Source organism: Pinus tabuliformis, chromosome 2_1 (genome assembly GCF_031772625.1).
Source record: "Pinus tabuliformis cultivar Carrire ecotype Pingquan chromosome 2_1, CPIR1, whole genome shotgun sequence".
NCBI lineage: Eukaryota > Viridiplantae > Streptophyta > Pinopsida > Pinales > Pinaceae > Pinus > Pinus tabuliformis.
The window spans coordinates 115,572,947-115,645,035 of NC_142299.1; the positions used below are offsets into that span (position 1 = coordinate 115,572,947).

Consider the following 72,089-nt stretch of genomic DNA (forward strand, 5'->3'; position numbering starts at 1 on the left):
AAAAATCCTTCCTTTCTGTTTCTGATTTGCCCAGCTCGCATAGAGTCGCAGGGCAAAGAGCATACTCAGAAATGAAAGGTATAGATCCGGTAATAAAAAGGCTAAATAAACCGAAACCGAAATAAACAGAGAGAAAATAACAGTAAATTGCAAATAAACACTGTATACCTCCAGATCTTAAAAATGATGCAGCTAGGGCTACCGGAAACCTTTTCGCATGAAACGAAAGGGGTTCCTCACTAAAACAGATGCTCCCAACACAGCAGAGCAGTCCTCTCAGCCCGAAAGCAGTCAGAAACAGCAGATCTAGGAAACGGCAGTCAGATGCTGTTCTACCGGCTTCAGATTTGGATCACCAACGGACGTGGCCCTCAAATAGCTCTGATACCATGTAGGAATTTACAGGGTAAGTTCCTGAGACAGAACACCAAAAGGACACCTCTCACAACCAGATCGCAGATCAATACACCAGTATTTTGACGTGGTTAAAACTCTCAAAGAGGGAAACAGTCCACAGCCTGAGCCAACGCGGCCACTTCAGGCAATTTATTAATAAAAGAATGAAAATTTACATATGTTTCTCTCATGCACGGATTACCCTACAAATGACCCTCCATGTGCTTTAAATAGAATTCATGGACCAATCGGGTGTCAAGCCACGGATCAAGTGTCGGTAATACCGAGGAGAGAATGAACCGTTAGATCACTACATATCGTGACCGTCGGATTGTAAGTTACAAAATGTACAACAGTAAAGAAACACACTTTACCTAACTCTATACCTAACTCTACACTAGACCAAGTTGTACTTAACTATTTCCTATGTGTCGGAATATCCTAACAAAATACAAATGCTCAATGTTGCAACAATTCCCAACAGACAATATGATCCAAGAAAGGTTGCCTATAATGTTCTTGAATAAGCCAAAATTACAAAGTTTGATCATGAAAAGGATGACTTTGATGACCTGTTTTCCTTAACAGAATCATTATTTCAGGTAAAAACATTAGCGAGGATCATGTATCAAGATGAAGGGCTGGAAGTGTTTAATATGCTTAGAGAATAGAGGTTGCAAACTCTGCCTTTAGACTTATTAGCCACCACCCTAGTAATCTAGTCAAGCGAGCCTGAACAACAAACTTTTGACAAATCTCCTGCTGTTGGAAAATTTCTTGAGAAAGAAAAAGTGCCAGAATAGGAGAAGGAACAGGAAAAAGGCAATGAACACATGGATATAGATACTCAGATTGATCCCAAGCTCCTTAAAGAATGGCAACGGTTCAATTCCATTATAAGCAATCCTAAGAATTCACAAGCTTTTAGCATGCCTGAAGTGACAATTGGTCACAAGACAGCAACAAATATGGTTCCAACTGAATGAACCAGCGGCCTACCCATAAGTCAGGATGTGGAGGTAATTCCTAAGGATCCATCGGATGAAATCGTTTTTCATATAGAAGAAATACCACCTTTAGATGTCTTTTACAACCCTAAGCATAGGGCTGTAGTAAAAAGACAAAGGAAAAAGAGAAGGATTGATCAATCTTCCCTTTTACCCGCACAAACAAAGATGGCTAATGTGGTATGGAAAGAAGAATTCAATCCTTCCGAAGACCTCACAAAACTCTCTCAATATGCCAGGGCATACTCGGCAGCCACTACGGATAAAGCATCAAAGTGAACAATTTACTTAAGGAAAAATATCAGAGAATTTTTTCATTGGAGGCACATGTATCTGAAAGTTAGTAGAGAATAGAGCAATTAGAACAACAGTTAGCAGTGCAACAACAATCAAATAATCAGATAAATGAGCAATTACTCAAGGATAAGTGTTGAGAAGGTAAATCCCCTCTACGGATAGAGGCGATCCCTACTAGCCCAACAGGGGTCTAGCAACAATCACACAATGCTGCCACGCATGTTCCTAGTTACAATTAGACAAGAAGTAAAGAGCACCTACTTGGATTCCTGCGCTGTCGTTTGTCGAGGTGATGTTTCCCTTGCTCCTTCGCTTCAGCTGGTCATAGTCTTCCGCGATCCTCGCGAACGGACACCTGTACACACGAAGGGAAAGCAAACGCAAGCGTGAAATCTAGTAAAAGTAACTATATGCCAGTCAGAAAAGACATAATTCACATTTATCCATTGCATAAACAAGCGAGAATGGAACAATAATAGCAGTCATCTATTATTAATCAGAATAGAGAAGAGTACAACCAAATGTTCTGACGTCGATAAACTTCTCAGGAGGGATCAGTCAGCATGTATCTCAAGCATTCACCTTTGAGGATGGTTCTCCCAAGACAAACTAGTCTCTCTCTCTCACACAAATGTCACAAACAAACTTCCCAAAGCAATCAATCACTTCCACTCCTAACACACCACACCTATAGCAGCAATCTGAGCACTACAAGCTCTTGTATAATCCAAGCTAAGTCTAGCTATTTTCTAACTATTCAAAAACTAGCTGCTCATGGTAATGGTGGAAGTTTATATAGGAGAAGGAGTCTCCTAAAAAGGTGGAAGGATGAGCTTATCTTCAAGGGGAGTAGTTGCAAAGGGTCGAACAGACATGCCATAGAAGGGAGTCGATATTCACAAAGCTAACAACCAAGCCTGGAGAGATCTGGAAGGCTGGTTGTTTGAACAAATTCGCCCAAACTGGATCAGCGCGGATTATATAGAGACTGCCGCGCTGTCAGCACATAACAATAACGGAACAAGTCATGTCAGCGCGGAAGAACACGAGAAAGCCGCGCTGTGCGTCATCGCGGAAAAGTGATGTTCTTCCGCGATGGCAGCGCACGAAATAGACTGTGAGGCGCTGGTCATCGCGGTTATTTTAGGAACAGACGCGCTGATGCACAAAACTTTGGAAAAATGGGTTTTTAGCCAGTTCAGGGAGCAAACATTTAGTGATTGTGACTTCTTGGACACAGCAGGGTGACTGACAGGAAGGCAGTGATAAATTACTGTGTAACAGATGCCCCCTAAAGCATGAAGACCGAGAGAGTGGGAGGGGTGAAATGCTTTACAACACACGCCGAACTGGAACACCACCCGGAAGTACCGAAAAATCTCTGACAATCACATACATGCAGTCTAGGCATGGGCGCAGCCATCCAAAAGACATGCGAGACTGGTCTATGGTATGGACGCAGCCACCCAGCTAAAGAGACCATAATAATGACCAGGTATGGTCGCAGCCATCCATGAAGACTCAGGTATGGGCGCAGCCATCCATCAATGAGTCATGTAATGATTATCCACAAAATCGCAACCTGGACCACAGTGAGCAAGGATCCAGGGTCTTGCGCTCCATCTCGACCCGAACAGAGTACAAGTCCACACATGTGAATACAGGGGTTGGAGTCGAACATGTATGAACATCGCCTGATTACCGGTCAATGATGAGAACCGTTAACAGACGCGAGAGGTACCACCAATAATGACAATGGCCCTCAAGGTACTATAGGTACAATCCGTAGCGTGTGAATCAATGAGCTGGTGTCGAACACCCACGGAATCATTCGATCGTAGGTCAATGATGTAAACCTCGCGTCGAACACGAGGAACCTGCCATTGAGGCATGCAGGCTCCAAGGCACCTGGAAGGAGTCTCTAAGTCACTTTCTCGGATAATGAGTTGAAGTCGACGAGAAGTGGCCTTGATCGAAGGTGGGCCATAATGATTCCCACATCAGCGACACGAGACAGAGGTATAATAATTTGTGATGAGAACCGAACGAGGTTGCTTTGTGGCAGAGGACAACTTCTCTTGAACACATAACGGCACTATAACGGATTTGGCAGTACTTGACATCAAATGAGCAGCGGGTAGGATGATGATGGCAATGAACAGATGAGAGGTCAAATAGGATGTCCCAAACCCATGGAGGCTAGTGAAAACGAGATGAGATGACCCCACCCAGACACGAAACAGCGGAGTGCCATGTTCAAGAGCGACGTACTGCCGAGACGACTGTAATCAAAGTTCCATTTTCCCCACCTTTGCAGGCAGGTACCCCGATTATTTTTGGACGACAAGCTTGACGGGGGTAACATATGCTTGATGTGTGTCATGTTGACAATACCCGATGTCATTTAAGTTTTAACGAGCCAAAGGAAGAACTCGGCGTCTTTTCCTGTTTAGAGAGTCTGAAAAGACAACAGAAAAGAAAACTCCAGGGGGGTCCTTTTTCGTAAAGTTGTGTCTCTCGAGCCCGAAAAAGTATAAAACAATGCTCGAAAGAACCGCCCGACCATCACGATCGAGGAGTACTTTTCGTAAATAGTGACTTCGACCCGAAAAAGTAAAAAAACGGTCAGAAGTACGTCGTTTTGGAGCCAATAACGAGTGCGAAATGACAAAAACCCGGCAATCTTTTTAGTTTAAACGGTCGAAAAAGAGCTTTAAAGGCGACCGCCTCTCATTTCTTTAACGAGTCGAGAGGGGGACTCGGCAATCTTTTCATCTTTAAACGGTCAGAAAAGAGCTGAAAGCAGACCTCCATTTTTATTCTCTTTAACGAGTCAAAAAGGGAAAAATACTCGGCAATCTTTTCATATTTTACGAGTCAGAAAAGAGCTTAAAGGCGACTCGTCCTAGAGGAACGAGTGGTATAAAGGGTAGCAACTGGTTCCGGTAATGGTGGAACTGCTCAAAACATGTAATGGTCAAGAGGCTGGCTAATCAAAACCACTCATCGCTGCGGTTCCTCAGGAAAGGATAAACAACCAAGCGAGAGCATATGATCGGCCAAAGAGATGGTAGCAATGGAATGAAACAACCAAGGCTCATCTAGCAGAATTCAGCGAATAAAAATGGCAATCACGAGATGTAAATTGGGTATGGGTTCATTTTTACACAAGCTTGAACCATGGAGAACTCTGCTTGGATTCGGTTTCATGTTTACACAAGCTTGAAACGAAAAACTATGCTTGTTATGAGTTCGCATGCCCCCAGCATAATAATGCAAATCGAGGTACATGCCCCCCAAGCTTCATTGCATTCAACAAAGTGGATGGAATGAAGGTTCACTCTCGAGATCGATGAAAGACTCGACTTGTATTTTACGAGATCTTAATCAAAAGACTCGATTTGGAAAGGGAGTTGGTGCATTTTTTAATGAGGTTGACACAGTAAAAGAACTATCCTCATAACCCTTGTTTCATTTTTTAACGAGCTTGACACAAGATCAGGAACTATGCTCCGACCACCTTGTTTCGTTTTTTAACGAGGTCGCCACAAGATCAAAACTATCCTCGGAACGCCGTGTTTCATTTTTTAGCGAGCTTGACACAAGACAAGGAACTGTGCTCGGACCAAGCCTAGTTTCATTTTTTAAGGAGCTTGACATAGGAAAAGAACTATGCTCCATCCAGACTTCATCATAATGAACGGGAAGTGGAGGCCCCCAAGAAAGTGGCTCCGGAGGGAAGGCCGACATCTTGGAAATCAGGACCTAATGCCCCCAGGACACTATGCACGATGGTGTCATCACTGGGTACGGGCACGGGGTGGGTGGCCACGTAGTTGATTTGCGGCGAGGCAGATGCAACTTGTGGATGAAAGCCAGGAGGGAAGGATGAGTGCGCCGGAGGGGCTTGTGGACGAACGAACGATAATTGATCGAACGTCACGATTCTTCCATCGTGTGGAAAACAAACCACACGGAAAAGTGAAGAAACAAGGGCTCCCATGGCATACACATAATCACGACCAAGGAGAAGACTGAAGTCTAAAGAACCTTGGGTAACTGAGATGTCTATATAGACAGTCTTGCCCCCCAAAGTAATAGGAAACTTTGGAAGGATCCCTAATGGCTGACTTGTTCCTCCGTCAAACGCGGTGAGATGCGGTGCGACAGGTACAAGCGATGGGGAACCCAAAGCTCGCCAAGTAGTAACGGGCATAAGACTAACCGATGCTCCTTCGTCTAACACAGTGCCAGGCAGTGCCTTATTGCAAGCATAGGCGGTGACCCAGAAAGGCACGTGGGATGGAAGGGGAGGGGCAGTCAAACGACTCCAATCAAAGGAGATGACCGAACTACTTGGTGGGGGAACCATATGGTTGCCCCCCTGCTCGGAAAGAGCCGAATCTAAATTCTCCGGAGAGGTTTCAGGAGAACCTTTATCAAGCTCAGGAGAATCTGAGGAGACGAGAAGAACATGAGAATTTTGCTCTTCCGAAACAGAGTGCTCGAGAGGAGGTGAACTCGAATCAACACCCTGTCCGACCAACGACGGGTCCGGAACAGACTGGGAACAGCCAGGTTCGGGAAGAGGGGCCTGGACAAAAGGGGAATCTGAAGCGATCTCTTTGTCAACAGGGGCGCGATCTGCAGCTGTAGAAAGACGCTGATAACCAGCGGGGAGTGGATTCGGAGGAGCAGCAAGACTTTCCAACACAGCAGAGGCTTTATCCATGAGTGGACAAAGGTGAAGGGGATGTTTGCCTTCACAAAGTCGACAGGGGATTCGAAACTTCCCTTTCTCCTTACCATTCCTAGCTGATGAGGTAGTATCGCCATGATCATCAGTGGACGATGGAGGGCGGGCCAAATCGTGAGACCAAACTTCTAATACCCTGGGGATGCCAGGGCAATCACGAAGGAGATGGTCCTCCTTGCATAATCGACAAGGAAACTTGACCTTCCGCGGAGGAGCAGAAGGTGACCCGACTTCAGGTGCACTGGAGTGGATAGCTGGACTTGAGAGGGGGACTGTGTGTGTAGGCTCTCCTTGATGAGACTTCTTCTTCTTGGTCTTCCTCTTCTTCTTCTTAGCCACCTGGTTACTCACATCGAGAATTTCACCAGGCGAAGTACAAGAGGACGACGTAGAAGTAGGCGTCGAAGGGGAGAGATCCACCTTAGGATCAACATGATGTTGTTCAGGTGGAGGGACTGATGGACTAACAGCCGATACGGTAGGGACCAAAGAGGTTGAAAACAACCACACAGGCAACCCGACAGTTAACCCTGGTAGGGACAACGTCGCCATATACGGAGCACCAACATTCCCAAGAGGAGGGAATTGTCCTGGGTTCCCATCAGAGGGGGAACCTGGGTTAGTGAATCCTGGAAAAGTTGCCATAGCAAACGAAAATGAAACCTACTCAAGCTAACGCACACAAGATCTAACCAGGTGATGTTATCGTGGCCGAATAAATTTTTAAGACATTGGAATTAAACTTGACCTTTTCATGTTTCAAGAGTCGAGAAAAGGACGAAAAGATGACTCCAGTCTCCTTCGAATGTTTAATGAGCACGAAGTGACAAGACGCTCACAGGCACCTTTTCGTTTAGGGAGTCCGAAAAGGATCAAAAGTGACTGCTCTGGAAACTCTAGGTAGAGGGTGTGCCAAACTCTTCGCAAAACCACAGAATACTTTTTAGGGTACGGGTGGTCAATCTTCGTGAATGCTGTGTTCACTGCATTGCGAATTGTAGGGCGGCCGACTCGGCTTCCTATGGATAAAGGATAAAAGCCTAGTGGGGTCTCCCTATATACTCGACGGTACGTGGGAGCGCAGTCCGTATTAGACCACTATCGAGTCACAGAAGGAGGAATCACCCAACCTAATGTGAAACAACAGTGACTATGTTTTAAGACGCCGGAACACGTCTCTAACCTAGACCTCTAAATATTTGCGTTTAGTTCCAATGCGTTTTTAGATTCATTTGGTTCATTTTATAGTTGATCTTGAGATTAAGTTTCGATTTCAAGCTCTATCGTATGTTCGCTCACAATTACTTAGATGCAATCTATATGCAAAAGAATTTCGTTTCGTTCGATGAATTCTAGCTACGAGAGAGCAAAGAATTTTTTAAACAAAACGAATACAAACAAACAAGCAGCTAAATGCAACTAAAGCGAGGAAAGGAAACTTTTCTTTTGAAAATGCAAATCAATGAAACATTCTTTTCCTTTTCGATTTTTTAAAAGCAAAGCCACTAGTTTGATTTTCTTTCAGTGACACAAAGCATCTAAAATAATTTGGAGGAACCGGAACACCAAGTAAACTACTTAATGAAAGCACACAAAGTTCCCTAAACATTCAACCAAAGCTTCCAAATCAAAGGAAAACAAAGGTCTGCACGAGCTATGTAATCTAAGCTCGTCAAGACAAGCAAGGATTGTAACAAGGAGGAAGCGAATGTGAACTGATCGATCCAAACAATCGTAATCTATGCTTGGTAGTGAAGAAATCGAATCAACATAAAAAGGTGGTTCAATAATCGACACTAAAAATCAACCAGCAATAAGCAGTGGAAAAGCCTCAAGCAAATCAATAAGAGGGTTGTGGATGAACCTTGAATAGACAAGTAACCCAAGCAAATGGTTTCTCGATGAAACTTCTAAAGGGCTAGGTCACATGGTCACAAGACTCACTCGAATGAAATCAAAGAGAGAGCGTCCCTTAACCAAAAGCAATCAAAACAAGCTAATGAGGGACAAGAAACAACAGGGGATAAGAAAGATTGATGAATTCAGGAGATAAAGTTATAAAAACAACTTTTAGGAATCAGCGCAAGTTTTACACTAAAAACCCATGTCAGCGCAACTTTTACACAGACCACCCGAGCTGTCAGCGCGACTTTTGCCCCAAAAACCGAGATGATCTCAGAAAAGCAGAGTCAGCGCGGAAATAAGCTAGAAAAACACAGTCAGCGCGGAATTAAGCTAGAAAGCGGCGTTGTCATCGCGGATATACACGTCTTTTCCGCGCTGATCCGATTTTCAGCGCGACTGTTAAAATTAAATCCGCGATGGAGCTCAAAAATAGGGACAGGAAAATCAAAACTCCCAAATCAAAACAGCCAATCTTTCAATCAAACAGGGGCATTTCCCAGATCAACCCAGGAAACGCAAAAGACTGATAATTAATCCCCAAAGTTTCAAAAAGAGAGCAATCAAACAAACTCAAAACAAGGATGAATGAAAAAGGACAAAGGCTGATCCCCAGCGGAGTCGCCAAATTGTTGATAAGGTAAATCCCCTCTACGGATAGAGGCGATCCCTACTAGCCCAACAGGGGTCTAGCAACAATCACACAATGCTGCCACGCATGTTCCTAGTTACAATTAGACAAGAAGTAAAGAGCACCTACTTGGATTCCTGCGCTGTCGTTTGTCGAGGTGATGTTTCCCTTGCTCCTTCGCTTCAGCTGGTCATAGTCTTCCGCGATCCTCGCGAACGGACACCTGTACACACGAAGGGAAAGCAAACGCAAGCGTGAAATCTAGTAAAAGTAACTATATGCCAGTCAGAAAAGACATAATTCACATTTATCCATTGCATAAACAAGCGAGAATGGAACAATAATAGCAGTCATCTATTATTAATCAGAATAGAGAAGAGTACAACCAAATGTTCTGACGTCGATAAACTTCTCAGGAGGGATCAGTCAGCATGTATCTCAAGCATTCACCTTTGAGGATGGTTCTCCCAAGACAAACTAGTCTCTCTCTCTCACACAAATGTCACAAACAAACTTCCCAAAGCAATCAATCACTTCCACTCCTAACACACCACACCTATAGCAGCAATCTGAGCACTACAAGCTCTTGTATAATCCAAGCTAAGTCTAGCTATTTTCTAACTATTCAAAAACTAGCTGCTCATGGTAATGGTGGAAGTTTATATAGGAGAAGGAGTCTCCTAAAAAGGTGGAAGGATGAGCTTATCTTCAAGGGGAGTAGTTGCAAAGGGTCGAACAGACATGCCATAGAAGGGAGTCGATATTCACAAAGCTAACAACCAAGCCTGGAGAGATCTGGAAGGCTGGTTGTTTGAACAAATTCGCCCAAACTGGATCAGCGCGGATTATATAGAGACTGCCGCGCTGTCAGCACATAACAATAACGGAACAAGTCATGTCAGCGCGGAAGAACACGAGAAAGCCGCGCTGTGCGTCATCGCGGAAAAGTGATGTTCTTCCGCGATGGCAGCGCACGAAATAGACTGTGAGGCGCTGGTCATCGCGGTTATTTTAGGAACAGACGCGCTGATGCACAAAACTTTGGAAAAATGGGTTTTTAGCCAGTTCAGGGAGCAAACATTTAGTGATTGTGACTTCTTGGACACAGCAGGGTGACTGACAGGAAGGCAGTGATAAATTACTGTGTAACAATAAGTAGAGGATAGACCAAAGTGCAGTGCAGAAACAAAAGGATTTATCCTTAGCATTGGCCAAGATGAAGACAATGAATGAACGAATGAGAAAAATAAAAGATGAGCAAATTGCTCAACTATCGCAACAGATAGAAAAATTCAAGAGTTTTCCTTAACCAGTAGAGTTCAAGTCCAAAGCTCTCCAGATCAATAAGGCATTGATTAAATAGTTAAATTTAATATGTCATAATATTTCCCTTGTTGAGCCCCTCTGTGAGATTACTTCGTGAATGATTGACAAATCAGTTGACGCAAGATAGAATTTAGAACAGGCCAATGAGACATTAACAAACTTTCTTGCCTGGCAAGAAACTAGTGAAGGGTAAGATACAAATCTGCCTAGAATTCTAGAATCACACAAGGAAATTCTTTTCCTATAATGGAAGTCACAATTTATGAAAGACAAAAGGGAAACTTCAAGATGTAGATCGGCAACCGGTGATTTGATTGAGTTAATTAATGATACTCTTTATCTGTCAAATTTGATTTCACAGTGCACTCTAGGTAAACTACCATCAGCCAAAGCATCGGAACAGACATGAAAACAAGATTTGGAAAATAAGGAGAGATTGATAGCAGGCATCCAAAGTTTAACTTGGGACACCTTTTGGTTTTTCCTTGTTAAACCATATAGTCAAAGGGCAGCACTGAAATTTTTAACCGATGCAATCGGTTACATGATTTCCAAAATTTGTGATGCTACATATTCATCCCAACTGCATTCACGTCTGAGTCACCCTCTAGAATTGCAACCAATGCTTTCTATCTGCCAGCTCAAGCCAAAGGATGGTCGGCCGAAACAGTGAATCATTCTACCAACTGCAAGCAGGCCTATTTCAAGGAGATTTTCATGATTTGGTTATACCACCTAATAGCCTTTTTTATTTCATAATCAGTTAGCTTAAATAGTATTTATAGACCCTTTCATGTCTTTAGAAAGGGTCCTCAATTTTTGTATAAAACTTGGATCGGGAGTCACACTATTGTGCTTTTGATATATATTTTTTTATAAAGACTGGGCCTATATTCTGAATTTTAATGAATAATACTTTGATGAGATATGCACTACTTTTTGTGAGAGTATTTCTAAGTTAGAAAACGGAATCTAAATGTGATTGATATCGGAAGGGATCCAAATTACATATGGTACTATTATCTATGTCTTTGATCCATTCTTTTATATGAATCAACATTTATTTAGTCTTGCTATCATTGGATATATGTATGTGTTTTAACAGTATTCCTTATGCTTATCACTATTGAATGTTTAAGGAATGTTATTCTTTAAATCATATTTATGTCAGTGATATATGAAGAATAGTGTAATAATGTTTTAATGATTACTTTGTTCAACTACTTGAACAAAGTAATTATCATATGAATGGATGTCTTTTTTTATCAATGGAGTCATCTATATGCCTATTGGTAGATAAAGATCATCAAAAATTACACTAAAGTGGAAATTTTCCTGGGACAGATTAGTTGTTTATAATTTTGTATTTTAGAATAAATCATCCATCATTATCATTAGATAATAGAAAATCAACCACTTATCCATCCTATTTACAAACCATTTGGAAATTGGTCCCATTATATCCAATTGGAGCCACCACACCAAACAGAAAAGGAGTTGCCTTTAAGGTCCGAACCAGGTTGTTTTCGCCGATGTTGATGCAGTGATTTTCGAGGCATGAACAGTTCCTAAGGCCATGGTTTCCAAACTCATACCATGTTATACAAATAATTTTCATAGTTTATAAGCCATTATATTTCAACCCCATAATATATCTTTGGCAAGGAGGCCCTTCATTATGTATAAGTCCTTGCATATATCCCACCCCTATGATATTTAGCACACTACAGCTCCATTACATGCATATATCTTACTCATGTGATAAAGGGTTCCTTATAGAAGTTTGATCTTGTAGTATAGGTCCAAGGGCATTTCTCCTATCTTGAAACATTGTTTAAGTCCAATGCATAAGGAGAACACTTCTGTGGATATTGGGTTGTGCAGATAGACTTACCCATGGAAGTAACTTGTAGCTCCTAAGTCCATGGTTTTAAACCCAAAACCATGTTATATAAATAACATGTAGTGGTTAAGGCATGAGATTTTAGCCCCATAAATTTTCTAGGGAAAGGAGACCTTTTTTTTCTTATTCTAGACCTCAATTACATGCATTTATCCCACTCCCACCATAAATGTTCCCTATAGATCTTTTTTCTCATGGTCTAGGTTCATATTCATGGCTCAGTCTTTCACAACAACTCCTTTCCAATCCAAAACACATTTTGGAAGAGGGGGTATTTACGCATAGTTCCACAAACATTTTAATTATTCCTATATCCTATTATTACACTACATATTCCTTTTGAATAGCCTATCTTGCATTTAATGAACCCATGCATGGAACATGTACCTTAGAGGTAGTTTATTAATGGACGTTACCAATGTTTTTTTTCTATAAAAACATGTTTTTGGAAAAAATGTCATTTTCCTAATGTTTCAAGCCTCATAATGAAACTTGTATTATACTAAATCCAATTAGAGAAACTTTTTTATGGTTTAGGGCCCCATGTATGGCCTACAAACCATAGAAGTATTACCTTTAGGCCCTAACCTTCATATTTTGGCCTCAAATCAAGTTCTATATGAGGAGGCCATTTCAAAATACACTAAAACTTAGAATAAAAACCATATCCTCATCTTAGAATAAGTATCCATTTGGAGATATTGTTTCATAGTTTAGGTCCTCATCGATGGTCCATGTTCATTGAAAGTGATTCTTTTAGTTCTTTAAGACCCAAGCCCTTATATTTTGAACTCAAGAAATGTTTTATGGGAGAAAACCTTTCCCTAGTGCCACATAACATAGAAATGGTCCCTTTTCCCACCATTCCATGATAGGTTTTGTTATCACATAAAAAGTGATCTCCTTGCCACAATTAATTAGGTGGATTGAAATACATCATGTAGTATGAGTTTTACACATTAAAACCCACTTTTACCTAATGAACCATTTTTCCTAATTTATTTCCATAAGTTAATTTACCCACACGAGAATAACTCATAAATTCATTAATTTAATATTATCCTCATATTTTCCCCATTAAAGTGAAAATAATTCAAAATATGTTCAGTGACTTTTTTAGTTTCCATAGGAATAATTCAATAAATTATTTATTTACTGATTATTCCTTAATAATTTAAATATATTATTATAGATAATTTATTAAATCATTATTTATAACTTATTTTACCATTTTACTTAGAAGCAATTTTGTAATCACAAATTTCTTTATTAATTTTTAATGGCATTTTACCCATTTTTATAAATTAACTCTATAAATCATTATCGTTTTATTTAGTTATCTAAATAAAGATGATTGACCATTTCTTTGACCTTTTCCTCTCACAAATAATCATAAAATGCCAAAGTTGGTTAGATCTTGATTTGGTTAACAAATATTTTATTATTTGACCACATCAAATCTAAGTTAGCATTTTATTAAATAGATGTGTTTTCTCTTATCATTATAAATGACTATTATCATCATCCAACTTTTGATCCACTAAAATTTGAGCGTTCTTCACGAGAGCCTCATCATTTTTTATTCTTCTTTTTTCTGTCTATGGATCATTCAACAAGTTTTGGAGGGATGGAGTCATTGCAACTCCAAAAGCAGGATCATCAAGGAACCATCAAAAAACATTTGTGTTATATATTGTCTTTATAGAGACAATAATTTGAGACACTCGCTTAAAGACAATATACAAGTTTTCTTGTCTCAAGTTAAGACAATTTACCTAAAATTTGTCTCAAATATTGTCTTAAGACCCCATTTTATGTTGTAGTGATGGAAACAAAAATTAAGAACACTCTCCAACAAAGGATCCATCTTATTCTCAAAGTTGGAAAGCTCCTACACTAAGGTAAGTGGCTCATGAGGGACCAAGTGCAGCAGAAGCTTCCCCATCTCATGGAGACACTCAAAGAAATTGGGACCATTGCTTCCTAAGGGGGCAAGGAATAATATAAGTGGATATTGGTGGCCACTCACCTATTCCGCTTGGACTGTCAACATTGTTCTATTTTAGCTTCCTAATTTCTTGCATAATTTATTATTTCAGCAGTTTTCTATTTTTGGTAACTTTATGGGTCCTAGATTTCCACAATCATTTTGAGGCCCTGAACGGAGTTTTTTTGGGAAATAGAAAAATTGGAGCCCAAAAGCTATTTATGTAGCCAAAATTTGTTTTCCTTGAATAAATAGTTCTAACAAGGTATTGTGCGCACCAAACAAAGATTGTATGCCACAATTACAACCCCGAGAAGTTGACATTCTAGCTAACCCTAGCGGGGCCCACAATATTTTGGCGCTTTAACTCATAAGGTTATTTTTTTGGATGTTAAGGGTTTTTCATTGTTTCTCCATGACAAAAAGGCCCTAGAGCCTCATTGTAACTCAATTCAGAAAGCATATATCCATCACATCTCTTCTTAGAGATAAGCTACTATTGTCTGACCTAGTTTGTTTCTTTTCTCCATGTAGAAAAATTTTAACCGTTGATATTTATTAATTGAAGTTTTTTTTCATTATATCTTTATGTTTTTTATTAAATCTATATTTCATTTCATTCCTTTATAAATCTGGATCACACTCATAGACACACCATGTAGTCCTAGCCTTAGTATCATTTTAATATGTCTCACTAAATTTGATCAATCGTAAAAGGATTTTTATTTCTTGAAGTGGATTTTACTGCTTGAATTTTTATCATTTTCAAAGAACTTACATCATAACAACATAAGTACATGTATATCTATGGCTCGACACCCATAGAAATTATGGCATTGGTTATTGACCTTATATAATGTCCTTGGTACACCAAAGATTTGAATAATGTATATATGCACATCTATAGGTCCCTATACATCCATTGTGGTATAGGGCCCTAATCACTGATGGGAAGGCATAGAAGTGGCTTTTAGGTCCTAAGGCCATGGTTTTCAACCTCACACCATGTTATACAAATAATGTACATAGTTCCTAAGCCATGATATTTCAACCCCATAATATATCTAAGAAAAGGAAACCCTTTACTACAAGTAATTCCATGCATATATCCCACTCCTATAATATTTGGCATGCTATAGCTCAATTCCAGACACACATCTTACTCATGTGATAAAGGGCTCCCTATAGAAGTTTGATCTTTTGGTATAGGTCCAAGGGAATTTCTCCCATCTGGAAACATTGTTTAATGCCAATGCATAAGGATAACACTTCTATGGATATTGGGTTATACACATAGACTTAGCCATAGAAGTAGCTTGTATCTCCTAAGTTCATTGTTTTCAACCCAAAACCATGTTATATAAATAGTGTAGTGCTTCATCCATGAGATTTTATCCCCGTAATATTTTTGGGGAAAGGAGACTCTTTTTTTCTAAACTAGACTTTAATCACATGCATGTATCCCACTCCCACCATAGAGGTTTTGTATAGATGCCTTGTCTTATGGTATATGTCCCCATTCATGGATGAGTCTTTCACAATAACTCCTTTCCAATCCATAACACTTTTTGGAAGAGGGGGTCTTTACATAGTTCCATAAACATTTTAATTGTTCCTATATCTTATTATTGCACTATATATTCCTTCTAAGGAGGTTATGTTGAATTTAGTGGTCCCATACATGGAACATGTACTTTAGAGGTAGTTTATTAATGGAACTAACCAATCAAATTTGTTTATAAAATGTGTTTTGGGAAATAATACCCTTTTCCTAAGGCAGCAAGCCTCATAATAAAGCTTGTATTATATTAAATTGAATTAGAGAACCTATTTTTATGGCCTAGGGTCCCATGTATGGCCTATGAACTATAGAATTATTACTTTTCGGCCTCAACCCTTATAATTTGGTCTCAAATCAAGTCCTAGATGATGAGCCCATTTCACGATATACTAAACCTTAGAATGAAAACCATATCCTAGTCTTAGAATACATATCCATTCAGAGATAGTGTTTCATAGTGTAGTTCCTATAAGAGAAAGCCTTTCCCTAGTGCCACATAGCATGGAAATGGTCCCCTACCCCACCATTCCACGATAGATTTTGTTATTGTAGAAATTTGAATAATATAACACTTATTCACAGAGATTATCCTGATTATACACTATTTACATAACCTCCTCTACCATTGATCATCAATTTGCGGAATTAAAAACAATTGCATGTGCACATCGAAACATCAATCACACATATCAACACAATATGTAATGGGGAAAGCATACAGCTGAAAAAACCCAACTATCTGTATATTATAATGATAGATAACATGTAACAATACATAGTACAATACTCCTCACAAGTACTCAGTACTATCTCCACATGCTACACACAAACTAGCTCAGATCTGAACAAGTCACGGGTTCAAATCTCCTCCATTTTTTGCCTACCTCTACTACGCAATCCAAGTTGAGAATAGATCAAATCCAAGTTTGAATTCCCTTGGCTTGTACTACGCATTCTTCATTGGAAATCTCAATAAATGATTGTGCAAATCTCATGCACAACTATAGTCACAACTAATAGTAGTCTCACCCTTTCACCCACCTCTAACACTTGTCTCCACTGAACTGCCCATGAAATGAGTTAACTAATGTATTCTTTAGTTGATTTATGAGTTAATAATTAGTGAATTAATTAATAATTAATTCATACCACTCATCACTAGTGTATTTGTCAATTAGACTAAATGCAACTAGTTCAACTAAGTCAAACTGAACACAACTCCATCAACTCCTCAATCAACTCCACCAAACTCAATCACTTGAGTTCTAACTGAAGTCCATCATGCAATAGCTCGACTAACCCATAGGAAAAACGTATTTCCTTCTGGAAGTTGCATGTGCCACATCTGTAGCTCGAACTGAAGTGCTGCAAGAGGATAAGATAATGTTTATAGTCCAAATATTATTAAGAGCTAATAATATTCGACTGTTCTATTTTTTGACTGGCAGTCTAAAAATAGACTCCGCCCATATGTCTAAAAATAGACGTCCATATATTTTTACCAACATGACCAATCATCCATAAATAGCATCCTGCAACTCATAGACCATGATCCATATGTCTAAAAATAGACTTTGCGCCAAAAATAGCCTGCGGGCCCACTTAGTGAAGGTGACTTCTTTTCACTAAACTCCATCATCTTGTTACATTTTCAACACTCCCTCTCAACAAGATATGGATTATCTGCAACCCCTATCCTGCCTATGTGGTATTCGAATTTTCTCCTGGTGAGTGCCTTCGTCAAGATATCAGCATCCTGATCCCCCGTGGGAATGTATGAAAGTAACATGATTATCTGTTGCAGACAATCTCTGATATGATGGTACCCGATGTCGATGTGCTTGGATCTATCATGATCCGCTGGCTCCCTGCCCAATCTGCATCCGTGAAGCCACATAGCTTCACCTCATCCTCCTATTTGTACCACAATCCATATCCCAATGTGCCTCTGAGATAATGCAATACATGCTTGCCTACCTTCTAGAAGAGCTTGGTTGGTTTAACCATAGCTTGTGAAATATGGTTAACATCATAGCATATATTGGGTCATGTATTGACCAGATACATAAGCAACCCCACCAACTGTCGATAAACAGTGGCATCCACTACCTCCGCTGAAGTAGCATCCTCCTTCCTCCAACCTCCAGGAAGAGGAGTATAAACAGGCTTGCATCCATGCATGTTGAATTTCTCCAGTATCTCTCAGGCATACTTACCCTGAGAAACAAATAGTCCATCACTACACTACCAAATTTCCAATCCCAGGAAATAATGAAGGAGGCCCAAGTCCTTCATCTCAAACTCTCTAGCAAGATCCTCCTTGCATGAAAGTATCAACAGCTCATCTCCCGTCAAAATCAAATCATCTACATAAAGTACAATGATCAACAACTTACCCTTCACCACAATCTGGTATAGGCTAGGATCCGCCTCACTCTTGGAGAATCCAAGTTTGGTGAAATAACTTCCTATCTGTGTGTACCAAGCACGAGGTGCTTGTTTCAACCCATACAGAGCTCTCTTGAGCCTGCACACATGCGACTCACTATTGAAGATCTCGAAACTTTCGGGCTGCTCTATGTACACCTCCTCCTCAATGACTCCATTGAGGAACATAGTCTTCACATCCATCTGATGGATGTGCCACCCCATTTGCGCTGAGAGAGAAAAAATTGTCCGTATGGAAGAATACCTTGCGACAGGTGCAAAGGTCTCCTCATAATTGATCCCCTCTATCTGTGAGAAGCCTCGAGCAACAAATCTTACCTTGTACTTCTCCACACTCCCGTCAGCTGCCTGCTTCACTTTGTAGATCCATCTCGAACCCACCACTAATTTTCCCTCCGGCCTTGGGACAATCTCCCATGCACTGTTTCTGACAATCGAATCATACTCTTCCACCATGGCATCTACCCATGTGGGATCCTCCACAGCTTCCTCGAAATAGGATGGCTTAGTCACAACACATTTGCTCACAAGAGCCATGTATCCAGTGTACCGATCAGGTGACTGTCTCTTTCTGCGCTGTGCCATAGGTGGTCCTACAACCTTCTCTGCATCTTGAGCCAATCGCTCAGCTTCTGTAGTGCACTTTTGCCCTCTGATGGTTGGCACTGCATGAGTGGTCTCTTCCACTCCATGAACTTCATCTTGTGGCTGATCCACATCCTAAAGCTCATCCCTAGAAACTAATAGCTCCTCATCTACATGCAAGTGTGGGTCCCTCTCAAGCGAACACTTCATGGCTTTCTCCTCCTGAAATTTGATATCCCATCGTACAACAGTCTTGCGACTGTCTGGTAAATACACATGATAGTTTTGGGGTGTATCAGTGTACCCCACAAATATCCCAACCTCTGCGGTCGGCTCCAGCTTCTTCCTGGCATCCTTCGTCACATGCATGTAAACAGGAGAACCAAAAATCCTCAACTGGGAAATATCAGGCCTCTTACCAGAATAAGCCTCCTCGGGTGTACTCATGCCAAGTATCTTGTGAGGACAATGGTTCTGCACATATACTGTATTATTGCATGCCTCCGCCCACAAGTGAAGGGGTAGGCCCTGATCATGCAACATCGCCCGTGCAGCACCCACGATCGTTTTGTTCTTCTGCTCAGCAACCCCATTCTGTTGTGGGTTATGGGGAGCTATGAGCTCTCTTCGAATCCCTTCTACGTTGTAGAATTCCTTGAACTCGCCAGAGATGAATTCACCACCATTGTCGCTCCTAAGAGCCTTCACCTTCTTCCCCGATTCTTTCTCGACCAATGCTTTGAACTCACAGAACTTTGAGTATGTCTCGCACTTCTTCTACATGAAGAAGATCCAGCACTTTCGAGAGAAATCATCAACAAATATCACATAGTACTTGTGCTTTGCTGTCGAAGCTACTAAGAAAGGTCCACACACATCTGTGTGAATTCTCTCAAGGATCGTCGTGGCACGACTATCCTTCTCGTGAAAGGTGGCTTTCACAAATTTTCCTAAAGTGCACCCCTTGCACTGATCTGACTGTGCAAGAGTTCCTTTAGGAAGCCCAGTAGAAATCTGCTGCAGTATCTTCAAAGCTCCATGGTGAAGGCGACCCAATCTCTGGTGCCACAGCTCGCCATCATCCCGGCTCACCACTCCTTCTGCCTTGCATGCCATTGTTGCGCAGCCATCTACATGCAATTGATAAAGGTTCTTGACTTGAACCCCTATCTTCCAGGTTTCTCCAGTTGTCTTACTACGCAGGAAAGCCTTTCCCTCGCTGAAGAAAACATCATATCCCTTGTCTTCTAACATCGCCACAGAGATAAGATTCTTCTTCAATCCTGGAACATGCATCACTTCCTTCAATACGAAGGGTTTACCAGACTCCCTCTCAAAGGAAATGGTACCAATACCAGTCGCACTGTATCTACCATCATCGCCCATCTCGATGTGCACTCCAAGATCTTTCTCATCCAGATCAGAAAACAAATCTCGATCTCATGTCATGTGAAAAGACGCACCACTATCCAAGAACTATAGTGATCCCATAACACTTGATACTAAGCATGCGATCAGTGAAAAATCCAGCTCAAACTGCGAGGCTAAGGCCTCTCCCGCTGCAGATCCAGCAGCTTGCTTATTTTTCTTCTTCTACGGACAATTTGTGGCATAATGTCTGTGCCGGTGACAGTGAAAGCAATTCACCTTGGACATGTCCTGCTTCTTGCCTTTCGCACTGGAATGAGAAGCTTTCTTGTTCTTCCCCTTCTTTTCTTTGGCAGCCAAAGCACAATTTTCTTCATCAGATGCCTTTGATGAAGATCCGTCCCAGGTATTCTGCCTAATCTCCTCTTGCACAAGATCCGACCAAAGTCTCTCCCATCCTGGCAATTTCTCCCGACCATTGACAGAGTCCTAATAGGAATGCCAACTCTTCGAAAGACCAAGGAGAGCCAAGCTCACCAATTCCTCATCATTGACAGCCACCCCCACACTTCCCAACTCATCCCGTCATTGGGTGAACTTGGTGAGATACTTGGGCATACTGTCTCCTTTCTCACAATTAATGTTTATAAGTTTATCCTTGAGCGCCAACTTCCTCTAGTCACTCTTGCTTTGGAATAACTCTGTCAATGCTTTCCACATCAAGTATGGAGAAGCCTTTCCATGCAGGTTGGATACAATGTGATCCTTCACGCCCTCCAATAGAATCCTTTGACACTTTGCTATCTTCTTTTGCCAAGCCTCAATTTCAACAGCATCAGTAAGCTTTGGGACTTCAGCATCTATGAACTCCTTCAACCCATTGTCATCTAACACCACCTCCATCCTGTATTTCCATGCAATATAATTTGAGCTGCCTTCAAGGGCATACTCCAATCGCAATCTGTTGAAAGACATTTCAACTTCAACACCAAGAAAACACTGCCACAAATTCGAATTCCACCAGCTCAAAACTCAACTTCTTCTGATCTAAAAATTCGTGAGAACAAATTATTTCTCATACAGAGATTGACCGTATGGGTATTTACCAGATATCTCACCTTCCAAAAGAAGGATGAATCTAGAGGCTACCTGGCCCGATTACAGACTTTCCCTGAAGAAATAAATTGTAAACACTTTCTAAATAATAGATCTGATGATCAACCTGCTCCGATACCATGTAGAAATTTGAATAATATAACACTTATTCATAGAGATTATCCTAATTATACACTATTTGCGCAATGCATGCATAATACATAACCTCCTCTACCATTGATCATCAATTTTCGGAATGAAAAACAATCGCATGCGCACATTGAAACATCAATCACACATATCAACACAATATGTAATGGGGAAAGCATACAACTGAAAAACCCCAACTATCTGTATATTATAATGATAGAGAACATGTAACAATACATAGTACAATACTCCTCACAAGTACTCAATACTATCTCCACATGCTACACACAAACTAGCTCAGATATGAACAAGTCATGGGTTCAAATATTCTCCACTATTTACCTGCCTCTACTGCGCAATCCAAGTTGAGAATAGATCAGATCCAAGTTTGAATTCCCTTGGCTTGTACTACACAATCCTCATTGGCAATCTCAATCAATGATTGTGCAAATCTCATACACAACTATTGTCACAACTGATAGTATTCTCACCCTTTCACCCACCTCTAACACTTGTCTCCACTGAACTGTCCATGCACTGAGTTAACTGATGTATTCTTTAGTTGATTTATGAGTTAATAATTAGTGAATGAATTAATAATTAATTCACACCACTCATCACTAGTGTATTTGTCAATTAGACTAAATACAACTAGTTCAACTAAATCAAACTGAACACAACTCCATCAACTCCTCAATAAACTCCACCAAACTCAATCACTTGAGTTTTAACTGAAGTCCATCATGCAATAGCTCAAATAACCCATAGGAAAATCATATTTCCTTCTGGCAGTTGCATGTGCCACATCTGTAGCTCAAACTGAAGTGCTGCAATAGGATAAGATAATGTTTATAGTCCAAATATTATTAAGAGCTAATAATATTCAAGTGTTATGTTTTTTACTGGCAGTCTAAAAATAGACTCCGCCCATATGTCTAAAAATAGAGGTCCATCTATTTTTACCAACATGACCAATCATCCATAAATAGCATCCTGCAACTCATAGACCATGATTCATATGTCTAAAAATAAACATAGTCTAAAAATAGACTTTGCGCCAAAAATAGCCTACGGGCCCACTTAGTGAAGGCGACTTCTTTTCACTAAGCTCCATCATCTTGTTGCATTTTCAATAGTTATCACATAAGAAAAGTGATCACCTTGCCACAATTAATTAGGAGGATTGAAATACACAATGTAGTATGATTTTTACACATTAAAACCAAATTTTACCTAGGGAAATATCCCAAGGAACCACTTCTCCTAAGCTACTTCCATCTGTTTTAATTCACCCACATGAGAATAACTCATAAATTCATTAATTTCATATATTAAACATCATCCTTAATATGTTAAACAAGTCTTTGAAGTTGAAAAACCATCCTTAATATATTAAACATTGAAAATATAGCTCTATATTCATGTTCATGATGTTTGTACCTTATTTTGATTTTTAATATATTTCTAAAATTTCTACACCATTAAATTCAAAATTCTTATCATATAACAATTTAATATGTCTTCTCCAAAATACCACATACTCAATTTAAATATAATAATAGAAAATAATATTTAATATGAAAATACATTTTTAATATCACTTTCTCTCAAAATAAAATTATATATATGATACCTCCTCCTCTCAATATAAAATCATATATACCTTCTTTAATCAATCTTGAATTTGTTTATTATTACCCTTTTCTTGAAAGTAAATTGTACGTTTGTTTTCTCATCTAAATTTTCACTTATGCTATTATTTTTAAACATATAATTACTTTAATTTTAATTACACCGTAAAATTAAAAGATATGCCTTTTTTAAACTTATTGGGTTCCATATATAAAGTTGAAATGCACCTTTTATGTGTTTTTCACATTATGGAGATCAAAATATTGCTCCATCTATAGTATCCATGTTACAAGATTCTTTCCATCAAAATTCCTCATATTGATCTTTGGAACTTGGTGGGTCTTCAATCCAACGTTAGAGTCTATGAAATCATGATTAACATTTCTTTTGTTCTCATCATGAGTTTCCTCTACTACCTTTTCGCTATTAAGAAGTCTTCATTGTAGCAACTTTGTCAATCTTAGCTTCAGTTACTTTTTGTGAGAGTGAAATTTGTTGCACTTGGTCTCGTAATTTTAATATATCATGTTGCATTTCTTCCTCTTCTTCATGTGTCATAGTAGAGATTTCAGGTTGCTTATTAGGTGTTTCCATTTTCTTTCTTCAGTCCATCAATTAATGATAATTATTCTTCAAAATTCTCTTTGAATCACTTCAAACTACTTTCTCAAACAAAACTTATGCAAATTAAAAAAAAAACTACACACCTTTTTTTTTCACTTTGTAGGAGCTCTATATTGAGTCTGCTATATCTCTGTAATTTCATATCTCCAAGGTTGAAAATTGTGTCCTGTGGTAGCCCTCTGAGTCCTATTTCCAACCCCACAATTTTGATTGAGATAGGATTCTCCAAGAAAGATTTATGCCCAATCTACCATGATGACCTGATTATATACTAGTTCCGTAGAGCGAACTTGTATGAAGTTCCATGTGTCACTGTTTTTACCTTTGGCACTAAGCACGATACCCAACAAACTACAGTCCATTCTCTTTCTGTCACATTTTATGAATTTAGAATCTGATGCTTGGAGATAAAGTTATGACGATTTTCCCAAGGTCGCGTGTTTGAGATCAAATTTTGGAGCCTGGAAAAACCATAACTTCCTCTGATCATATCTCCGAAAATATAGTGAGACAAGATCTAAAATTCATACACAAGGTTTAACACGATTTTGGCTCAAATGGGTTAATTTCATCTCCTGAAGATTCATATCAAAAATGTTATAGAGAAAATGCCACGATGACGTGTTTGAAGTAGTGAAACCATAGAATCCAAAGCTCTGAAACCAAATGTTATGCAACCAACTCACAAAATAGAAGAAGAGATAGATCAATGACTTAAAAAATAGCCTCTTCAAGGGGAAACCTCCTTTACATTACACAAATGAACAATTCTTGGATGATACAAATGACAAGACCTCATTTCTATATATAGGAGTTTAAGGGTTCACAAGTCACCTGAAAAAATCATCCAAGAGAAAGAGGCAGAAATCAGAGAGCTTAAGGATGATCTAGAAAAAGCAAACTTCATGATTGTATTCTTACAGCAGGAGAACAAGAAACTTAAGGTAAATCAGTTTTTTCTTTCTAAACCTAGGGTTGATTTGGTGGCAGGTGATGATAAAGGTAAGAGAGTGATATATGTTGAGCAGCTTGAATATAAGTATCCTTGGATCAATCCAAGGAGGCCAAGGACCACAGGACTCAAAAGAAAGAAAGCACTAGGGAGTGAACCATCACCTCCACTAGGTCATTAATACATTGAAGACACCATTGCAGTTGAGATTGAGAAATACAAAGAGTTGTGGCTTGGTAGGGTTAATGAGCACTTGGAGAATATCTTGAAGAAATCCAATAGAGACACCAAGCTTCAAAGACACATGGCCATGCACTACTACACTAGGAACTGGATCAACAAGATTAGGGTTAGAAATTTGAAGAAAAAAGTGAAGAAAACCCTAATCAAGCTAAGGAAGAGGGAAAACCTTGATTTTATTGTTGATGCATCATTTATTGTATAATATATCACTCATAATCTTAAAGGAGCAATATAGAAACAATTTTGAAGAAATTTGGGAATTTTTTTAGTTTTTGTGCATTTTTGCAATTTTTGGCAATTTCATACTACCACAAGCACAGCGAGCTCATGTTGCGCTTCTTCCCAGGGGAACTAAATGATGAATGTCTTATATGGTTGGAGAGATATTCACTTGTACATGTTAGATATACCACTAGTTTTCCATGCCAGCTTGCAGTTTGAGAGAAAAATGTCAAAATACATGCCAAACAAAATGTTTCTACCTCATTTTTGACCCCCTCGTTGTGCTTCTGGAGCAGTCTTGGGAAAAGTGATTTTTAGCTGCCTTTGAGAAGTGTTTTTGCAGGCTTGAAGGTTCAAGCACCTAGAAGACATCCTAAGCTATCTCCAGCATCTTTCATATCAGTAATTGGATCAGGGAAAGACCCTGAAAATGCCTCCACAAGCCACACATTGCGCTTCCATCTCACACACTACGCTTCTGAGAGAATTTGTTGCGCTTTTGCGAGGAGGTCAAATTTTTGAGTTTCTTCAGTCAAATTCCATCTCTCATGATGTAATTTATCTTTTTTTGAGTTTACATGACGTAAATTATTGCAATTAAGCTTGTAAATGTAAAATTAGTGTAGATTCATGCTCGTTATTGCTTGTAAAGTTAAAATGAATCAGTTTGGGCCAAATTGGGAGTTGGTTTCTAACCTGCCTAGTCTTAGGTATGGTTGGAGATATTCTTGTAAACAGTTCCTATGATGGTGGATTCGACCCCCCAGAGGGGGAAATGTAGTTTTTGGTCTATATGTAGCCTCATCTAAGTCATAGAGAGGGTTGGATGTTTGAGAATCATAGCTTGGAGCTAGTGAATACTTTTTTGTAGTAATACAACACGCAGTTGCAACTATTATCTTGGGATTCTTGTGCTATGATTTATTGACAATGTTTTTCTCTATTTATCATCAAATTTAATATATATATTTCCTTACTACCATATCTATACTTTCTTGTGATCATCACATAGGTGTTTCAGTTGAATTCATAAGTTATATGTTGTGTTTTGATGATAAATGAATGAATGAATTCATAGCTCATATGCTCATTTTGGTCCTTCACTTTTTCAACCCTACACCACCATGAAAACTCAAAATTTTCATTGAGTATACCTATCTTGCCCCATTATATCTCTGCAATTGATGATTCGAAACCCTAGCCTAGTTACTAGATCTATGAGCATCGTCAAACAAATCCTAAAATCAAACCCTAGTGAGATGAATACCTAGCCTAAGATCTATTTTCCTTCATAGTCATTTTATTGCCTGTGAGATTCTTGAGAGAGGCCTCTCTCATTTGGTAGGGCTAGCTACCAAATCTAAAGATTCGTTTAAGGTTACCTTTGTCGGTCTCCTTTCTCAGCCTTGGGACACTGAGGTGTGCTAACACTTTACATTACACAAATGAACAATTATTGGATGATACAAATGACAAGACCTCATTTCTATATATAGGAGTCTAAGGGGTCACAATATAATAAGAGCCTAGATAAAAATAGTATTGTAAGGGCACAACAATAACAATAGTGGGCTTCTATGGGGCATAATAATAACAATATGCAGAATGCATGGAAACAACAATACAATAAGGGCATTGCACTAATAACAATAAGGGGATACACTAGTAGTATAAGGACCTAACAAAATATTCTCTTATAGATAACAATAAAATCATTATTTATAAATTATTTCTAACTTATTTTACCATTTTACCTAGAAGCAATTTAGAAAACGCGTTTATTGACTAATTTTTTTTACCATTTTACCTATTTTTATCAATTAACTTCATAAATAATTATCTTTTTATTTAGTTATCTAAACAAACATTATTGACCATTTCTTTGACATTTCCCTCTTACAAATAATAATAAAATATCAAAATTGGTTAGATCTTGATTTGGTTAAACAAATATTTTATTATTTGACCAAATCAAATCTAAGTTAGAATTTGGTTATAAATAGATGTGTTTTCTCTTATCATTATACATGACTATTATCATCATCCAAATTTTGATCCACTAACATTTGAGTGTTCTTCACAAGAGCCTCGTCATTTTTTATTCTTCTTTTTTGTGTCTATGGATCATTCAACCAGTGTTGGAGAGACAGAGTCATTGCAGCTCCAAAAAGAGGATTGTAGTATACCTAGGGGGATAGTATGGAGTACAGAGGGAGGTATCCAAGGGAATAATGTAATAATGGGATGGGCCATAGTAATAAATAAAGTGGTTAACCCGTATCATGTAAGGGACCACAAGTAGTTAGCAATAATGTAATAAGCCCATTGTATTAGATATATGGTATTGAGGGGACCATGGCAATGACCCATGGTATTTTATGTATGAAGCCTATATAGAGGCTAAAGACTCCCCATTGAGGGATGTCAAGGAATATTGTATGAACAAACATATGACTTGTGGAGTGTTCTCCTTCCTTAAGGAGTGAATGTATGGTGTTGCCCTACCTTAAGGGTTTGATAAATAAAGAAGCATTTCTATCTATTTCTATCTTGTTATTTCTTGGATATATTTTTATTTTCATATATTTGCAAGTCAGATCTATAACAAGTGGTATCAGAGCACCTTTTTAGGCAAAGCGAAATTTTTTTTAATTTCTGCAGGAACTTTTTGGGGCGGTGAGTTTTCAGATCAGATCTATATGTTCTGGTGAAAAATTGGTAGAATCTAATTGCAGATCTAGGTTTCTTGTGAAAAAATACCCAATTTGAAAAGAAAAGAAAAAATCGGTCGAATCAAAGTTTGGATGAGGGAGATATCGTTGATTTAAAAATCAGCTATGTTGCAGACATTTTTCGGGGCAACGCGTTTGCAGATCATATCTGTGTATTCTTGGGAAACATTTGCAGAATCTAATTGCATATTTGGGTTCTTTGCAAAAAAATATCCAAATTGAAAAAAAATGGCCGAATCGGAGTCCGGATGAGGGAGATATTGCTAATTTAAAAATCAGTTGTGTTGTAGACATTTTTCGGGGCAACATGTTTGCAGATCAGATATGTACGTTCTAGGGCAACATTTGCATAATCTAATTGCAGAATTGGGTTCTTTGCAAAAAAATACCCAATTCCAAAAATAAAATCACTCAAATCAGAGTCCGGATGAGGGAGATCTCGCTGATTTAAAATCAACACTTTTTTTCAGAAATTTTTGTGACGACGGGACAGTTGTAGCGCGAATCTGAAATTCCAGTGCCCAGATTGGGATTTCTATCACATGGGAAGAAATAGAATGGTTGTTCCACTTCATAAAATAGGGAATAATAGGGATTCTGAGTAATATTTACGTAATTGTGGCCATTTCAAATTTTTTCCAAGTAAGCGATTTGTTTTCAAAACCCTCTTCATGGCTTATAAAAGTAAGTATTTTACAGGAAAAAATGATTGGTCTTCTATTGAAAATTTTATAGAATATCATAAGTTTGACTTCCCAGGGTGTTGGAAGGACAAAATAGGGTATTATTTGAAAAATGAGGCTGCTATATGGTGTAAATCACTTGACAAAGAGGTTCTGAAGTTATGTCGTGCTGATGAAATTGAAGAACTAATTTTGGAAAAATGGTCTCATACTAGAAATGAGGAAACCACAAAAACCTAGCAAAGATTTTATTTTTACAGGAAAGAAGGAAACCAAGAAACCTAAAAGGTTATTTTCTGTTGGTCTCTCCTTATTACAGGTTCATGGATTGAATCAAAAGGAGAAGGTCATTGTGTCTATAAATCCTAGCTGCAAGCATAATTTTACCAATGTTAATTTGGCAAAAAAATTGCAAGTTCTAGCAAAACACATTGAAAACACATAGGTTGATAATGAGGATGTTCAAGTTTATAAATATTTGAAGCTTTATATGGATAAGTATGTGTTGCATTGTGATTTTTATACTTCAGATATGGATAACAAGAATGTTGTTTTTGGATATCCTTGGATGCAATCTGTGTGTACTGTCAATATTAATGTGTAGAAGAAATTCATGAATCTCTAGTATAAAAGGAAGAAAATTACATTGCAGGATATTTCCATTAAGACCCAAGCAGTTACTATGGAGCCAAAAGCACAAAGCTCTAATGACACTGACACATCATATGATGAGCCTTTGATGGTCGACAATCAAACACAAACATCAAACTAGGTACCAGAAAAACAGGTAGTGTCCAAGGAGGTTGAAGCAGAAAATGTTACAGGTATTGATACATCAAATGAGGACTTAGTGGTTGAAGTAATATTGGAAGATAAGAAATAATAGCAGTCACCACAACAGGTACCAGATACCAATCAGGCTCCATTAGGTGGTGAATTAAAGAAACATACACAGTTGGCTAAAACTTCAGCATATCACCACCCATATCACCCCGCAAGAAAACAAACAACAAGATGGCAACGAATTAGCCACAAGGACAACAACCACCACATGATAGATAGAGAGGGGCGATGATCCACCTACTACACACAACAAAAAAGAGCTGCCAGGGTCAACTTCCATCTCAAGCAAGCGAGGCACTGGCTAGATTGAGGGTTCACCTTTCTCTGGGATGGCTAGATGCGCGTGCAAGGTACCAATGGACTACTCTTTTGAGTAGATCTTATTATTTGTGTGCTTCTTATGTTTTAGGGACGAAACATGTTTAAGGGAGGTGGAATGTAGTATACCTAGGGGGGATAGTATGAGGTACAGAGGGATGTACCTAAGGGAATAATGTAATAATGGGATGGTCCATAATAATAAATAAAGTGGTTAACCAGTATCATGTAAGGGACCACAAGTAGTTAGTAATAATGTAATAAGCCCATTGTATTAGATATATGGTATTAAGAGAACCATGGTAATGACCCATGGTATTTTATGTATGAGGCTTATATAGAGGCTAGAGACTCCCCATTGATGGTTGTCAAAGAATATTGTATGAACAGGCATATGGCTTGTGGAGTGTTCTCCTTCCTTAAGGAGTGAATGTATGGTGTTGCCCTACCTTAAGGGTTTGATCAATAAAGAAGCATTTCTATCTATTTCTATCTTGTTATTTCTTGGGTATATTTGTATTTTCATATATTCTCATATTAGATCCATAACAACTCGTATTTGTCTCCACTTCAAAGGGGTACTACAAGTTTGGTAATGCCAGAACTGGTGCTTGACTTATCTTCTTCTTTAGCTCCTCGAAATCTTTTTGCTGACCATTTCCCCATTGGAAACTCTTGCCACTTGTTTTTATGACGTGGAGTGGTGCTGCTACATCTGAAACAGAGTCTATGAAATTCTTCAGGTACTTTTTTGTTCCAATGAAACTCCTAACCTCAGAAACATTAGTAGGCACTAGCCATTTCATGATGGCCTCCATCTTGTAAGGATCTATATTCAGCTCTCCTCCACTGATCACATACCCCATATACACCAAAGAGTATTGCGCAAATTCACACTTCTTGATATTTGTTAGTAGTTGGTGATTCTTCAATGTTTCTATCACCTGCGTCAAACGTGAAATATGCTCTTGCCATGTAGCACTATATACTAGTATATCATTCATATAGACAATAATAAATGAATCTATAAAAGGGCGCAATATATCATTCATTAATATCATAAACATAGTTGGTGCATTACATAGAAAAAATGGCATAACTAACCACTCATACAAACCTTGCCTGGTTTTGGAGGCGATCTTCCATGTATCTTCTTCTTTGACTCGAACCTAGTGATATCCATACTTCAAGTCCAACTTGGTGAAATACTTTGCTTGCTACAGTTGATCTATTATATCATCTATCCTAGGAAGTGGGTATATGTTCTTGAGCATGATTTTATTCATTGCCCTATAATATATACACATCTTCCAAGTCATATCCTTCTTTGGCACAATTATGATGGGTGACCCACATAGTGATATACTTGGTCGAATGACACCCTGTTCCAGTAGCTACTGCAAATGTTTCTTCACCTCACTTTCCTCTATAACTCGCTACTTGTACAACCCAATATTTGGCAATGGGGAGTCTGGAAATAGTTGGATCTTGTGCTCCACTTCACTCTTAGGTGGTAACCCTTTAGGCCCTCAGAACACATCCTTGTATGCCTGTAACAACTCGTCCAATTGTTGTTTTTGTTTCTTAGTACACCCATCCGAGGATGCCTTGCCTCTGATTGACTCCTCTTCAGAATGACTCTCTTAAAAACAATAAAACATACTTCTTTCTGGAACTAATCAATTTCTTGGCTTTGTTGGCACTTACTAGTGAAATTTTTTACTTTCCTTTCTACGCGTTGATGATGAACGATTTTTCATCCTTAATGAGTCAGTATTGGTTAGCTCTCCTCATGAATATTACATTAACCATGTACATGTATGGACTCCCAAACACGACTCCGCATACATCAAGGGGGACCACATCCAGATCTACTTCATCATTAAAATCATCACTGATAGAAAATTTAATTTTGCATTGTTTTGTTACCTTCAGCTCTGCATCCTTATTTACCCATCCTAGTGGCTATGGGTTCGGATGATCACAAAATTCCAACCCCAACTTCTTGACCAGATATGCTGCAATGAGATTCACCTGCGATCCTGAGTCAAACAGAGCATCAATATTTGTCTTCTTGACTTGTACCTTTATCTGGAAGAGTTTGGTCATCTCTTTCTCTTCCTATAGTTAAAGGCTACTCAAATTCACCTCCTTTTGCACTGATGTACAAATGATCTTCGCATCCATGTCCAAGTTGCTTTCAACTTGGTTGCTTGAATCAGTGACGATGAGATTCTTCTTCTTATTATATTTCTTCTTGTTCTTCAGGTTTATCTTTGGATGCAACTTCCATCACTTCTCATATGTATGTCCATCAATGTTGTAGTGGTTGCAATGGTTGCCAGGATCTTTGCACTGGTGTGTTGTGGCTATCATCTTTTTATCTTTTCCCCTTTTTGCTTCTTCCTTCCCTCCTTAGAAGCTTCTTTTTGCTCCCTCTGCTTTGATCCACCCTATTTCACTCTTTTAAGGCCTACGTTCTATAGGTATTGTGCCTGTACATAGGCCTCGTCCACTTATTTGGGCTTGAACAACATCACCTTCTCATGCAAATGGCGCTGCAAACCCCCAAAATACTTGAGTACGTATGGGTTATTTTGAGAGATACTCAACATTATAGTCATCTTTTTGAATTATGTGGTGTACTCCTGCATGCTTTGGCCCGACGTTTTCCTGAAGTAATGCCACTAGATCCGTTATTCCTCCACATACCTAATGGGATAAAATTGTGACTTAATAAAGGTCTTGAGATCCTCCCACTTAGTCACTAGAGGTTTGTTATTTGGAAATCTAGTGTCTATGCAGAGTTGCTAGTCCCACTAAGACGGGTAGCTATCTTAGAAATAAACAGATTAAAGTTACTTTTGTTTTCCTTTATGAGAATTAGATAGGAGAGGAGCAAAGAATACCAACCTCGATCTTTCTCTTGGTTCTCTACTTGTTCCTTCTCCTCTTCGACGGATCTTTGCCACTCCTCCCTTGAACACTCCACTTCAAAGAGTACCTGTAAAGTCAAAGCAGCATAATACCTTCAAAGTGCATAAATCTACAATCATAAACAATATAGGACCAGATATATATTGACCACACAAATGCATATATTAGAAAACATACAAGAATGTGGAGGAAAACTTGAATAACTTTATTGATATAGAGATTAGAAGAGAGGATTACAACCCATTGATCTGACCCAGCGTCATCCTCCTAGCATGAAAGCCCTTCCTCACCTCATGAAAAGCTTAGATCACCCAACACTATGATATTCCACCAAGAAACAAACAACACTTCCTTACAAGATACAAGATTCCAACCCTTTGGATCTCTAGGATGAGGGATCCATATATAGATGATTGCAGGGGGGTGAGTCAGCTTCTGGGATTTTTTATTAGTGTCCTCTCTCTGATAGTTCTTGATTCCACTTGGAGATTGATGATCTCTTACTCATCCCTAGGTGAATTTAGAGAGGCAAGTGTCATAGGAGAAGTTTCTAGAAGATTCCATTATCATCCACCTTGCAAATTGTCTCTGCCATTTGTCTACTCTCTCCCATCGCACCCTATAGAAGAGCTTTTCAGTATGCATCGCACTTTTTGCACTGAGTAGGTGAAATGCATCGCACCCTCTGCACTGAGCAGTCTGTATGGTACAATTTTGACCAGTTCTGAGTAGTTTGTTGTGGAGAACTTCTGGGAGATGATGTAATCAGCTAACCTTATTCCTTTAGGGTATGAAACAACACTTTTAGGGACTCAGAAGCCCTTGGTTTATGGACATATGTGATTGGGGTTACAGTGCCCAAATATTTCTATAACAAGGTTCTCCCTCCAACCTTAGGGTTATTGTGTGGCTCTCCCACCAAGTCAATACATGGCCCTCTAATTTCAATTATGTGATGAGATCTTTTTCCCTTCCTCAATCTGATGGACACTGAAATAAACTTCCAGTTGTGCAACCAGTGGTTTAGCTTCAAATCATTAATATCGTCAACTTGATATCGAATTTTGCTTCCATTTTGAATAGGCCTGGGATTGATTCACGACACTCAAACTGGGTTGAATTTTTATAGGTTCTTTCTTTGGTTAGTTCTTCGTGTCTTCCCGATCCCCCGATCCCCCTTATAATTTCTCTTCTTCATTTGAACCCCCATCTTATCCAAATATTCCTCTTGTAAAAGAGGCAAATTTTAGTTGCATCTTGGCTTAGCATTAAGATCAGCTTAAGGATCAATTTCTTACCTGAGCTCAACAAGAGGGTTGATCTAATGACTCTTCTCTATTGGTAAGAAAAAAAACATACTTTAAGCCAGTAGAGATAGAGAGAAGGTAACCATACCTAGTTTAAGTAGTTGGAACCACCATTTCAAACTGAAAAGGATCTGATCTAAGATCTTGACCAGGTGATTTTCCCCCAATGTTGAGGCAGAAATTTCGAGCCTTCAATAGGTTGATAGACCACACCTAAAGTGCACGCTTAGAACTAGTCATAAGGATGATATGAAACCATAAGGAGGGAGCGGAAACATGATTGTGGACCCACCCACCACCCCGTAAACTGTTGATTTCCACCACCGAGTATTAGTTGTTTGATTCATAGCATGGAACTCTAGGTTGGAACCTTGATAATGGATCCCCCCTTCCATTGATGCCATAGGGTGAAGCCCCCCACACTACACACTTCCTATTTATCTCTATCATTTTATATAATATTGAGGGTGCATGTGATAGGTGGATTACACCTTTTGGACCACGAATTTTTTCACATGATCATAACCATTGGATGTGAAGTAGGTATGCCTAGTCCCAAGCCCACGATCACGTAAGGATGGAACAAAAGGAGAGCATGGTCCTATATGTTGTTTGGCCCGTGTTGAAACATCACAAGCTTGGAATTATGGTTTACAAGCCTCGTTTACATTATATTTCGTGGGCCCATAACCCAGAGGTTTAGGAAATTAGGGGTTCAATTTTATCAAACCCCTAGAATTAGTCTTCATTAGTGGGACATCCATTGGAGCAGTTATGAGTCAAGAAGATAAACCCATTGCTTATTTTAATGTAAAACTAAATGAGGCCGAGCATAAAATACTCGACCTATGACAAGAATTTTTACGCAATTGTGCAAATCCTTGAAGAAATGAAGGCATTACTTTATGCTAAAAAGGTTTTTCTTGTACACTAACAACCACACTCTGCAATTTATAACCAAGCAAGAGAAACACAATCAAAGACATGAAAAATTGGGTAGATTTTATGCAAAATTTAACTTTTGTTCTTAAACATATTAGTGGAAATTCTAACAAGCTCGCATATGCTTTGAGAAAAAGATGCTAGGTTTTGTAGGAACTAAAATAAGTTCTTTGGGAGTCGAACATCTCAAGGAAATTTATGAGGACACGAAATTTGGAGCATATTATGAAGAATGTGAGAACCCAGTGCTGCAAGATAGGATCCCTTGAATGGAGAACATGATTCAAGAAGGGTTGTTATACAAAGGCAACCAACTATGTATTCCTAAATGCTCAATGAGTGACCACTTGTTGAAAGAAAAATATAGTGGAGGATTGACTACCCACTTTTAGCATGATAAAGAAAATTTATGGCCATGGATGAGGTTTGATGTAAATAAATTTGTGGGAAAATGTAAAAACTTACAATAGGAAAAAGGGAAGTAAAAAAACACTAGTTTATATCATCTTTCCCATACTGAGTATACCATGGGGTGTTAAAAGAAAGTGTTTTGTTTTGAGTTTGCATTGAGCATAGAGGAGAAAGTATTCAATTTTTTAGTTGTATGCAGGTTCTCCTAGATGGATCGTTATACCCTTTCATAAAACCAGCCATGCATCCAACATTACAATTTTATTTTTCAAAGAGATTGTCAAGCTACATTGACTAACCATGAGAATAGTTCCAAAGAAGGACACAAAATTTATTGTCATTTTTGGACGACATTGTGGAAAAATATTAGAATCAATACTTCATTTAGCTTAGCCTATCATCCTCAAGCAGATGGGAAAACATAGGTGGTAAATAGAATCTTAGGAAACTTGTTGAGAAGTTTGGTAAATGAGCACAACAAATAGTGTGATCAAGTCCTTCCACAGACTAAATTTTCCTACAATGATTCTCCTAATAGGAGCATAGGAAAAATTCAATTTCAAATTGTATATGGTATTCACCCCAGACACATTTCTAAAATTTGAAACTTAGGAAAAGAGGAATTAAGAAGTGCTGATGTAGAGGAATTTATTACAACAATGCAAAATCTACATGAACAAGTTAAGGGACAAATTCAAGATAGCAACCAAAAGTATAGGAAAATGGAAAACCTGAGAAAAAGAGAAGTAAATTTTGAACTTGGGCATATGATTCTAGATCATTTGAGAAAAGTGAGAATCTCAAGAAATTTATATAACAAATTGATGTTGAAGAAGATAAAACTTTGTAAATTCTTGAGGAAATTTTCATCCAACACTTATGAGATCGAATTGCCACCTGATATTGGAATCTCACCTATTTTTAATGTTGCAAACTTGTATTCCTATATATAATTTGAAGTAGAGGATGGAGAGGATCAAGAGGATATTCAATGGAAGAAATAGTTAACTACAACCAAGAAGATCCTTGATCAGAGAATTGTAAAGATCTAGGAAGAAATATTACTATGAGTATTTGGTCAAGTGGAAGGGTCTTCTAGTTGAAGATGCAACTTGGATGAGTGTTATAAAGATCCAAAAACATGGCATAACTGTCAAAGGCCTCATAGACAAGAGTGTTGATACCAGTTTTAATTAATATTTGAATTTATACTAAGCTACAAAATCACCCTCTATCATTGCATTTCCATGTCTAAAAATTGAACCAAAATGTTTTTTTGTTTTTGGCCTATCCCATGACCAAAGGAAGGAGGAAACCGCATAAACAAATTTGTTACGTTATGAATGTTCATGCAACATGTATGCATCTTATGAGTGGAAAATTTAGATGCCAATGTGAATTATAATCTTGCAATATTACGAAAATATGGCTACCTTAGAACACATTGTTTGAAATGACATATGAAAGTATAAGAAATGGCACATATAATGAATTCATATGAACGAATTATTGCATAAGTTTTAAAGGGAATGATATATATATATATAGTTGTGAATATGTGCAACTCATTGAATACCATATTTGCAAGGTTATATGTGTGTGGCAATATGTTGTATTATTCAAAAGTTACATTGATGGACTTTGGTTATCAACTTTAGTTAGAGTATGGATCAAAGTGTTGTATGGTATTTGATGGTTATGTTTAATTATGAATTATGGTAAAATGGTTAGCAATGATACTTGTGTTATTTGTAAATGGTTGTTACAATGCATGGTTTTTGAGCCATTGGAGGTATGAAAATGGTTTTCACTTAATGTTTTCCTATGCATTTAACTCACACATGGTAAATGAACGATTATGATGGTTGTTTTTGTTGTGAGCTTGAATGACTCATATGAAGAGTCAATTGTAGGAAAGGAACAATGTTATTGTTGCGTCAAAGTTGTATTTACCTTACACATTGGAATCCCTAAACATGATTTAAATGACATGGCTTGGCCACCACCTTGAGACTTAAATGATATTGTTGTTCTGACCAATGCCCAATATGGTGACACTACAACAAAACCAGCGATTTGCGCCAGATTTTAGTGCATTTTTTTTATAATTGTGATGAGCAACCTAGCGCTAAATCTGGCTCTATTGTACAATTTTTAAAGCATCCTTTTTTGCACCTGATTTTGCATCCTTTTTCACGCTAGATTTTGCATCATTTTTTACACCAAACTATGCATCATTTTTTGCGTCAAATTTTGAACCAAGATTTGCATCTTATTTTATGACAGGTTTTGCTTCTAGTTTTGTGTCATTTTTTGCATCTATTTTTCATTCTCTTTTGCTTCCTATTTTGTGTCATTCTTTGCTTCCATTTTTGCACCATCATTTGCATCAAGTTTACACTGTATTTTGAATCCAATTTAACGTCTTTTTATGCATCCATTTTGTGTCAGTTTTTGCATCTAGTCTTATGCCAAGTTTTGTATCTAGTCTTACACTAGTTTTTGCTTCTATTTTTGCACCAGCTTTGGTGCCTATCTTTGCAACATGTGTTGAATTTGATTTACCACCAAATTTTGCATCCATTTTTGTGCCCATTTTTGCATCTTTTTTTGGACCATTTTTTACATCCACATTTACGTTTGATTTGTCTCCATTTTTCCCATCTCATTTTGCACCATATTTTGCGTCATTTGTTTCATCCAATTTTGCATCATTTTTAACACCATCTCTTGCATCTAATGTTACATCATTTTGAGCATCCAAATTTGCATTTGTATTTGCATCTTATGTTGAGTCATGTGTTGTGTCCACCTTTGCATCATATTTTGTGTCTAATGGTACATTCAATTTAGAGCCATTTTTTACGTCTACTTTTATATTTGTTTTTGCACCAAGTTTTGCATCCAATTTTAAGCTATTTTATGCCCCTTTTTGCACCATTTTTTTATGTCTACTTGTGTCCAATGTTGCACCATTATTTACACTGACTTTTTCATCCAATTTTGCATTTTTTTGGTGTCTAGTTTTACATCGTTTTCACCATCCAAATTTGCATCTTTTTTTGCCTCATTTTGTGTCCACATTTACATATAATTTTGTGTCTGAGTTTGAGCCTAAATTTGCATGTGATTAAGAATCATTTTTTACATCCAATATGGCATCCTTGGTTTCACCTTTTTCAGCCCCATTTTGCATCTTGTTTTATGTCTTTTCTTACATCTTTTTTTTTCCCTTTTTTGCACCCAAGTTTGCATCCCAAATTTACACCATTATTTGCATCATCATTTGGCATATTAATTTATAAAGTTTTTTGCTTCTTTTTAACGCTCAACTTTGCATCTTATTTTACATCTAGTTGTTGTCTTTTTTTGCATCTAATTTGTTGCCCATTTATGTGTCCTTGTTTTTGCCCAATTTGATATCCTTTTTTATGCCATGTTTTGTTCCCTTCTTTGTGTCAACTATTGCACAATTTTTCACTTCTAATTTAAAACACTTTGTATGTCAATTGTTTGCATTTTGTATTAATTCCTAGTTTAACATCCAATTTTACTTTCAATTTTGCATCCATGGTTACATCCGCATTTGACTTCTTATATAAAGTATATTTTTCTTTACATATATGACCCCATTTATAGATTCATAGTGAAATATATGATAGTTTCTAAATATCATTAAAGCAGATATCACAATTCAAAATCATTTGTAAAGAAATTTAAGAGAAATTGACAACATCCATCCAAAAAAATAACAATGTGTCATTAACAATTTTCAAAATCAGTATTATTTTTAATCAAAACAAGTAAAATTCAAATATGATTAACAAATCAAAATATTTCATGAATATCGTTATTCTACGATAAATTAACAACATACATAAATCAAACTCATCGTATGATTACGAAATCAAAATGTCTCATTGATATAGAGTAAATTCACAATACCCATCTAAACATAACAATGTCATTCTACACAATAATTTCTTCATAAAAAACAATGCATGTGCATGCCTAGCTACCACCACCAAGATCATCCTCATGATCATCTTGACCATCCTCATTACTCTGATCCACATCATCACCAACACCGCAACTATCATCATCATCTCCTCCTTCACCACCATCATCCTCATCCTCATCCTCATCATCTCCTGATATATGTTGAACATAATTTGGATCATCGTCTTGGCAATCATTAACTATAGCATTCTGACAAAAAAAAATCAATATTACATGTTAGTATTAATTACATAACACAATGCATGTTTTTGTTATACAATGTTAACCATAAAATGAGGTAAGATATAATATCTAATAGTACTAAAAAATAAAATGAAAATATGGTTTAAAAGTATATTTGAAATCCAACTAAGATTACATACCATAGAGTCCATCCAAACAACAAATTCAACCCATCTCTTTTGCTGCAGCACCTCCTTTTCCAAATGATTTGGAGGTCTTCCATATTTTAGTTCCTATCAATCAGTAAATAGGGAGAAATTAGATAACAATGACTTTCTTCTAGTACAAAATTTATTAAAAAAATATCACATGTTTAATATACTTACAAAGGTTGTTATCAGTGCTTTTAAACCTTTCTGGCCACTACAATGAGTGACTTTTGTCTTGGTTAACCTCGCCTTGGATGCCTTGTCCTTAAACATAAACCAATTCAATTTATTTTCACACAAATACATGTCTAAGATACTTATAAGTATTAATACATTCTAAATAATGTTTAATGAAAAATTCAATACCTGAATGCTCTCATTGCCGGCTTTTCTTTGTGCATCCAACTTCTCATATGATTTTGCAAGTTCTTTCCATACTTTAAAAGGTATGTCAATAGGTCTTTGTTTCAGTATTTGATCTTGAGGCATTTTTTTAATTTTTCTTGTTTGGTTAAAAATTTTGGTTAAAAAAAACCGAACAAGTAATTCACATCAATGGCATGGGGACTCTATGGATATGTGTAAAAAAATGGCTATAAAGAAAACATCCAAAAAACATATGAGCTCTCCCTTTGATGGTCACTTGGGGCATATGGTTGGAAAGGAACAACTCCATTTTCGAAAATCAAGGACAATCCTTTCTCAAAGTCCTTCCTAATATTTGCTCCAAATGTCTTAAAATGAAAAACAAAATTCAAAAGTCATCCTCAAACATCTCCCTTAAATATAACGTTGGACCATAAATTCTTCACTTTTATTGTTATCGGCTCTGGAATGATTTTTCTATATGCAATTATATAATGAAATACGTGTGCACTAATGAAAAAACATTGAGTTTCATTTTTCATAATCACAAACAATGAAAAAAGAATCACACGTAACTAGCATCATTTTGGAAATTTTATATTTATTAAAAATCTTTAACATGTTTTCCTCCCATATCTCATAAAAAGGTGTGAAATTTTTTATATACTCTCCAATAAGCCTAAGGATCACATACCTTTTAAAACTTTGCATTACCATTATATGTTTCTCCTTGAAGATATATAATATGTTTCTTCTTTAACATATATATTATGTTTCGCATTTCTTAATATTTGACAAAATACTAAAGTTTAAAACAGTGGTCATTGTCTCAATCATATTCCTGGTGATCTTGTTCAGCATAAAACAGTTTGGTACAAGCAAAGTAGGCATGACATTTTCTCTGGCACTCATGATATGGTTTTTCTCTATTGGTTCTATTTTACTTTACAATATTATTTAACATGACATGACAATTTTAAGGGCATTCAATCCTGTTTATATCTATTACTTGTTCAAGAGGAACACTATCAAAGCATGGATGTCCCTAGGAGGTTGCGTGTTATGCATAATAGGAGCTGAAGCTATGTTTGCTGATTTGGGTCACTTCTTCACATGTGTAGTATTCCCATGCCTACTATTGGCTTACATGGATCAAGTTGCATATCTTATGAAGCATCCCTCTGTGGTGGAGAACGTATTCTCTGCTTCAATTCCAGATGGTTTTATCTGGCCAGTCTTCGTGATAGCTAGTGTTGTTGCCATGATTGCAAGCCAGGCAATGATCTCAGCAACAATTTCATCTATTAAAATGTCCATGGCCCTAGGATGCTTTCCCAGATTGAAAATAATTCACACATCCCGACGGTTCATGGGTCAGATCTACATTCTTGTCATCAACTGGGTTCTAATGATAATGTGTGTCTTGGTATGTGATTGTTTTAAGAGCACGGTCGAGATATCAAATGCATATGGCATTGCAAAGGTAGAGATGATTATGGTGACTACAAGCCTAGTGGTTCTTGTCATGGTTCTTATATGGGCAAAAAATATATTCCTTGCGATTGGATTTCCTGTTCTATTTGGATCAACTGAGCTAATTTATTTTTCTGCAGTTTTGATGAAAGTGGGGGAAAATGGTTGGATAAATGGTTTTTGCCACCTACTTCCTTCTTGTGATGTACATTTGGAACTATGGAAGTGTTCTGAATTATCAGGAGTTGTATATCTTGTTGGTCACAGAGATGTCAAGGCTAGAAAGGATTCATGGTTTCCTAAGAAACTGGTTATAATCTACTTCTATGCTTTCATGAGGGCAAACTGCAGGGCAGGCCCTGCAAGCCTCAATGTACCTCACACCAATCTCTTGCAAGTTAGCATGACATATACTGTCTAACTTGAAGGTTTCCATGAATCAAACATGCTGAATGTTTTTCAAGGACCAAGTCACAACATCAATATGGTGATGGATAACAAAGATTTCCTTGGAGGTGGCAGAGATGAAGTGAATTTTAATGTGAAGTTAATAATCATAAGTTTTGTTGTCGACCAAGATCTTCATTACTTAGTCCTTGATTTTGTTGGATAGAGAATAATAGCCATTCCTACGATTAATCACTGATATTTATGAACAAAGACACCATTCTTTTTTCAATGAAGATGATAGGTGGTATTTTATATGCATGGTTAAGCCTAAGATAAGCCATGTTTTCTACATAAGAAAGTTATATTAAGTTATATCCATGAAAATGAAAGGAAGATGACATTGCACGTTTCCTCGTATAGCTAACCATCGCTCAATAACATTGGATGCTTCTCCACCTCATTCATTACATCATTGCTTAAGAACCTTGGATGCTTCTCCATTTTTTTTGACATCATGTATTGATTATGTTGTTGTTGGAGGTTTTACACTAAGTTTTTCAACATCGAGCTTACTAGGGCTTGCACCACCGGGGTTATTAGTAAGAATCTCATGAGGTTTTCATAGCCATGATTATTAGAATCAAAATAGTAGGATTTGCACTAAAAAACAGTTCATAGAGCTTTCCTGCTGGGGAGAAAATCACAAGTTCAACTTCTGCAGTGCAGAGCACCGAGAGCTCATAAGCTTTCTTCAGCAATCCACCTACGTTTGGAAAATGTAGCCTGCCTACTGGTGATGTTCTCAATCCTCTTCCTCTGCATCTTTCCCCTCACTATTCTTGTATGTCCTCTTTCGTTTTTCCCTCCAAACAAACCCTCTCAAATTGAGAAAGCAGAACAACTCACTCGATGAGAATCCGAATCCAATTATCGCTTCTAACAATAACCCAATACGATACCAGAAGTGATTACACAAAACCTCATTGACTCTTCATTTGTTTGGAAAAGAGCCAAGCATATACTTCTAACGAGGGTTTCCGTCTCAAGTTTGGCTCGCAGGACGTCGCTTAGTCAATTGCGAGAAAAGTTTTCCACCTGCCTGTCACATACGGTTTGTCACACTATATATTAAAATCAGGGACAATCCTTTCTCGGAGTGGACAATCCATTTGAATGCATTGATCAATGCTTTGTGCAACGCTGGTAGAGTGGACCATGCAAGGAACTATCTAATGGAGATGAAAAAATTTAAATCCTGATATAGTTTGCTATAGGACATTCATTGGAGGCCTATGCAAGTTGGGTATTGTGGATGAGGCAGTGAATCAACTGGCGATAATGATTAGAAAGGGTCTCTCACCCACATATGCTCTGTACAAATCACTCATCAAAGCTTGTTGCAAATCAAAGAAAGTTCAAGCCGCTGCCCAGATACTGAACAAAATGCTTAGGGAACGTGTTGTTCCAAGTCATGCAAGTTTTATCTATGGCATGCATCATCTTGGGAAGGTAGGAAAAAAAATTGAGGCATAAAAAGTTCTTGAAGAAGTGATAGATTGTAAATCCTCTGTACATGTTAAAGTATACAGAAGTAATGTCTGCTCTATTTCAGACCAGTGAAGTGGAAAAATCATTACAATTAGAAGGCAAAAGAATTAGAAGAGGTTGTGAAACTAAATTTTTGACTCTGTAAAACAGTGTTTCTCTAAGGGAAAAATTGATGAGGTATCCAAGATTTTAGAAGGCATAAACCAAAGATATCCGGTACAAGGTATTACATTATGAAAAAATTGAAATGGTCAGATTTATTGTTTTTCCAAGGAGACCACTCTTGCTTGAAGGAATGGAGAGGGCTCTACTCGTAAGAAAGCACTGAACCAAGACCATTGTCAAAAAATGTTGAACCAAGAGTATTGTTAAAAAGCAATGTTGCTTAGTTGCATGAAAATTTAATTGTCCAAAATTTAATTTTGGACTCTTTGCTAGCAAAATTTCATATAAAGGTATGCCCTTTTGCCTTATAACATGATGATTTTAATGAAAATGGAGGAATGGAATCAACTTCAGAGAATCAAATGAAGTTAAAAAATATTAGATTATCAATTATAATCCATAGGAAGGGAGGAAAATAAAGGGTATGGTTGTGCTTAGCCTAAAACGTTTGCCTCTCATTTGAGAACTTTTCAAAAACTCAACTTTATTTCTGAATCTATAAACACAACTCTAAGTTTACATCTCAATTTACAGGTAAAGATTCGGTTTAAAGCAAATCTAAAAATAAGAATAAGAAAATCCAGAACTAAGAATTTGAAGCATTATTATTGTGGCAGAGCAAGGCAACTAAAATTTGAGTGTGTGGGAACAAAGTGGGATCTAGAACATGGAAAACTCACCAAAAAAAACAGCAAATGTTGTGGAAAGTGGAAAAGAGGAAAAAGAGCATCATTCCTTTGTTAAATCTCATACAGAATACAAATTAGATGCATTGTGTGAAGGAAAATGAAATTTACAAATTAGATGCATATGACCATAACATGGGATGTCCCCCAACTTTAAATTTTTCATCATGCAGACATCAGGTAGCAAGCCAAGGAGCATCTCGAGCTGTTCAGGACATTTCTGTACCTCCCCCCCCCCGACAAATCCTGAATCCTGGATATAGGAGTTGCAAATAAAGTATGGAGCTTCTTGAAAAAAAATGTTAGCAATGGGTACTAATGCTAGTTTTAACTTTAACCTGCTTGCAATGAATACTCGGCAAATCCAAGTGTATCTTGAGGTAAAATTTGTTGACAATAGAACAGGATGGTTTTCCTGCTGTTGATACAAATGGCTATTGCTGTTAAGCCTAATTTTAACTATGATATGTTGCCAGAAGACATGTCCCCAAAATTTGGACAAATCCCTCAGACCATAGGATGTGTTCCTCAATCCCAGGTATGCATCCTCCTACAACATGGCATAGAGAAAAATATGCTTAACAGAAGTAGTCATTCACATCAATAGCAGGAAAACCATCCTGATGTGTTTCCAACAAAACATTATCTTGTGATACCCTACACACCACCATATTGGGTAAAAATGTAAAACTAGCATGTGTACCCCCAATGCCAACATTTTTTTCAAGAAGTTCCAAACCATAGCAGACAAGACTCTAGATGCTAAAATGACAAGAAAAGTTTACAAAACTTTGAGAATTGTCAAGCCTGTTTCAGACTCTCAGATATCTAGTGGGCTATGCCTGTCCATGAATGCACGTGAGAGACCAATAATATACAAGAAGGCAATGAAACAATCACAAAAGCACCTACACTCAAAATTCCATTCTGGAAAGAAGGAAAAGACTCACTAAGGATACCAAGGGGTGCAAAATTCTAGATGTGAGGAATAGCAGTTACTGAGGAATACGGTTCATCTATTCTTACTATTACAGATAATGCATTTACCAGATTGACTCAAGGTCTATTTCCTAGTGTCATGGAACACTGTGTTTTGATGATGGCTTTGGTCTTGTTCCCATGGAACTGTAGTTGCATCTGGCTTAATCAATATGAAAGGGCTGCCCTGTGCGCAATTAGGAAGAAGTTTCCTTTCTTTCTCCTCTGGGTTATGTTTCAAAATTATAACCATCAGCTATTGGCATATTGAAGGGATCACACACCTTTCAAGCAGAGCCCATTTTTCTGCAGGATTGTCCATAGGCATTGTTGCAAGTAACACCCCTTCATACAGAAGCCAGTTTTCCACAGAAGAATGGTGGCTGTTCAGTGACTCAGGGCCTCTCTGTGCAGTCACAAGTAGTATCAGCATTATAACATATCCTTTCAAAATTCAAGTATATCTTCTCACTGGAAAGCAAAACAACCTCACTTCAGAAACAACAAACAGTGTAGATTAGGGTGAAATTTGTGATCTATGATCTTCCTGATATATGCCATTCCCTTTCTAATCTTGATGACATTTTACAGGTCTGTATGAGCAAAAAGAGTTCTCTCAGTGCTTAATCATTTTGAATTTTTATGGCTTCTCATGTTGGTCCCCATGTGAGTATCAGTTAATACTGCTGTCAAATTGTATAAAACAGATAGACAGGAGGGATGAACATAGAAGGTCTACATAAACCAGTTTTGCAGTGCTTCCTTTTGCTATTCATAAACAACTTGCACTGTGGGAATGTACTACCTGCAAGGTTGCGTTGTTTGTTTCATGAAAGGCTGGCCACTAAATGGCATTGGGAGCCCAGTTGTTTACTTTCCAAGTTACAATGTTGCATGGCCCATTGATCTATGCAACAAAGATTTTATGTTGACCTAACAGGGGAATGAACTCCAGTGGGCCCAATTCTGGGCTATACGATATTTTTTGTTTAATAACAGAAATGATAATTTGAATAAATTATTTAAATAAGCAACCTTACTATGGGCCAGTGACACAAAGAACAATAAACTTAGAAATCTATTTTGTTGAACACAAGAAACAAGCTTGGAGAATATTGTCACTCTAAAGATTCAACTTCAACTTCATATGACACAAAAGATGGGGTGTTAACTTACGATATTTAGCCAAAGTAAATCTGATAGGAATGAGCAATTAAGAATTTACAAGATAAATTTAAACAGCTAAATGTTGAATATTCATATTATTGTTCTTATTGTGAGGGCAATGTATATATTTCAAACCAAAAAAACAGTATATAAGTAGCAAGAGACAATTGGTGTCATAAGGGTCATGGTTCAGTGGTGAAGACGGTGGCATGTCAGAATCCACAAAGATTCAATTCCCTTAGAGAAAAAATAACTTGTGGTGGGCAGGTACAGGTCCTGTGTTACTGCAACCAAATTATACCCCGCATACAATTGGTGTCAATAGGGACATGGTGCGTTGGTAAGGACGGTGGCATGTCAACAACCGCCAAGGTTTAATTCACCTGGAGAAAAAAATAAGTGGTGGGGACCAGGTACAGGTCATGGGTGATTGTGACCACATAGAAACCCCCAATACACCAAGAATATATTTCCAAAAAATAAAAAGTATATTAATATAAGTAATAATCAACAATTGGTGTCCATTGGACCGTGGTTCAGCAGTGAAGACAGTAGCATGTCAGCACCCACCAAGATTCAATTCCCCTGGAAACACAAATAAGCGGTTGGCAGGTACAGGGCCTGGGTGACTTTGACATAACAGTACCCCCCTCACCTCTTGTGGCAGCTTAGCCAAACCTAAGTGCTTGTGTTTAATGGTTGCCAGCGTTTTGGAGGCACTTCCAATACTTCTATTGAATTTAAGGAAGGCATTTTATAAATATAATAACAGACAATTGATCAGCTATTATTTCAAAAACAAGATTGTGATAATAAAATAATGGAAATACAGATATCTGCCTTCATAGCATTGCTGGTAAATCAAAATTAAAGCTAATGGAGAAGGCAAAGAAATAATCAAATACCTCAGACGTTCAGCATCAACCCTGACATCAATTTTCTCCGTCTCTCGATTTATCAGATTGACAATTCGAGCTGTATATGTAGTGATTGCACGTAGTAATTGTGGAGGACTCCTGAGCAAATTTAGAGCAAGATCCTTCACATCATTTGGTATTTCCCCATCCAAATCAATAACTTGCTTCTCAGCATCTAGATGTGCATGTCCCTGAACACCACCCCCATCATAAGCCGGGAAACTGTTCCGTATTATTTCAATGAGATGAGCTGCAAGTGATTCACATGCCTTTCTAATGCTCCTTTCCTGTGCTGTTTCAATAAGAATGAGACCATCCGCTGGCTTGTTGCCCTTGATTGTGGCATAAACTGTATCCTGCTCGTTACGGGCACGCAGAATGTCAGGAGTTGCATCTTGCCCACCGCCAACCCTCACTCGCTGTGCATCCCTTGCTTGATCAACATAACGATGAAGTCGTCGCTGATATTCTGCAAAAATCTTGCATGTTTCTTCACACCGCTGGTCATAAGCTTCAAGCATTACCTGCTTATGCCTAATACAAAAGAAGAAGAAAAAATAACAGTCAAAAGGCGATACTTCAATGAAAACTTTAGAAATAATTTTAAAATTTGAGCGAAGTTCCTTAATGTTCTTCACAGTATATATTATCCAGTTAAACTTGATTTCAATGTTATTGCACGAAATTATTCCTGTTTGACAAAATGAAATTCAGCCACACACTGCCTTACGAGTAATAGATCATTCCCTGTGATATATTACATCAGGAATTTTGGAGCATAATGAGTAACTCTGGGATCGGGTATAATCAGTTCGTTTATTCCGTATTTATCATTAAGGAGCTTAAAAAGAGCACAGTGTCAAGCCCCTTCTGAACCCATCGCATTAATTAGCATATTTGAAACCACGATATTCCTAATATTTAACAGAATAGCTTAATGTAAACAAGCTGCAAGATCCACAAAACTAATTTGATACACAGGCTTTTCAGAAGCGACAGAATTTAACCAAGAAACTAACTTGAATAATATAACGTTCTCATAGAACCAGATAACGAAACCTAGTCTGATTTTAGAAAATGAATCAACAACGCAATAAATTTTAAATCTGTACCTGTAATTTGATTTCTCATCAAGCATTCTTTTGCGTTTAGCTTCTTCCCTGGAAGCTTCAAGCATCCGTCCCTTCAATTCCTTCCTCTGCCGCTGAAGGACGTGGCGTAGTCTTTCTACCTCTTTCTCAGCTGCATCTCGTTCTCTCAGAGCCCTCTCTCGGGTCTCATAGGCTTCAGAAGCGTGTCCTTTTTCCAGAGGCTCTTTAGATTTGGCAACCTCGACCACCTTTCCTTTGCTTCTGCCGTCATATCTCTTCCTGATTTTGCCTTTAACTTCCTCCTCCTTCACATTTAAGTTTTTTGCTGCTGCCTCGGCTCCTTCTTGCAGACCGACTACGATGCTAGGGCTGCCGTGCACGAGAATGTTTCTCTTAATTTTCTCCACTATTTTCTCAGACCTTACTCTCTGCAGTAGGAAATTCCAGACAGGTAACATATTTCCCCTGCATATTTTCTTCAGATCTTCCGGCGATGGCAGGGGTTTGTTGGAAGATAAATGTCGGCCGTGCGGTCTGTACCCCATTTCCTACTGTAACCATTCCAATATAGCCTCCGGCTGAGGAACGGAACCGCCTGGAGTCTGCATAGCTTAAACACTACAATCTTTGGATAAAATTGATCGAAAGTGAGCTCAAATTACTGCAAATGCCCTCCGAAATTCGATCATGCCTGCCTGGTAAGGCACTGAAGCTCGATCCGGGATATAAAAATGCCGGTTCCGCCTAGATTTGGTACCAAACTGTCCCGAATTGAAGACCTAGACAAAGCTGGAAACCCTAAGCCAAGAGAATTGCTCTGTGTCCAATTGCAGCTGCGATGGCTGCTGCGGTGAGATGAGAAATTTGAGAGTCCCATGGACTCAAACCTTCAATCCATCGGCCGGATCGGAATTTTCTTCATCGTATCTCAAACCCTGGCTCCGTGCTTTTTCCTGCCACTGCATTGATAAACCCTGTGCAATTTACGCTGCCAGGACTAGAATAAATAAATTGGCGAAAAATAATTCAAATATTCGCCCGAGGGACCGTTTAATGAATGCATGCTTGTTTGTTAATTTTCCAAATTTCTGTCCGTTGATATGCTTGTTTCCTTCATTGGGAGGGGTTTTGTAAAGAAAAGTAAAGCTTTACCTTTTTTCAAAAATGCTAATTTCATAGTGAAAAAGAGTAAATACATTTTTTTTATTTTCACATCACTAGTTAAGTAGCTATATAATGTTTTTGGTTCTTGGTTAGGTTGGAAAATATTTATAATAATATAATTCTATGGTTGTTGTTTAAGTTTATTAGGTGTTATTAAAACAATAAATACATTTTTTTTATTTTCACATCACTAAAGAAAGTAACTATATAATGTTTTTGGTTATTGGTTAGGTTAGAAAATATTTATAATAATAATAATATAATGTTATGGTTGTTGTTTAAGTTTATTAGGTGTAATTTTTTTTAATTTCAATTTAATAATTTTTAAATGGAAAAATATGATTTTAATTTGGTTGTATTGAAAATATTTATATGTTTTTACATATAAGGTGGGTGCAAATAAAGGAGAATATATAGTAAGTCTATTTAATAGTTAATAACAAGTGTTAATTTCTTAAAATTATATGATAAATTTGAAAGGAGTAGGGTATGTATCTTTTTTCGGGTGAAATATATTAAAATTATTATGTGAATGGGGTTGTAAGACCCTATATTTTCATCCTGGGAAAATATAGTCCTCTCTTAGCCACTTGCATAGTTTAGATTGTCATAAGCAAAGTAGGTACATTGTCTTAAGATGTAAACATTTCATTTTAAGCAATGTCATAATGTGGTTTCAGCGAAGCATTAAAAGATGGAATGAGCATGCACATTTGGGATGCTAGTGTTATATTCAGCTTGAGGCATGATTGCACGTCTAAGAAGACTCTAACAAGGGTTGCAGAGGAGAGGTTGGGGGATTGTAGTCTCACTTAGAAGTGTATACAAGCAAGTTAAGCCCTATGAGAAGTTGTGAAACAAAATTAAGGGATTTGACAAGTTGCACGAAGGCAACTTAGTAGTGGTACTAAGTGAGCAATCCTTGATTCAACTTGATACTCTCTCCTTGGCACTACCACTTTGTAAGATGGAGAAGAAATGTGAAATAGATGTGCAACCCACTAAAGAAGTTGAAGGTTGTTGTAATGTATATCGGTGGTTATGTCATGATGTGAAAGGAAGTGTTGGAACTTGGAAGGTGACCATTAGAGTAGATTTACCATGGAGTGCAAGGAGGTGCAAGGATCTGATAAGGAGGGAACTACACAAATCTAACAAGTAGGCCATATTGGGTTAGGATATTACTATTTTGGGACATCCAGAGTTGAAGGTGCATTTTATGGAGGTGCAGTCGAAGTGCTTGGGTGTGTGCCACAGCGTAAGGGTATCTAGGACTTTTAGTGTGTGTTAGTGGTGTTAGTGCATTGTGTTTGATCAACACTAGCTAGAATGTGTTCCATGAAGGAAAAAATCCCACAAATTTGGGATGACTTAACCATTTGGCATTTAAGGTGTGTTATGTCCTAGTTTTGAGGAGACAATTAGAACCATCTTAGAGTGTGATGGGTTGTGCCATGGACTTAGGTCCACTTATATGGGTTGAGGTGTAAAGGTACCGTGTGAGTTGAGGAAAATGATTACAATGCTTACCTATATAAAGTGTTTATGATATAAGATTAATAAGTTTTTGTTGGAGAATGGAAGAGGAGGATAAGAAAAGAGAGGCATTAAGGTTTGTTGTAAATCAATAAAAAGGAACGAACTTGTTAATCTTATTAGCAAGATTGTTCAAGTTGTCTCTTCAATAGGAGTGAATTTTGGCTAGGACTAGGGAGTTAAGCATTGATTGGGTACTCTGGAAATCCAAGACCTAACATATCCAAGCTAGTCCATTAAATAGATTCATCTTGGGCAAGGGTTGTTAAGGCTAAGGTGCAAATATCCCCTCTGCTCAAACTATTTAACATGCAAAGTTGGATCTGATTCTTCAACTTGTCCTGATGATGAACCACACTGGTTGGTTCGAAACGCCTAAACAAATGATATATCTTGTGATTTACGCTGGAAAAATTTCTCGTAAACTACACATTAAGAAAGTTTGTGCACTCCTATATGGATAAACATGCTTATTATCTTTCATGAGTTTCATCAAATATTTAACATATTATTCATCAACTTTATTTAGATATTCATCATCTCCAATTAACAAATATTAATTAAGCAAGTTCATGCACTCTTATATCGATAACATGCTTATTATTTTTCATGAGTTTCATTAAAGATTTAACATATTATTCATCAACTTTGGATTTGGCGAGGATGAATTCTAGTATATTACCAAGTGTGTTTTTTTCAATTGTAGTTCTTACTTTCATGATTAATTTGGTTGTAATTTTTACTTCCACGATTAATTTAGTCTAAGTTCTCTAGGTAGTCATTAATGATCTATTCAGTGCTATGTGGGGGTTTTACTTTTCAACAAATATGAAGTATCTATGTTACATTGGGACCTAGTGACCTTGTTGAAAAACCTTAGCAAACATCTTTGAAACCATTTACTAGCACTAGTTGAACTTGAGATATCTCAAAAACTAAAAGGAACAAATAAGGGTTGCTTTGCCAATCCACTCATAACCTAATCCACTTTGGTGTACTTATATTCTCAAAGTGAATCAAATACCAAGAATGACTGCTAAAACCTATAATCACATTGTTTCCCTAATAGCAACTAAAAACTTCAATACCCAGTTGTTGAACTTTTGCAACCAATTATAAACCTTCAACAAGAAGTAGTTTTCTAACGAGAATTATTGCCATATCTTCCTTGGTTTTACGAGGAAAAAGAAATAAAATTTCATTTGTTATCAAAGGTAAACCAAATTAATTATTTCCATACTTCCAAACCTAGGGTTTCGTATCCAAAGTAGATCCTAACCACATCAATGAAACAAACTTTGTTTTTATGTATCATCCAAACATTATGTACAATTACAGACTCACCTCTAATCCATTGTTTATAAAAATGTTGAATATTTTCATACATGATATACTGAACAGTTGGACAATAAAAATAGTTGTCATCGCTATTCTTCCATTTATATGCTTTTTGCAACTTATTTGAAAGAGCAATTTTGTCCCAACAATTAGACTTGTAGCATAAAGAACATGGTTAATACATATGATTAGACCAAAAACTAGTTACTACCAAAATTCAACCAAAAAAAATATTACTGCATAAAAATAGAATTAAAAACAAAAATTTCCCAAATTAAAAATAAATAAATGATAAACTTTTTTTTACCAAAATTTAGTGATTTTTTTGGTGCTAATACTAACATCACCATTACGACAAGATATTTTTCTAGTGCTAGTACTGCCATTACAACAAGATATAAGAGGGATATAATGCAAAAAGTTTAATAATAATATGTATGTAGAAGATGGTCTTCAGACTGGTGAATTCATGATAATCAATGGGACTACAGTCAAAATAATTGGATGTTATTTACTTTTTTACATAGATTGTCAAAATAATTGCATAAATCGGTTTTTTTAAACCAAAATTTAACAAAAACTTTGCTAGTGCTAACATTAGAACCACCATTACAACAAGATATCTTTCTAGTGTTGACAACACCATTATAGTAAGATACCTCAAGAGAGACAGAAAATCTAAAAAGTATGATAGTAATACGTATCCAGAAGATGGTATTGAAACTAGTAATTGTTCACGAATCCATAAGATTGTAAGGTCATTCTCATTATCATAATCATTGTCATCATCATCACATCCTTGTCATTGTTATTGCCATCATTACATTATCATCATAATCACCATTCATGCCATCATCATCATCATTATGGACATTGTTTGCAATTGTTCATAATTGTAGATGTTGTAAGAAATATCATCAACCCAAAAAATGTGATCAGTGCTAGAAAAGGGTTGTTTAGGACACATTGATATACGTAAGAGAAATAACAACTCTATTTTTGAGAGATGATCGATGATGATCATCATCACCACCATTATCATCATCATTGTCATTTTTATCATCCCCATCATCATCATTAATGTAATTTCTATCGACATTGTTGTAATCATCATCATCATTCATGCCATTATAGTTTTTGATGATGACCTAGATGAAAATGATGATGATGACACCAAAGATAATGCTTATGATTATGACAATGACAACATCTAAAATTGGGAAGATTCGCCAACGTCATTAGCATCGTCATCATCATAATCATTGCCATCATCATCATTGTCATTGTAACCACTATCGTCTTTATCATCATAATCACAATTCATGTCATCGCCATCATCTTCATTTTCATCATTGTCAATATTATTGACATTGTCATCAATTGTTCATAATTGTCAATGCCATAAGGAATATCATCAATGCAGAAAATATGATGAGTGTTGGAAAAGGGATGCAAAAGCGAACATAGAAATGGGGGCAACAATAGAAGTAAAATTGGATGGAAAGTGGATACAACATAAGTAGATGCACAACAACATGAAAAACCTGACACAAAAGTGGATGCAAAATTAGATGCAGTTGTCAATGCAAACTTGGATGCAAACATGAAGGAAAAAGTGGAAGCAAACATGGGTCCAATGGTAGGTGTAAAACTTGGCACAAATTGTGGTGAAACAAATGTGGATGCAACAACAGACACAAAAGCAGATGCAAAAATGGATGAAACAAAAGTGGATGCAATAGGGGATGCAAACGTGGAAGCAAATGGGGTTGCAATGGTAAGCGCAAGATATGGTGCAACAAAAGTGGATGTAACAATAGACAAAAAATATGCAAAATAAGATGCAAAAATGGATGTAAAAGTGGAAGCAAACATTGATGCAACAGGAAAAACAAAATTGGATGCAAAAAATGGATACAATGTAAGTAGATGCAAAAGTAGATACAAAACGAGATGCAAAACCCAATGCATAAACCTGACACAAAAGTGGATGCAAAAATAGATGCAATATTTGATGCAAAAGAGGATGTGAACATGGATGCAAAATTGGAAGCAAACGTGGATACAACAGTGAGTGCAAAACATGGTGCAAATTGTGGCAAAACAAAAGTGGATGTAATGATAGATGCAAAAAAAGAATCAAAGTATGATGCAAATGAAGATGTAAAAAGGGATGCAAAAAGTGAAATTTAAAATGGGTGCAACAGTGGATGCAAAATTGTGTGCAAAAGTGGATGCAATAGAAGTCGATGCAAAAGTAGATGCAAAACGAGACACAAAACCCAATGCAAATCCTGGTCCAAAATTGGATACAAAAAGGGATGCAAAAATAGATGTAGTAGTTGATGAAAACCTAGACGCAAATGAGGATGCAAACATGGATGCAAAATTATAATCAAAAGTGGGTGCAAAAGGAGGTGCCAAACTAGGCGCTAATTGTGGCACAAAAATATTAGATGCAATAGTGGGTACAATAATAGATGCAAAAGAGGATGTAAATATGGATGCCAAACAAGATGGAAAAGTGGATGCAAAAAAATTAGATGCAAAATTATATGCAAAACTAGACACAAAACTCGATGTAAAACTTGGCGCAAAAGGGATGCACAAATGGATGCAAAAAATGATTTAAAAAAGGATGCAAAAAAGGATGCAAAAGTTGATGCAAGTGTAGGTGAAAAAAGTGGATGCAAATGAGGATGCAAAAGTATGTCAAACAAAATTAGGTGCCAAACTTGATGCAAAACCTGGAACAAAACCTGGTGTAAAGGATGACACAAAACTTGGCATAAAATTTGGTGCAAAACGAGGTGCAAAACCTATTGCAATACCTGGTGCTAAACTTGGTGTAAGATTTGGTGCAAAACTTGATGCAAATTTTGTGTCAAGTTTTGCACCATATTTGATAAATGGATGCAAATAGCACCAAAAATGGGCTCTAGATGCAAAAAAAGAAGTAAAAAGGGACGCTAATCGTTGGTTTTGTTGTAGTGTGAATGCAGAAGGTGGTGAGTTTTAAGAAATAATATTGAATGCAAATATCATCAATTGTTAGTGTTTGTTAGGTTTTATATGATTGAGGTTTGATATTGTTTTTGACAACAATACATGGATTATGCCTCTTGCATGGTAAAGTTTTTAATTGAAACCAAAAGTTTGGGAGCCTTCCTTCAAAAATTATCTTTATTCATTTTGTCATAAGCTTGCTCCATAATCTGGATTTTCCCCCATGGTGATAACTATAACTCTAAGAGGTAAATGTTGAAAATGCAACAAGATGATGGAGCTTAGTGAAAAGAAGTCGCCTTCACTAAGTGGACCCGCGGGCTATTTTTGGCGCAAAGTCTATTTTTAGGCTATGTCTACTTTTAGACATATGGATCATGGTCTATGAGTTGCAGGATGCTATTTGTGGATGATGGGTCATGTTGGTAAAAATAGATGAACTTCTATTTTTAGACATATGGGCGGAGTCTATTTTTAGACTGCCAGGCTAAAAATAGAACAGTCGAATATTATTAGCCCTTAATAATATTTGGACTATAAAAATTATCTTATTCTCTTGGAGCACTTCAGTTCAAGCTACAGATGTGGCACATGCAGCTGACATAAGGAAATACGTGGTTCTTATGGGTTACTTGAGCTATTGCATGGAGGAATTCAGTTAGGACTTCAGTGATTGAGTTATGTGGAGTTGGATCAGGAGTTGATGGAGTTGTGTTCAGTTTGACTTAGTTGAACTAGTTGTATTTAGTCTAACTGATCAATAGACTAAGTGTTGAGTAGTGTGAATTAGTTATTAATTAATTCACTAATTATTAACGCATAAAGAAACTGAAGAATACATCAGTTAACTCAGTGCATGGACAGTTCAGTGGAGACAAGTGTTAGAGGTGAGTGAAAGGGCAAGACAGCTGTCAGTTGTGACTATAGTTGTGCATGTGATTTGCACAATCAATGGGATTGAGTTTCCAATGACGATTGCATAGTGTTACACAAGGGAAACACGTGAATGGATCAGCCAGTCTCAGTATTCACTATGCAGGATTCCGCAGTGGAGGGAGGCAAGCAGCGGAGGAGATTTGAGCAAGTGATTGATTCAAATCTGAGCTAGTTTGTGTGTAACAGGTGGAGATAGTACTAAGTACTTGCGAGGAGTATTGTACTATGTATTGTTACATGTTCTCAATCAATATAATATACAGATAGTTGGGGATTTTCAGCTTTATGCTTTCCCCGGGTACATACTGTGTTGATATGTGTGATTGATGCTTCAATGTGCGCATGCGAATGTTTCTTAATACTGCTAAATTGATGATCAACGTAGAGGAGGTTATGTATTATGGATTATTCCACAAATAGTGTATAATCAGGGTAATCTCTATGAATAAGTGTCATATTATTCAAAATTTCTACATGGTATCAGAGCTGGTTGATTTGTAGAAGAGATTTCTACAGGATATCAAAGCGAGGATCGATCATCAGATCTATTATTCAGGAAGTGACTACGTTTTATTTCTTCAGGTAGAGTCTGTAATCGGGCCAGGTAGCCTCTGGATTCATCCTTATTTTGGAAGGTGAGATATCTGGTGAATGCCCATACAGTCGATCTCTGTACAAGAAATACTTCTTTCTCACGAATTTTAGATCAGAAGCGATTGAGTTTTGAGCTGGTAGAATTCGAATTTGCAGCAGTGTTTTCTTGGTGTCAAAGTTGAAATGTATTTCAACGAATTACGATTGGAGTATGCCCTTGAGGGTAGCTCAAACTATATTGCATGGAAGGACAGGATGGAGGCGGTGTTAGATGATAATGGGTTGAAGGAGTTCATAGAAGCGGATGTCCCAAAACCTACTGATGTTGGTCAAGTCGGGGATTGGCAAAAGAAGACAGCAAAGTGTCGAAGGATTCTGTTGGAGGGCATGAGGGATCACATTGTGTCTAGCCTCCATGGAAAGGCTTCTCCATACTTGCTGTCGAAAGCGTTGACAAATCTATTCCAAAGCAAGAGCTACCAGAGGAAGTTGGCGCTCAAGGATAAACTCAGAAACATTAAGTGTGAGAATGGAGACAGTATGCCCGAGTATCTCACGAAGTTCACACAATGCTGGGATGAGCTGGGAAGTGTGGGGGTGACTATCGATGATGAGGAACTGGTGAGCTTGGCTCTACTTGGTTTTCCGAAGAGTTCGCATTCCTATCGGGACTCTGTCAATGGTCGGGAGAAATTGCCAGGATGGGAGAGACTTTGGTCAGATCTTGTGCAAGATGAGATCAGGTGGAGCGCTAGAGATGGTTCTTCATCTATACATGATGAGGAGAACTGTGCCTTAGCGAGTAAGGTGAACAAGGGGAAGGAGAAGGGTTCTCTTTCCGAATCTAGTTCTTCCAACGATGGGAAGAAGGGTGACAAATCGAAAGTGAGATGCTTTCATTGTCATTAGGTGGGCCATTATGCCTCTAATTGTCCACTGAGGAAATCCAAGAAGGGATCCGAGGAAGAATCTAAAGGTGAGGCACTCGCTTCACAATTTGAGTTGGATTTCACACTCTTCACATGCATGGTTTCATCCATGGTGGGAAGTGGTTGGTTTCTTGATAGTGGAGCTTCGTTCCACATGACCGGCGATAAGAGCTTGTTCAGTACTTTGGAGGAGAAAGATCTCCAAATACTCATAGCGATGGGTAATGATGAGAAGTATAGTGTCTCAGGTGTAGGCACGGTTATTTTTTAGAGGGAGAATGGAGCTCGAATTACCTTGACCGATGTCAAGTATGTACCAGGATTGAAGAGAAACTTGGTGTCGATCGCGATGCTAGAAGACAGAGGCTATGATGTAGTCTTCAGTAAGGGAAAGGTTTTCCTTAGACACATCATCACTAGACAGGTGAAGTAGATTGGTTCACGGGTCAAGAACTTGTATGCTCTTGAGGTTCAAGATGCATGCAAAGCCTTGAGTAGTAAGGCAACTGATGGAGACTTGGTGGTTGAGAGGGAGTGTATATTACCTCTCAACATGCAGAGCCAGAAGAAGTCTCAGACGATTGTGGAGGATCCATGATTGATGCAACAGCGTCAGGAGGTTGTGGAGCAGCCACAATGGGGGGAGCTGAGTGGAGATCGAGTAGAGATATCTACTCGTGCAGAGACCTCCAGTAGGGGGAAACTTCGAGCCAGGTGGGCTGAGGGATCGCATGCAGCCATACCCCCAGGTAGGAGGTGGGGTGATGTGAATTGATCGTCCCAAGGAGGAGGGGCAAGATCCTTGAGGTACCCAACCTCTTGGATGAGACATTACTATAGGAGCCCCGATGTGGAGTAGCAGGAACTGACTGATTGGGTAGAGACAGATGCGTATGGAGCGGTAGAGAGAGCGAAAGTGCAGGGAATCCCAGGACAGCACATAGCTAGCAAGTTGCAGCAATGCGAGAGGCACAAGTGTTTTGCATAGTGCTAGGTGGCACAGAGAGGTGTGAAATGGTGCGAGATGCATGGAGATGTTGCAGTAGCGTAGATGTCAGAGAGGGAGCAATTTTCAGCAGCAGGTAGAGCTTCAGCATCAGATTATGTTCCTATACCAACAGAGGGGTCAGTTGGGAGTGTTTTTTGTTCCAAGTGTTGTTGGAGCAAGTGGACCGAGTAGATGTGTTGCATGCAGAACATTCCAGAGTTACATGATAGGGGTTGCAGATAATCCATATCTTGTTGAGAGGGTGTGTTGAAAATGCAACAAGATGATGGAGCTTAGTGAAAAGAAATCGCCTTCACTAAGTGGACCTGCAGGTTATTTTTGGCACAAAGTCTATTTTTAGACTATGTTTATTTTTAGACATATGGATCATGGTCTATGAGTTGCAGTATGCTATTTGTGGATGATTGGTCATGTTGGTAAAAATAGATGGACTTTTATTTTTAGACATATGGGCGGAGTCTATTTTTAGACTGCTAGTCAAAAAATAGAACAATCGAATATTATTAGCTCTTAATAATATTTGGACTATAAACATTATCTTATCCTCTTGCAGCACTTCAGTTCGAGCTACGGATGTGGCACATGCAACTGCCAAAAGGAAATACGCTTTTCCTATGGGTTAGTCGAGCTATTGCATGATGGACTTCAGTTAGAACTCAAGTGATTGAGTTTGGTGGAGTTGATTGAGGAGTTGATGGAGTTGTGTTCAGTTTGACTTAGTTGAACTAGTTGCATTTAGTCTAACTGACAAATACACTAGTGTTGAGTGGTATGAATTAATTATTAATTAATTCACTAATTATTAACTCATAAATCAACTAAAGAATACATTAGTTAACTCATTTCATGGGCAGTTCAGTGGAGACAAGTGTTAGAGGTGGGTGAAAGGGTGAGACTACTATCAGTTGTGACTATAGTTGTGCATGCGATTTGCACAATCAGTGGGATTGAGTTGCCAATGAGGATTGCGTAGTGTTAAACAAGGGAAACACGTGAATGGATCAGCCATTCTCCGTATTCTCTATGCAGGATTCCGCAGTGGAGGCAGGCAAGCAGCGAAGGAGATTTGAGCCAGTGATTGATTCAGATCTGAGCTAGTTTGTGTGTAACAGGTGGAGATAGTATTGAGTACTTGCAAGCAGTATTGTACTATGTATTGTTACATTTTCTCAATCAATATAATATACAGATAGTTGGGGGTTTTCAGCTTTATTCTTTCCCAGGGTACATACTGTGTTGATATGTGTGATTGATGCTTCAATGTGCGCATGTGAATGTTTCTTAATACTGCTAAATTGATGATCAATGTAGAGGAGGTTATGTATTATGCATGATTCCGCAAATAGTGTATAATCAGGATAATCTTTGTGAATAAGTGTCATATTATTCAAAATTTCTACAGTAAATGATAAGAATATTCTAGTTAAATTTGTTGGAAAACTATTGGATTTCTTAATGGTTGTGTGTCAATTTTATGAACACAAGACATAAGTAAGTTGATGTTTTATTATTGATTATGTAGCTAGGTTTTATTTTGAATATTGTTCGATAATTTCTATGTTCCTAAACCCACTACTCTATATACTCATCCTCAATTCGAATTCCATTTTATGAGTTTTCAATGCTTATAACAACCCAATTTTCACTGTATACCTCCTCTCGTTCGCAATTATGATGTCAACCTTCTACTTTTGAAACATTGGTATCAATCTCATCCATAAACTACCATGGATATTCCACTAGACAGTTTGTCACAACATATATGATAATAATATATTAAAATACTAAAATTTTACAGTATTACAGTTTATTAAACTTTAAAATCAGTGGATTTAACTGTAATTCATGCATGCATGTGAATGGAAATTATGTAGAAAAGTAGAGAATGAAAAAATAAGCACACACACATACATAAGCCATAATATATGCTCTCTGGGAAACCCTTTTGGGAGAAAACACAGTTGGAAGGTTAGGTCACTTCGCTCTCTTTCTCTGTCTGGAAATATGGCTGCAAGTACAAAGAAGTAATGTTTGTGGCTCATGGGCTGCTACATTGCACAAATCCTCTCTATGGGATCTACCTCCTCTCTCTCCTAGCTACCTTTGCTCAGTTATGGAAAAAAATTCTCTTGAAAGAATGGAATGCCTCTTCGTCCTAGTGGCTTGGTTATAACACAACCTGATAGCCTACTAGTGGTTAAGTTTAACTACATCAAATCTTAATTAGAGTTACAAAATAGACTCCTGTAGAGTCTTTTACATCAAAAACACGTGGCTAACCCCTTTTCCATGAATAATGGGATCTGACATGACATCCTCCGGAACTATAGGTGTGAAAACAAGAAGGTCAACTTCTGAGTGGCATAACTTTTGCATACAAACTCTAATTGACGTGATTCTTGTGTCGTTGGAAAGGTCTCTATTTGTAGAATATAATGAAAATATGCATGCTAGAGCAACAAAGTTTTACCCCCAAAAAATGTCATTTTCTGCCTCAAAACACTCCTAGAAGGTTTCAAACCTCGTTTCGCCAAACTAGGTCCTGTCGGCAAAAACAATCCCACAAGCTGACTCCTCCATTGTTTCCACTCCAAATGCATCGAGATGGATGAAAAAAAATATAATGATCCAATTCAGATCACAAATCCCCATTTTTGGAGGCTTTTGGTCCCCAAAAGCGTTTACTGAATGAGGTGAGGAAATGCTTCCTCCACTTTCTCTCTGGTGTACCATTTAGCTTTGCCTGGAAGTTGTCCCTTCAACCCAATCTGCTAAATGACATGTTGCCCCTGTCTTGTAGTTCTCGACCTCTTGTAAAAAATTGTATCTTCTGTCAACTCTTCCTGAGCATTTGGTGCCAAATCATCCATAGAATGTAGGACCTATTCGTCTTCCTGATCTAGCATGGAAGGATAATAGAGTTTCAAATCCTCTACATTCACAACTGAGTAAATGTGCATATATGGTGGTAAACTGAATTGATAGGCATTATCACTCACCTTTCCAGTATCTCAAAGGGACCATGCCTTAGAGCCTTGATTTTATTACCATATCCCTACAAACTCTCCCTGTTCAACTGTAGCCATACTCTGTCTCCCATTTTGAATGACTTTTGTAGTGTTTCCTGTACTTGTAGATGGATCTTCCTGATCTTCTCTATAAAATTTTCAGCCCTTAAAGAATCTCCTGTAATATATTCCCTCATTCCTCCTTGCTTCCCATATGCAATATCCAAAGGTGAAGGTGGCTAATATCCAAAAATGGGGACTTTCCTGTAGAAGTTTGTGTTTCTCTCTTATAAGAATGTTATATATATACCATATTTTCATCCCAAGTCTTCAGATGCTTCTGGTTGTATCCCCTTAGAAGCTGCACCAAAGTCCTGTTGACTACTTCTATCTTCCCCTCTATCTGTGGATGGAATTTTGTAGATCTCTTCAACTTTGTGTCCATCTTCTCCCACAATGTAGTCCAGAAGGCACTGAGAAATCTTGTGTCCCTGTCGGAAATGATGCTCCTTGGTATCATAAAGTCCATTCGGACCTGTCCAAATAATATGTTTGTTTCTTCTTGTCCATTCATGGTCTTTTTACAAGCCATCATAACACACATCTTGCGGAACCTGTAAACTACAACGAGCAAGTAGTCATGTCCCTTCTTGTTTGCCAGTAAACCTCCCACAATGTCCATGGAAATGCTTTCCCAAGGACGAGCAGGTACAGGTAAGGGATGATACAGATCCTGTTTACTGTTGTTAGGATTGTTGGTACAACAAAGCATGCATCCTCTTATGACCCTAGGTACTTGCTCTTGCATCTTGGGCCAATACACATACCTCTGAAAGTTAGCCACGACCTTCACTACATTGCATTGCAATCTTCAAGGTGTGAGCCTCTCTAATTAGCTAAAAATTCTCACCTTTAGGAACACATATCTTATCCAACCTATAGAGCAACCCATCCTAGAGATGGTAGTCAAAGATGTTATCGCCATCGTGCACATGACTTTGACTCTGCAACTATTGATACACCTCCTTGAAGTCCTCATCTTCTGAATATGCCTCTCTATATGCATCATGGGTGAATGGCTCCATGTGCATAAGGTTCCCAAAAGTTGTAATCTTAGATGTGGTTGGCCTTGAAATCACATTGGCCAACGTGTTTGTGCTTCCCTTCTTATACTCAATCAGCAAATGAAATTGTTGTAAAAACCTCATCCACTTGTAATGTCTGGTATGTTGTAGCTCACTTTGAGCCTACAAACACTGTAACGAGCAACCCATCCTAGAGACGGTAGTCAATGATGTTATCGCCACCGTGCACATGACTTTGACTCTGCAACTATTGATACACCTCCTTGAAGTCCTCATCTTATGAATATGCCTCTCTGTATGCATCATGGGTGAATGGCTCCATGTGCATAAGGTTCCCAAAAGTTGTAATCTTAGATGTGGTTGGCCTTGAAATCACATTGGCCAATGTGTTTGTGCTTCCCTTCTTATACTCAATCAACAGATGAAATTGTTGTAAAAACCTCATCCACTTGTAATGTCTGGTCTGTTGTAGTTTACTTTGAGCCTACAAACACTGTAACGACTGATGATACGTGTGGATTACTATCTCCTTTCCCATCAGATAGTGCTTCCACTGCTTCACAACTTGCACCATGACATAAAACCTCCTTATCATTGGTAGGGTAGTGTTGAGTCTTGAAAATGTCATTCATTTCCATTACACTTTCACTATTATTTCCATTATATCACCTCTATTTCACCTCCATTTCACTACTATGTCACCACATTCATCCCACTTTCATTATCATTGGGCCACCTTTATGTTTTTCCAATCTTTACTATTTCTAATCCTTTTAAGTGAATTTGTGGTTAAACATTAGAAAATAATGTGCATATGCTTATACCTAACAAATGGGTTGAGATTGTTGACATGTGTAGGTTGAAAGGAGGCTTCTAGAAGCCCCTTATGTGGCACTCTAAGGCCAAATTCGAATTTGGTTGGAAAGAATCATGGGATCATGAGGATATGTGTCACATCTCCTAATTGTATTGTAACTCTAAAAAGACATGTGTCTTATCAGTTCCTATTTTGATTAGGACTCTAGAGGTAGAGGGAGAGATTCATGGACTATCATTAATGAGATGGCTCTCATCTTTTTGTATAAATAGGAGATCTCTCTCCTTCATTTGTTAGTCTTTAGTCCCTAGTTCTTAAGTTTGTAGTTCTTCCTTGATGGCTTTTGAAAGCTTTGGAGAACTTTGTTGTACTTTGTACTTTTGAAGAATTTGAATAAAGCTTTGATGTTCTCAACATGGAAGGAGATGTGAAGTAAACGTCATGAAGCATATTAGAATGTAAGGTAGAGTAGATTTCATTTTGTAAATATTGCTTTGTAGAATGTAAGGTAGAGTAGATTTCATTTTGTAAATATTGCTTTGATTTGATTATGTTATTTGATTGCTTTCAAGTTTGATAGATTAGATTTTTCATTCATGCAATTTTAATTCATGCAAGTGTGTTCAATTTTGCTTTGATTTCATAGGTGGAAGAGGGCCCCTGCCTTGTATAGTTGTCATTTAATTTTGCATTTTATTTCACCATGTATATTAGCTGTACATAACAAAGCTTTTTGATTACTGTTGTTTTACATTTTTCTCATGTATATTAGCTGTACATAACAAGTTGTTTTGATTACTGTTGTTTTATATTTTTCTCATGTATATTAGCTGTACATAAATTTCTTTCAATTTGATTGTAGATTAGTGATGCACATAGCCTTTTAATGAACTAATGACGTGATAGAATCATCTTGTCCTTTTGCTGAAGCAGCAAGGATACTGGGTCTCATAGTCATTAGCTCATTGTTTGGTTATTGCATTTTATTTTGATTGAACTAGTTGTATATTTACACTTTTGTTTAAATACTAACTCCATCAATAACATGTTTTAAGTTTTTTTGAAGTGCTAAGTTTTGGAAATTACCATTAGGGACATAGGCCTTGTCTTGAAATCTTTATCCATACTTGTCCTTTAAAAGTATTCTTAAGACCTTAGAATAGGATTTCCATTTGCATTAAACACTTTAGAAAACCAACAAGAACAAAACCCCAAAAACAACATAAACTATAAAACAACGAAGTAAGAGAAAGGTTAACTAAGCACATATAGTGCACCACACTTCATCAGTTTACGATACCCGGATTGATAATTTATGTAGAGAAATTTAAGACGTTAAATTGACTAGACAAGTAGTTAAAATGGCCCCATGAAATAATTTAGAATGGTAGCAAATGGGCCTTCCTCCTTGCATCAAGACAAATCCCATGACATACCCACTCACATTTGTCTCCACTTCAAAGGGGTACTACAAGTTTGGTAATGCTAGAACTAGTGCTTGACTTGTCTTCTTCTTTAGCTCCTTGTGATGTAGGAAAGTGTTCCCTCTACGAACAAAGGAAACCCCTCTAGCCCTAGAGTGGGTCTAGTCACAGCAAAGACAAAACAACAGTCAATTCCCTTAAATAGTCATCGTTGGAGGCCTACCTCAAACCAATGGTTGATGAAGTTCTATTGCACTACTCCAGCTTCCGTTTCTTTCTCCTCAATGAGAAATCAACCTGAAACACCATAAGAAAACAACAGAGCACGTAACCGAGAACAACAATGATCTATTTACTTATAAAGTCAAGTAATCATAAGCTATCAAGTAAATTGCACACCAGATATAGGAAATCATCATTGATTGTATTAAAATGAATCAAGAGCAAAGCTTACAACCAAGTCTTGACATCGCAAGATTTCTCGAAGGGTCCATCCAGTATGTTTCTTCAAGCATTCACTCTCAAGAATGGGTCTCCCAAATAGACAATATCTCTCTCTCACTCACAAGCTTTAATACAAAGTTAAGGCACTCCAAAACCTCTTACCAAATTATTAGCAATCCCACACTTGTCACGCTCACATCAAAGCTATCTACTAAACTCAAAATAATTAGCAACACTGCCCAACTAAAAGAACAAGCAGATCATAACAATGGTGAGTGATTTTATAAGAGAAGGAGTCTCCATGAAATGTGGGAGAGGGAGCTTATCCTTAAGGAAGGTTGCACAAAATATGGAACCACCATCCCAGAGGAGGAAGGGCGACCCAAACTGACCCAACAACCAACTCTAGAGACATCCAGAAGGCTAACTGTTTGAAAAAATTAGCCCAATCTAGATCGTCGCTAGTCGTGAACTAAGTCTCAATGACGGCATCACAAGGAGGCAATGCATGCAAACCAATCGTCGCTATCAATAGCTGGGAGCCTCGTACCGAGCCCTAAAAATCAACCGTCGCGGGAAACAGGTGTACACCTACAATGGTGTAACGATGAGACTCTTTATGACAAGGGATCATCGCGTATATTAATGGCTTACTTGCGATGAGGCAGAAACATAGGGAATAAGGGTCAACTTGTGGCATCAAAGAGCATTTGATTAGTCTTCTTGCATGAGTGGGAAGATATGAATATGTTTATTTGATACATGACACAGCAAAGGGACTAAGATGAGGATAGTGACAAATTACTGTGTAACAGATTCCCCCTAAATCATGAAGCCCGAGAGAGTGGGAGGGGTGAAATGCTTTATGAAACCATGACCGAACTGGAACACCACCTTGAAGAACCTGTAGGCGCAAGTATAACTGATATCTCTGATAGTGAAATACATGTAGTCTAGGCATGGGCGTAGCCATCCAAAAGACATATGAAACTTGGTCTGTGGTATGGACGCAGCCACCCAGTTGATAAGACCATATATAATGATAAAGGTATGGTCGCAACCATCCATGAAGACTCAGGTATGGTTGCAGCCATCCAATCAAAGAGTCATGTATGTAATCATGAACCAATCCACGCAGCCCGAACATATGTAATCTTAGTCCGGGGTCTTGAAACCCTAATCGATCTTAGTACAAATTCTAGCATGCAAACAAATGTGTTGAAGTCGAGCATGATAGAAAGTCTCTTGATTACTGCTCAATGATGAAAACCATTAACAAGTGCAAGAGAAACCACCAATAATGCCAATGGCTCTGAAGGTATTGTCCAGTACAATCCACTAAGTGTGAAAAATGAGCTGAAGTCAAACATTCATGGAATCACCCAATTGAAGACTAATGATGAAGGTTTGTCGTTAGGTGTGAAGAACTTTCTATTGAGCCATGTAAGCTCCAAGGTACCAAAAGGGATCTCTAGATCAATCTCCTGGATAATGAGTTGAGTCAATAAGAAATGATTCGTCGCAGGAGGGCCATAATGTTTCCCCCATCAACGACGTGAGATAAGGAACAAGTGGTAGATGGTGAAACAGAGCATCAGAGGAGGAGGTAAGGGTGTGAACTGCAGAAGGATTATACTCTTGAACATATTGGCGACACGACTCCGGAATGCGGCAGCATTTTAGTACCAAGGGATCGGAGGTCTGACGGAGACAACATGGATCAGATGGAATGAGGCAAAATGGCAACCCAAAACCCCAGAAGGCCAATGATGATGTGAGGATATCCCAACCCAATGAGAAGCAAAAGTGTCGATGTTCAAGAGTGACTAATTGCTGTAGGTAACCAATGACGACTTCCAAATTTTCCCCCACCATTGCTGGCGAGTACCCCAGTTATTTTTTAGAAACAAGCTTGAAGGGGATATCATATGCTTGTGATATAAGTTCGCCCTTCAGACGAATCCAACCTAGTAATAGTTTAACGAGCCTTAGGGAGGAGAAGCTTGAGTCTCGTCATGGTGACAAGTTCAATGTCGTCAGGGTTTAACGAGTCTGACACGGGTAAAACTCGGAGTCTTTTTCATGTTTATAGAGTTTGAAAAAGACATGGAAAAGAAAACTCTAAGGGGGTCCTTTTTCATAAATTTGTGTCCCTCAAGCCGGAAAAAGTAAAAAACAATACCCGAGAGAACCACTTGACCATTACAATCAAGGAGTATTTTTCGTAATTAGTGGCTCTGATCCGAAAAAGTAAAAAAGCGATCGAAGGCACGTCGTTTCATAACCAGTATCGAACTCAAAATGACAAAAGTCCAGCGATCTTTTCATGTTTATATGGTCAGAAAAGCGCTGAAAGTGGACCGCCTTTTTATTCTGTTTAACGAGTCAAAAGGAAAAACTCGGCAATCTTTTCATATTTTACGAGTCATAAAAGAGCTTAAAGGTGACTCATCCTAGAGGAACGAGTGGTATAAAGGGTAGCAACTGGGTCCGACAATGGTGGAACTGCTCAAAACATGTAATGGTCAAAGGCTGGCTAATAAAACCACTCATCGCTGCAGTTCCTCGAGAAAGGAAAAACAACCAATTGAAAGCATATGATTGGCCAAAAAGATGGTGGTGATGGAATGAAACAACCAAGGCTCATCTAGTAGAATTTAGCAGATAAAAAAGGCAATCACGAGATGTAAATTAGGTATGGGTTCATGTTTACCAAGCTTGAACCGCGGAGAACTCTGCTTGGATTCAGTTTCATGTTTACACAAGCTTGAAACAAAAAACTATGCTTGTTATAAGTTCACATGCCCCCAGCATAATGACACAAATCGAGGTGCATGCCCCCCAAGCTTCAGTGCATTCAACGAGGTGGATGGAATGAAGGCTCACTTTTGAAGTCTTGGAAAGACTCGACTCAAACTTTACAAGATCTTAATCAAAGACTCGATTTGGAAAACGGAGTTGTTTCATTTTTTAATGAGGTTGACCATCCTCATAACCCTTGTTTCATTTGTTAACGAGGTTGACACAAGATAAAGAACGTTCCTCAAGACTCCTTGTTTAATTTTCTAATGAGGTTGACACAATAAAAGAACCATCCTCATAACCCTTGTTTCATTTGTTAATGAGGTTGACACAAGATCAAGAAATTTCATCATCACTCCTTGTTTCATTTTTTAATGAGGTTGACACAGGAACAAACTATCCTTGTACTCCTTTTCATGGGCCATATGAGAACATGTCTTCCAAGAGGTCTTCGCGGGATGGAAGAAACATGCTCTGGGAGAAACACATGTCATTAGACACCAATGACAGATCGGGTTCCAATGCCCCCAGTAATGATGTAAAAGACCATTTGCATGATCATCAGCAGAGGCGGAGATGGAACGGGTAGTCACATAATTGACCTATGGAAAGGAAGGGACTGCTTGCGGATAAGAACCGATGGGGGATGATGGTGGTATAGGAGGCACCGGGTGACTAAAGAACGAAAATTGATCGATAGTCACCATTCTTCCATCATGCGGAAAGAAAACCACATGGAAAAGTGAAGAAACGAGAGCTCCCATTGTTATAGACATTTTTGTGCCTTACAACATTGAGCATGAAATGTCCATAATCTAAGGGATCCAAAGTCCCTAAAAATGTTGTTCCTACCCCTAGAGGAACAAAGCTAACAAACAACAGCAATTCACAGAAGTTCTCCACCTGAAACTGCTCAAAAACAAGTCAATTCAGGATCATGTCAACAGCTCCACTGACCATCTACACTAAATGTCAATGGCTCCACTGGCTACCTGCGCTGAATGTCAACTCCAACATTGGCTACCTGCGCTGAGCGAGATTGGACATGTGGCAGACTCATTCCTCAAGGTGTCAGAACCCAGGAAGCTTCCAAAATGACACTTGCCTCAGGGAATTCGACTGGTGATGAGTAAGAGGTTCCAAATCTCCAAGTGGAAGCAAGAACCTCCAAGTGGAATAAAAAACTAACAGAGGGAGAGGACACTAGTCAGATCTCAAGCTGACTCATCCTCTCTCCAAAACATCTATATATGGATCTCTCCTCCATGAGATCTATAAGGCTGGAATTTTGTTATTGCAAAGAATCGCTATTGGTTTGAGACTGAGATCATTAGGTGCTTAATGCTTTGAAGGGAGGTGAAGATAGGAATTCCATTCTGCTGGGAAGGAGATGCTGGATTGGAGCCCTCTGGGTTGTATCTCTTCCTGAACCTTGTTATTTATCAATAAAGCTATCTTGGTTTTCTCCTATATACTGATGTATCTTTGATGTATGATTGCATTGGTGTATTTGATTTATTTCTTATCCTGAATCATTTATGAATATGAATATCTGCCTTTGTGTTGTGTTCTTCTCTTGTCACAAGTAGTTGTTCTCTTGTCGCAAGTAGCTATTCTCTTGTGATCTCGCAGGAATCTGTTGAAGCTGGGCGAGAGAGGAGGAAAGTAGCTGTGAACACCCAAAGAGAAGAGGATCTGGATCAAGGGACAAACGGAAGACACCGGTAAGTCTATTGATCTCTCCTCTTTCGCATTTCATAAAGGAAGAAACCAGAATAGCTGTCTCTGTTTGTTGCTAAGGCACTGTCACACCTTAGGTGGATAGGATTGTCCTGCATAGGCATTTTTCCCCACAACAAATTGGCGACTCCATTGGGGAGATTTTTTTTAGTCATTTTATTTATGTTTCTATCATTTTTTGTTTCATAGACTCAACAGCAACAATCGAACTGCTTCTGCTATTCTCAGTTGCAAAGTAGACAGTTGTTGCCTTGATCCTTCACTAGATTTTGTCTATGATCTGAACAATGGACTCACAAATGATTTGATGATCCTTTGTGATAGATCTTAGCACCCCCTCAAAGCATCCCTTTAATTGTACCTTGCTTGTGTTTCTGATTTGGCCTGAAACCGTTGATTATTGAGCAATCTGTGACCCAGAACCTAGTGAGAAACGATCCTTGTGCAGCTGGGGTTCTCTGCTCTTTGTTGCCCTGTTTTGATCTCTGTTTTTGCAGCCTGTAACCAACATAGGTACCAGTCTGATAACTCCTTTTCTCTGCTTAAATTCTGCCTCCTTTTGTACAAAAATATTGTGAGTGTTTTTATGTGTTTGTGGCGTCATTTACAGTTTTCCTTTGCATGAGTGAAATAATCATCCTGTAGCCCTTGATTCAGATTTGTTGATTGTGATCTTAGGAGAGAGTTCATTGGCTGTTTACAGTTGATTATACATTTGCTTTTGCTTATTGGTTTGAGTTTGTCTCTTTTAAGTGTCGAAACAAGTGTTCATTTCGAAAGTCGCAAAGTGTTGTAATCTCTTCTACCCTTGTTGATTTCGAAAAAAGTAAACTTGTTTGTATTTGTCATTTAAAAGAAAATTCAAAGTTGTACAAAAAGCTTTCTTTGTAGGCATCAATACTAAGAAAGCGGAAAACAAACACCTGCATTGTGCATTTGCATTTTGATAAGTTTGCATGCTTGATTTAGGAAAAGTGCATTAGAGTGTGATGATTGCTCTTTGAGAAAAGATGGTGTCTTTCTTTTCCCTTAGTAGCTAAGATTTTCAAAGTTGAAAAGATAATAAAGCTTGCTTATCATCTTAGACTGCATTTAGGAATTGTACCATACATCTCGTGGTGATCCTGAAAGGAAAACTTCTAAAAAGATCAACTTAAAATAAACTGAATGAACCTAACAACACTTTGCAACATAACGCACAACATAGAGGTCTAGGCTAGAGACGTGTTCCGGCGTCGTTAAGCCTGGTGACTGTCGATCTCGTGGAAGGTGGGTGATTCCTCCTGAGGGACGATAGCGCCAGTACGGATTGTGCTCCCACGTACCATCGTGTATATATTGTGAGACCCCTATAGGCATATATCCTTTATCCTTAGGAAGCCGTGTCGGCCGCCCTACTGATCGCAATGCACTGAACACAGCATTCAGGAAGATCGACCGCCCGTACCTTAAAAAGTATTCTGTGGTTTTGTGAAAAGTTTGGCACACCCTCTGCCTAGAACTCTAGAGCAGTTTCTTTTTAGCCTTTTTCAGACTCTATAACAGAAAAAGTCCAACCGAGCATTTGTCACTTCGAGCTCGTTAAAACATCGAAGGAGACTAGAGTCATCTTTAGCTTTTTCTCGACTCTTTAAAAGTGAAAAAGCAAGTTGTGTCTAAAGCGTCGTTAACAATTTATTTTAAACGGAACAATCACCCTTTATTCCCACGTTGATCTTTAGGTTGAAAAGATGGAGCACACCAACCAAGGAATTCCCCTTGGTGGAAATCCTAGTCCCTTCTCCTCTTGGGGAGATGTTGGTGCGCCCCACATGGCCACATTGTCGC

The 72,089-nt window shown here is 38.0% G+C and overlaps 1 protein-coding gene across 1 annotated transcript; it reads right to left on the minus strand.

Annotated features, from left to right (window-relative positions):
* Positions 1-39,640: 39,640 nt before the first annotated feature.
* On the minus strand, positions 39,641-49,476 carry LOC149199041 (AUGMIN subunit 5-like). The gene is made up of 4 exons (XM_089402260.1): positions 48,452-49,476; positions 47,328-47,873; positions 39,827-39,913; positions 39,641-39,733 (listed from the first exon to the last, which is right to left on the minus strand). The coding sequence occupies exons 1-3, from the start codon at positions 48,973-48,975 to the stop codon at positions 39,889-39,891; spliced, it is 1,095 nt and encodes a 364-aa protein (XP_089258386.1). The 5' UTR covers positions 48,976-49,476; the 3' UTR covers positions 39,641-39,733; positions 39,827-39,888.
* Positions 49,477-72,089: the final 22,613 nt, after the last annotated feature.

What these genes read in the sequence shown, in the direction of transcription:
- LOC149199041 (XM_089402260.1), bottom strand. Translation starts at nt 48,975, where the DNA reads ATGGGGTACAGACCGCACGGCCGACATTTATCTTCCAACAAACCCCTG. An exon ending in GATGAGAAATCAAATTACAG is followed by an intron (nt 47,874 to 48,451) that starts GTACAGATTTAA and finishes CTTTTGTATTAG; the next exon opens with GCATAAGCAGGTAATGCTTG. An exon ending in GTTGATGCTGAACGTCTGAG is followed by an intron (nt 39,914 to 47,327) that starts GTATTTGATTAT and finishes TTTATGTTTAAG; the next exon opens with GACAAGGCATCCAAGGCGAG.